The sequence below is a fragment of the Heteronotia binoei genome, chromosome 4, assembly GCF_032191835.1.
Source record: "Heteronotia binoei isolate CCM8104 ecotype False Entrance Well chromosome 4, APGP_CSIRO_Hbin_v1, whole genome shotgun sequence".
NCBI classification, from domain to species: domain Eukaryota; kingdom Metazoa; phylum Chordata; class Lepidosauria; order Squamata; family Gekkonidae; genus Heteronotia; species Heteronotia binoei.
The window spans coordinates 182,170,270-182,240,202 of NC_083226.1; the positions used below are offsets into that span (position 1 = coordinate 182,170,270).

Below are 69,933 nucleotides of genomic sequence, written 5' to 3' on the forward strand. Positions count from 1 at the left end.
TACACTAGTGCAAAGAAGATTTCTGTGCACTGCTGCGGCACGGCCTCCCGGTCCTGTGAGAACGAAGCGCACTCTCTCCCCCCACACTGGAAAAAGAGAGGTCCCACAGTCACAGGATTTCCCGGGTCGCCTCTTGCGTGCCCAGAGTGTGGAAATGCGTAACGGCACAGTTTCTAAGACAGCCTGTCTCCACCTCTCCGGGGAACAGCCGGCAAGTCCCTTGCAGAGCACGATAAAGATAGAGGGTGTCTGTTTAGAGAAACGTGGGAGAAATGTTCAGGTGCTGCGACGGTCTGGTATTCTGGGGAGATCTATATCGCCGGCCTCTTTCGTTTGTGGGCCTCGCAGGGGTGAATGAGAGGATGCAAGTCGCGCCGGGCTTCCTGGGAGAACACACGGCCAAGGGGAGGCACGGAGCAAGGAGCGCTTCCCACTCCCAAAGGTAAGGTGGGGAAGACAAGACGCTCAGTGCCCCGTGTCGCTGAAGTAGGTACCGGCCTCCAGGAGAAGCCCCTTGACGTAGACGCGCACGGTGTAGAAGAGCGTAAGGAAATCCTGAGTGCTGAAAACAGAGTCGGCGAGGGCGAAGCCGAGCGTGGAAGGGATGAACCCCCGGCCGTACTCCACCATCCATGTGCCAGCGCTCCATTGAACGGCTGTGGCCTCTCCGGAGCGGTGGACGATGGTGTCTCCTGCACAGAAGAAGATGATATTGGATTTATATCCCGCTTTATACTCTGAATCTCAGAGTGGCCTACAATCTCCTTTCCCTTCCTCCCCCACAACAGACACCCCGTGAGGTAGGTGGGGCTGAGAGAGTTCTCCCAGAAGCTGCCTTTTCAAGGACAACTCCTACAAGAGCTATGGTTGACCCAAGGCCATTCCAGCAGCTGCAAGTGGAGGAGTGGGGAATCAAACCTGGTTCTCCCATGGGGATTCAAACCTGGTTCTCTCCATGCACTTAACCACTACACCAAACTGGCACTCTTACAAGAGCTAAGGCTGACCCATGACCATTCCAGCAGCTGCAAAAGGAGTGGGGAATCAAACCTGGTTCTCTCCAAGCACTTAACCACTACACCAAACTGGCACTCTTGTGATGGGGCTGAGAGAGCTCTCCCAGAAGCTGCCCTTTCAAGGACAGCTCTGCGAGAGCTATGGCTGACCCAAGGCCATTCCAGCAGCTGCAAGTGGAGGAGTGGGGAATCAAACCCGGCTCTCCCAGATAAGAGTCCGCACACTTAACCACGACACCAAACTGGCTCTCACAGCAGCTGCCCTTTCAAGGACAATGTGAGGGCTATGGCTGACCCAAGGCCATTCCAGCAGCTGCAAGGGGAGGAGTGGGGAATGAAACCTGGTTCTCCCAGATAAGAGTCTGCACACTTAACCACTACACCAAACTGGCTCTCCCAGAAGCTGCTCTTTCAAGGACAATGTGAGGGCTATGGCTGACCCAAGGCCATTCCAGCAGGTGCAAGTGGAGGAGTGGGGAATCAAACCCGGCTCTCTCAGATAAGAGTCTGCACGCTTAACCACGACACCAAACCAGCTCTCATGATAAGCAGATGGCCCTCAGGGTCTCAGACGGCCCATTCTCCTGCCAAGGCTTATACTGGAAGAACTGCGGTGCTTACCTGGGTAATAGATCTCGCTTTTCGTCATTCCTTCCTTCCACTGCCGGAAGGTGCCCGAGATGATGGTGTCGTGGATGTCGGCCCAATAGCGACCTGCAAAAGAGGCAATGAAGTACGGACGTCGGTAGGGCAAACTTACAGCGCAAAGTTAACTTTGCAGGGAGGAGCCGTTGCTAAATGGCAAAGAATCCGTGGGGAACGCGGAAGGCCGCGGGTTCAATCTCCGGCATCTCCAGTTCAAAGCATTGGCCGAGAGGTGACGAAAAAGACCTTGCTTTGAAAAACCTGGATTGCTGCCAGTCTGAGTAGACAATACTGGTTGTGAGTCACTGAATCAGTACAAAGCGCCTTTGTGTGCTCAAGAAGCAGACGGCTCCGTGCTGTTGGAAACTGACAGCAACTACTGCTGTCCTGGGTGGGGAGGGGGGACGACTCTAGCATTCCAGTCTTTGCCAGGGTCACGATCCTAGGCCTACAGGCTCCAGGGAAGCCCGTGTCAGAGTAGCTACAGGGACTACATTTCCCAGGATCCCTTCTGTCCCACTGATGGGGTGACAGAGAGTTAGGAGGGAAAGCTTGTTCAGTGAAGATCAGACGGGTGGGACCTGGGAAGAAAGGATAAATAGGCCTGGCTAGAGCCAGAGGGTGTTCTTTCTGGAGAGGCTGCAGTCAGGAGGGTTCTCTCTGGAATGGCTGCAGTCAGGAGGGTTCTCTCTGGAGAGGCTGCAGTCAGGAGGGTTCTCTCTGGAGAGGCTGCAGTCAGGAGGGTTCTCTCTGGAAAGGCTGCAGTCAGGAGGGTTCTCTCTGGAGAGGCTGCAGTCAGGAGGGTTCTCTCTGGAGAGGCTGCAGTCAGGAGGGTTCTCTCTGGAGAGGCTGCAGTCAGGAGGGTTCTCTCTGGAAAGGCGCAGCAGGAAGGTCCCCTCAATGCCAATGAGTCCATTGGCATTAAAAGCGAGGAACATATAGTCCATTGGCATTAGAAGAATGGAACATATAGCTAGTCACGTTAGGGCTTTGATTTTTGCTTTGTACCACCTTTACTGTTTTCATATTCACTGTTGCACTAAAAAGTTTTTACAACCCATTTCTTTATAAGCACTTATAATAAACCTGTGGTTGTCATGTTGTCTGGGTCCTCAAGTCTCTTTGGTCGCAGATAGATGTTTTGCTAAGAAGGAAGACGGGGTGCGTTGGTGGTCTGGGCCCTCCCAGACAGACCCTCACCAAAGAAGATGACGAAGATATTGGATTTATATCCCACCCTCCACTCCGAAGAGTCTCAGAGCGGCTCACAATCTCCTTTCCCTTCCTCCCCCACAACAGACACCCTGTGAGGTAGATGAAGATATTGGATTTATATCCCGCCCTCCACTCTGAAGAGTCTCAGAGCAGCTCACAATCTCCTTTCCCTTCCTCCCCCACAACAGACACCCTGTGAGGTAGATGAAGATATTGGATTTATGTCCCGCCCTCCACTCCCAAGAGTCTCAGAGCGGCTCACAATCTCCTTTCCCTTCCTCCCCCACAACAGACACCCTGTGAGGTAGATGAAGATATTGGATTTATGTCCCGCCCTCCACTCCCAAGAGTCTCAGAGCGGCTCACAATCTCCTTTCCCTTCCTCCCCCACAACAGACACCCTTTGAGGTAGATGAAGATATTGGATTTATATCCCGCCCTCCACTCCGAAGAGCCTCAGAGCGGCTCACAATCTCCTTTACATCCCCCCACCTGCAACAGACACCCTGTGAGGTGGGTGGGACTGAGAGGGCTCTCCCAGCAGCTGCCCTTTCAAGGACAACCTCTTCCAGGGCTATGGCTGACCCAAGGCCATTGTAGCAGGTGCAAGTGGAGGCGTGGGGAATCAAACCCGGTTCTCCCAGATAGGAGTCCGCATACTTAACCACTACACCAAACTGGCTCACCAGAGTGGGGGAGCCAGTAGAAGTGAGTGTTGTGTACTCAGACTGGCAGCGGCTCTCCAGGGTCTCAGGCAGAGGTCATTGGTATCATCTCCTGCCTTTAACTGGAGATGCTGGGGATTGAACCTGGGGCCTTCTGCAAGCTAAACAGAAGCTCTGCCAGTGAGCCACAGCCCCTCCTGGGTCCCCTCCTTGTAACAGTCAGGCTCCAAGGTTGTGTCCTTCAATGTTGGTCGATATGATCAGCAAGGGGAGTGGGCTGTATAAACTTAACAACAGAACTGAAAACTCTTGTAAGAGATAATTATGAAAAAATACTAATAGAGATTAAAACAGATTTAGAACGGTGGTGTGAGTTGCAGATCTCCTTATTGGGGAGAATTGCATCAGTTAAAATGAACGTGCTCCCGAGAATACTATTTTTGTTCCAAATGATACCGATTATCCTACCTAAAACTTTTTTTTAAAACAACTGAACAAAATAGTGACAAGATTTATCTGGCAAAATAAAAAACCAAGGATCAAGTTGAAAGTTTTACAAGATAGTAAAGAAAGGGGGGGGGCTTGCCTTACCTACCACAAAGCATGTGTTTTGATCTGGGTTAAGGATTGGTTGCTATTAAGAAATAAAAGACTTTTAACATTGGAAGGAGCCGATTTGGTAAAAGGGTGGCACTCATATATATGGTATGAGGATCCAGCGAAAGGAAGTATTTTTCTTAGACATGAAATAAGGAAATCGTTGTTTAGGACATGGTCTGAGGTGAAAAAACAAGTGTATAGATATGCTCCCAAATGGCTCTCCCCTGTTGAAGCATCAGTCCGGCCAAATCTTTTTAGCTGGGGAGTTAACTATACCTATGAATGTTTGCTAGATGCTAAGCATGACCTGGGTATTGATGAAAATTATAACATGGACAGGTGGCTTAAAATGCAAGTTAAGTCAAGGTATAAGATGGATAAGGGGGTAGGCTTCTCCAAAAAATTGAACGAATTTGACCGTATTATATTGGAATCAGATCGAAAACTTATTTCTAGAATTTACAATTGGTTGTTAGATTTGAAAATGCAAGATGAAAGGGTTAAAGAAAATTGGGTTAAATGGTAGCATGATTTTGGCTATGCTATTGAATTAAATGAATGGGAGAAAATATGGAAGGAAAATCTGAAATTGACGAAGTCCTCCCTTTTTAAAGAAAATTTATACAAAATGGCACACCGATGGTATTTTACCCCGGAAAAGCTTTCTAGAGCCTTCCCGAATATGTCCGATAAGTGTTGGAAATGTGGAAAAGTGAAAGGCTCGCTATTCCATATGTGGTGGAAATGCGAGTTAGCCAAAAAATATTGGGTGCAAATATCTCTCTGGTGCCAAAAGATTTTAAAAATGAGAATCCCCCTTGTACCAGAATTATACTTATTAAATATATGTAAAATCTCCTTACCTAAAACAACAAAAAAACTATTGCTCCATATTGTTACTGTAGCAAGGATTTTATATGCTAAATATTGGAAAATGTCTCAAATACCGAATAAAAAAGAATTTATGTTTAAATTGCTTGATGCAGCAGAAATGGATATGCTAACCTATAGGTTGAATGAAGGAAATGTAGAAGAGTGTAAGAAAACTTGGAATCCTATGTACATATGGGCTAAGCAACTGGGTTTTGAATTGATAGAATAATATTATTTGTACTAGTTTTGGTTCATTCGCTCCATTAGATGATGATGATGATGATGTATATAGGTACAATAGTGTATATATGTTTGTTATTTTCTTTTCCTTGTTGTCAATAAAAATTTTAAACTTAAAAAAAAAAAGAACATAAGAGAAGCCCTGTTGGATCAGGCCAGTGGCCCATCCAGTCCAACACTCTGTGTCACATAAGAGAAGCCCTGCTGGATCAGGCCAGTGGCCCCTCCAGTCCAACACTCTGTGTCACATAAGAACATAAGAGAAGCCCTGTTGGATCAGGCCAATGGCCCATCCAGTCCAACTCTCTGTGTCACCTAAGAACATAAGAGAAGCCCTGTTGGATCAGGCCAGTGGCCCCTCTAGTCCAACACTCTGTGCCACATAAGAACATAAGAGAAGCCATGTTGGGTCAGGCCTATGGCCCATCCAGTCCAACACTCTGTGTCACATAAGAACATAAGAGAAGCCCTGTTGGATCAGGCCAATGGCCCCTCCAGTCCAACACTCTGTGCCACATAAGAACATAAGAGAAGCCATGTTGGATCATGCCAGTGGCCCATCCAGCCCAACACTGTGTCACACAGTGGCCGGCCGGCCGGCCGGCCGGCCTGCCTGCCTGCCTGCCTGCCTGCCTGCCTGCCTGCCTGCCTGCCTGCCTGTCTGTCTGTCTGTCTGTCTGTCTGTCTGTCTATCTATCTATCTATCTATCTATCTATCTATCTATCTATCTATCTATCTATCTGCCTACCTACCCTACCCTACCCAACCTACCTATCTGCGGTGGCTAATAGCCACTGATGGACCTCTGCTCCATATTTTTATCCAATCCCCCCTTGAAGCTAGCTATGCTTGTAGCCGCCACCACCTCCTGTTGCAGAGAATTCCATGTGTTAATCACCCTTTGGGTGAAGAAGGACTTCCTTTTATCCGTTTTAACCTGACTGCTCAGCAATTTCATTCAATGCCCACGAGTTCCTGCACTGTGAGAAAGGGAGAAAAGGACTTCTTTCTCTCCTTTCTCCATCCCATGCGTAATCTCACAAAGTAGAATTTTTGCTCACAAGGCTCTGAAGCTTAGAGGGAACATTGGTGGCTAAATATAGTTCCAAGAGGGGACTGGATAAGTATCTGGAGCAGAAATCCATCAGTGCCTTCGAGCCACAAGGTACAGATGGGACACTCTGTCTGGGGCAGGGATGCTCTGTATTCTTGGTGCCTGGGGGGAGGGCTTCTGGAGTTCTGGCCCTGCTGATGGATCTCCTAATGGCACCTGGGTTTTGGCCACTGTGTGACGCAAACCGTTGGATTGGACAGGCCACTGGCCTGATCCAACAGGGCTTCTCTTATGTCTAAGGCAAGCAGGAAAAGCCCGAGGGAGGCTGCTCTAAGGAGAGGAGTGCAGTTTTTCCCATGGGGAAGAGCCTGCATGCAGAAAAACTCACTGTTTCTCTTGCCTTTTGCTCACATTATGTGAGCACAACCTTGAAAGGGCAGGGGAATCTAAGTGTGACCAAAGAAAAGACACCCTTCGATAGCTGAGTGATGCATGCAGCACAGAGGTGAAACGCTGGCACCGTGCACAGTCCTTGGTCCCAAAGAGCCAATTTCTTTTGGCTGCCTCTAGTAGAGTCTGCATTGCAGTCACACGCATCCATGATTTGTTATCATCCCTAAATGCTGAGTTTTTGCTGCATATTATTAGCTAAGAGTACAGAGAGAGCCTGGCCTTCTAGACGATCTGGATTTGTGCAACACCACAAGCACCTATCCAACTGGAAAAACACTCTGATACACCGAGGTGCAAAACAGACTAGAGACTGCTTCGATGTCTACAACTACTAGTGTCTGGGAACAGATGCTCTATTTGGGTGAGCTTCCTCCTCAGTAGAAGAAAAGCCAAAGCTGTAAGTCTGATGGAGCTTTTTTGCCGGCTATAGAATTCTGGAAACCTTTGGGTACCTTGGAAATGAAACAGAACTGAGTCCGGATTAATTTCTGAGTTTAATCCCAAACCTGAAGAAATGGATGAATAAAACAGGAATTACAAGTTAACATCCCTGTCGCGATCTACTTTTATGGGATTTCAAGATATACCAGTGTTACTGTGAAACTGATCTATGTATTTGTGCGGAACATTTTGAAGAGACACTTGTTTGATTAAATGTTTCCAATACATAGAATGGATATCACAGTCTAAGTAATTTTGATTACCTATACCTTTAGAGGTTTTTAGTTGCTCATCGTTCATGTGATTTCTCTTTTTGTATTTTGCAAATCACAGGATCCTCATTCCTGTCAGATGGCCATATAGCCTCTGTTTAAAAACTTTGAAGGAAGCCGGTTCCAATGAGGAACCGCTCTGTCAGAAAGTTCTCCCTAATGTTTAGCTGGAAGCTCTTCTGATTTATTAGGGTTTGTAGAATCTTTCGGGCTCAAGTGCCGTGTTCTACTGGAGAAAGTTTTCCTTCCAGACATTTCGTTCTCAGCTGCGGAGAACATCCTCAGTGGCGTTGCAGCCGGAGCAGGCGCTCTGACCTTCTTGACTGCTGTGCATTGCGTGGGGCCAGGGCTCCTGGAGAGCTGCTATTTCTAGGCTGGAGGGGGTGTGGTGAAAGGGCAATAGGTTTGTGGATGTGTTAATTGCTGGGAGGATTGGAATGGGCAACGGTACCCAAGGGTCCGCCAATGCGGTCTAAAGATCTATACCGCATCACAACTGTATTACTGGATTGGTTTTAAGTTAATATTTTAATGTTTTATTGCTCTATATTGTAATTTTAAGGTTTTACTTGTTATTGTATGATTGTAGAATGTTGTTAGCCGCCCTGAGCCTGCCGTGGTGGGGGAGGGCGGGATATAAATGAAATAAATAAATAAATGAAATTTCACCACACCCCCTCCAGCCTAGAAATAGCAGCTCTCCTGCAGCCCTGGCCCCACTCAATGCACAGCAGCCAAGGTCAGAGCGCCTGCTCCGGCTGCAACGCCACTGAGGATGTTCTCCGCAGCTGAGAACGAAACGTCTGGAAGGAAAACTTTCTCCAGTAGAACACGGCACTTGAGCCCAAAAGATTCTACAAACCCTAATGATGTTACCAGCTGTGAAAACCTGAAATCTTCCGATTTAATTTCAACCCACTGGTTTTGGTCCAACCTTCTGGGGCGACAGAAGATGATTCCGCACCCTCCTCTATGTGTTTGAAGATGGCCATTGTATCGCCTCTCAGTCATCTCCTCTCAAGGCTAATAAAAAAAAAAAAGATAAGACAGAAAGAGGGGAAGGATGAGAAATGCTGGACGAAGCGAGGGGGATTTTCCTTTCCAGGTGACGTTTCTTCAGCTCATTGTTCTTCATGTGAACTCATGCTGAGAGCCAGGCCTGCATGTGAGCAAGTGTCCTTTGAACCCAGATCCAAACGCCCCTCGCTATCACTGCAACAGGACCCAGACTACTCTGAACTCAGAGAGCAGAGGCCAACGTCAGCCTCCCCGATGCACCAAAGAAAAAATGTTTTCCTCCCAGTGCCAATTCTATCTTGGCTCCCTGCCCGTTTCTCTCCAGCTTACCCGAATGGCCCCCGGTATCCACGGCTGTGCCGAAGAGCAGCACATACTCCGAGAGGGAGGCGTGCAGCAGGCACATGGAGCCCATCCAGCCGCCGGCGTTGACGAACACCCACTGCAGGTCCTCATCCGGCAATATGTGCCCCGGGTGCTTCTTGCGCAACTCCACGATGATCTTGGAGAAGGCCAGCTCATGGTCCAAACCTGAGGGAGGAAACACAGCCACAGCTCAACCGGTTTCCCAGTCTCCAAGAGGCTGGAATGATTTGATGGCGGGCAAAATAGAGACCGGGGTGGGGGGAGAACGTGTAGAAGAGAAGGTAAAATGCCTCAGACGCTAGGGAGACATGTACATGGCCTTCTCAACACCACTCCTCCACTTGAACCTGCTGGAACGCCTTGGGTCAGCCATAGCTCTGGCAGAGGTTGTCCTTGAAAGGGCAGCTGCTGGGAGAGCCCTCTCAGCCCCACCCACCTCACAGGGTGTCTGTTGTGGGGGAGGAAGGGAAAGGAGATTGTAGGCCACTCTGAGACCCTGTCCTTGAAAGGGCAGCTGCTGTGAGAGCCCTCTCAGCCCCACCCACCTCACAGGGTGTCTGTTGTGGGGGGAGAAGATACAGGAGATGGTAAGCCACTCTGAGTCTCTGTCCTTGAAAGGGCAGCTGCTGTGAGAGCCCTCTCTGCCCCACCCACCTCACAGGGTGTCTGTTGTGGGGGAGGAAGGTAAAGGAGATTGTGAGTGGCTCTGAGTCTCTGTCCATGAAAGGGCAGCTGCTGTGAGAGCCTTCTCTGCCCCACCCACCTCACAGGGTGTCTGTTGTGGGAAGAGAAGATATAGGAGATTGTGAGCCGCTCTGAGTCTCTGATTCAGAGAGAAGGGCGGGGTATAAATCTGCAATTCTTCTTCTTCTTCACTCCGGTAGTATGTTATATGGACGTTACTCAGCCTTAGTGTGCAATGAATAACTCAAACTAACAGCCAGAATACGATGATGGTGCCTATACCAAACAACTAGCTAAACAGCAGCCAGCCCAGGAGCGGCTGAACTTGCTTCATGTAAGAGCCACATAGAATAACAATGACATGAACGTCAGATGTTGGGAGGAAGGAAGGTAGGTATGTAGGTGAGGGTGAGGGAAGGAGAGGTGGAAAGAGAGCAACTTTAACTGCATTCTCCATGCTGCAGGCTGGCTGTCTTGGAGAAGTGATTTAAAGAGAGAAATACCTTCTCCAAACCAGCAGATGGGGCGTTGAGAGTTTTCAAGAGCCTCACAATATGTGTGAAAGAGCCACATGTGGCTCCCGAGGCACAGTTTGGCCATCCGTGAGCTAGCCGAAGGTCTGTAAGAGCAGCCAGTTTAATCAGCTGCAGCAAAAACAAGCAACACGCACCTTAAAAGAAAGAAAAAAACTGTAAAGAGCAGGTCAAAGAGCCATCTACGTCGCCACTTTCTGAAGCTCTCGTCTGAAATTTGTCTTTTTCATAACCTCATATATATCCAAGACTATCCAAGTAGGAGAGCCAGTTTGGTGTAGTGGTTAAGTGTGCGGACTCTTATCTGGGAGAACCAGGTTTGATTCCCCACTCCTCCACTTGCACCTGCTGGAATGGCCTTTGGTCAGCCATAGCCCTGGCAGAGGTTGTCCTTGAAAGGGCAGCTGCTGTGAGAGCCAGTTTGGTGTAGTGGTTAAGTGTGTGGACTCTTATCTGGGAGAACCGGGTTTGATTCCCCACTCCTCCACTTGCATCTGCTGGAATGGCCTTTGGTCAGCCATAGCCCTGGCAGAGGTTGTCCTTGAAAGGGCAGCTGCTGTGAGAGCCCTCTCCAGCCCCACCCACCTCACAGGGTGTCTGTTGTGGGGGAGGAAGGTAAAGGAGATTGTGAGCCGCTCTGAGACTCTGTCTTTGAAAGGGCAGCTGCTGTGAGAGCCCTCTCAGCCCCACCCACCTCACAGGGTGTCTGTTGTGGGGGAGGAAGGGAAAGGAGATTGTGAGCCGCTCTGAGACTCTTCGGAGTGGAGGGCGGGATATAAATCCAATATCTTCTTCATCATCTTCTTATCCAATACAAGCATCTAAAGAAGTCAACTTCCGTGACAGTAAGACTGCAATTCCCGAAAAAGCCACAAGACTCCTGTACATCAGAGGTGGCCAATGGTCGCTCTCCAGATGTTTTTTGCCTACAACTCCCATCAGCCCCAGCCAGCGTGGCCAACGGCTGGGACTGTTGGGAGTTGTAGGCAAAAAAAAAAACATCTGGAGAGCGACCGCTGGCCACCCCTGCTGTACATCATTGCTAAAAGGCAGTGGAAGAACCACGGCTTACTCTAACTGAATTGCGTGCTGGGGCAAAGGGTTCCCCAGCCATTCCTCAGAAAATGAAAAAAGAAGAAAGAAGAACTGCATAAAACTGGAAGAGGTAAGTTAGGAAGCCTAGATGCTGTGTGACACGTTTCCATTTTTTTTTTTAAATGAAACCTAGTCTGTTAAGTAGCCTAATTCAGAGGTCCCCAACCACCGGTCCGTGGACCAGTACCCGTCTGTGGCCTGCTAGCAACTGAGCCGCGGAATGAGGCAGAACAGCCCCAGACTAAAGAAGCAGAACGGCCTCACTCCGAGACTTCCTCCCCTTGCAGGGTCCCGGACCAGTAGAAGTAGCCTTCCCCTCACTCTTTAAATGGGAAGGGGAGGCAGAAACAGCTCCAGTCTCCCCACCCCCCATTTAAAGACCCCCCCCGTGGAGGGCAGTGGTGTGGCATGGGCGTGGGGGAGGAGCCGGGGTGTCAAAACCCCCAGTGCTGACCCTCCCCCCCTTGGAAAAATTGTCTTCCACAAAACCGGTCCCTGGTGCCAAAAAGGTTGGGGGGCCACTGGCCTAATTGAAGAAGAAGAAGAAATGCAGATTTATACCCCGCCCTTCTCCCTGAATCAGAGACTCAGAGCGGCTTACAATCTCCTATGTCTTCTCCCCCCACAACAGACACCCTGTGAGGTGGATGGGGCTGAGAGGGCTCTCACAGCAGCTGCCTTTTCAAGGACAACTCTTGCGAGAGCTATGGCGAACCCAAGGCCATTCCAGCAGGTGCAAGTGGAGGAGTGGGGAATCAAACACGGTTCTCCCAGATAAGAGTCCGCACACTTAACCACTACACCAAACTGGCTCATATGGTAAGATCATATGGTAAGAAAAAAACATATATCTGAAATGCCTTCTATCCATACAAATGTGTTAACCGCAAGCTGATACAGCAAGGGGACACAGAGAACTTTCCTGGGAGGAAGCGCCATCGAATAGACTGTAGCAGAATTCAGAGTAGACCAGCTTTGGCTAGCTAAGAGCCAAACCTGGAGTCAAAAAAGGAGTTTGGCCTTGCGCAAGCCACATTCTCTCTTCAGCAAGAAGTCAATAACAAGCCTTCCCCCCCCAAATATTGAAATAAAAGCTTCTGAAGCCTTCGTGACAATCAGGTCCGAGTATAAATAATTTATGTTATTTCTAGTCCACCTTCCTCACTTGGATTTAAAGTGGATTACACAGTTAATCCAATCCACAAGATGGGACATTCGATAAATAATGCAACAGGATTAGTGTTGTAGAACCAACCAGAAGCCTCAAGCAGAACTGAAGCAAAGCAGAAACATTAGCACGACACAGTAAAGGATGCAAAAGTCACAAAGCAGTAGTTTATATCCCGCCCTGAGCCGCCTCGGTGGGGAGAGCGGGATATAAATCAAATCAAATGAAATGAAATAGTTAAGATCTCCCAGTATTCTTTTATTGCTATTTCCATGAAACGAACTTCAGTCCAGCATAAGGCTAATAAGAACATAAGAGAAGCCCTGTTGGATCAGGCCAATGGCCCCTCCAGTCCAACACTGTGTGTCACATAAGAACAGAAGAGAAGCCCTGTTGGATCAGGCCAGTGGCCCCTCCAGTCCAACACTCTGTGTCACATAAGAACATAAGAGAAGCCCTGTTGGATCAGGCCAATGGCCCATCCAGTCCAACACTGTGAGTCACATAAGAGAAGCCCTGTTGGATCAGGCCAATGGCCCATCCAGTCCAACACTGTGAGTCACATAAGAGAAGCCCTGTTGGATCAGGCCAATGGCCCCTCCAGTCCAACACTCTGAGTCACATAAGAACATAAGAGAAGCCATGTTGGATCAGGCCAGTGGCCCCTCCAGTCCAACACTCTGTGTCACATAAGAACATAAGAGAAGCCCTGTTGGATCAGGCCAGTGGCCCCTCCAGTCCAACACTCTGAGTCACATAAGAACATAAGAGAAGCCATGTTGGATCAGGCCAATGGCCCCTCCAGTCCAACACTCTGTGTCACATAAGAACATAAGAGAAGCCCTGTTGGATCAGGCCAATGGCCCCTCCAGTCCAACACTCTGTGTCACATAAGAACATAAGAGAAGCCCTGTTGGATCAGGCCAATGGCCCCTCCAGTCCAACACTCTGTGTCACATAAGAACATAAGAGAAGCCCTGTTGGATCAGGCCAGTGGCCCATCCAGTCCAACACTCTGTGTCACAGAAGAACATAAGAGAAGCCCTGTTGGATCAGGCCAATGGCCCCTCCAGTCCAACACTCTGTGTCACATAAGAACATAAGAGAAGCCATGTTGGATCAGGCCAATGGCCCCTCCAGTCCAACACTCTGTGTCACAGAAGAACATAAGAGAAGCCCTGTTGGATCAGGCCAGTGGCCCCTCCAGTCCAACACTCTGAGTCACATAAGAACATAAGAGAAGCCCTGTTGGATCAGGCCAATGGCCCCTCCAGTCCAACACTCTGTGTCACATAAGAACATAAGAGAAGCCCTGTTGGATCAGGCCAGTGGCCCATCCAGTCCAACACTCTGTGTCACAGAAGAACATAAGAGAAGCCCTGTTGGATCAGGCCAATGGCCCCTCCAGTCCAACACTCTGTGTCACATAAGAACATAAGAGAAGCCATGTTGGATCAGGCCAATGGCCCCTCCAGTCCAACACTCTGTGTCACAGAAGAACATAAGAGAAGCCCTGTTGGATCAGGCCAGTGGCCCCTCCAGTCCAACACTCTGAGTCACATAAGAACATAAGAGAAGCCCTGTTGGATCAGGCCAATGGCCCCTCCAGTCCAACACTCTGTGTCACATAAGAACATAAGAGAAGCCCTGTTGGATCAGGCCAGTGGCCCATCCAGTCCAACACTCTGTGTCACACAGTGGCCATCAGGAAGTCCACCAGTGGGACCAGAACTCCAGAAATTCTCCCACTGTGGCCCCTAGGCACCAAGAATACAAAGCATCACTGCTCCAGACATAAGAACATAAAAGAAACCAAGATGGATCAAACCAGTGGCCCATCCAGTCCAACACTCTGGGTCATCCAGTGGTCAAAACCCAGGTGTCATCAGGAGGTCCACCAGCAGGGCCAGGACACTAGAAGCTCCCCGCCCCCCCCCCCCAAGGCGCCAAGAATACAGGGCATCACTGCCCCAGACAGAGAGTTCCATCTTGTGGCTAATACTGATAGTGTTCTGCTCCATGCACCCTCCTCCAGTATCTGGCATTCCACACACCAGTACCATTTAGCTAATTGGCTAAAGACTATTTATTTCTGTTATTTAGTATATTATAGTACTTTAGATAAGATGAGGTAAAATAGTCCCCCCCCTCCTCAAGCACCGACCCAGAACAAAAGCTTGACATGACGTGTTCGTCTTGGGCACAGTATGCCCACTCAGTATCCCCAAAGAGTTAGGGAAGTGTTTGTGAATTTCCTGCATTGTGCAGAGGGTTGGACTAGATGACGCTGGAGATCCCTTCCAACTAAGATTGCCAAGTCCAATTCAAGAAATATCTGGGGACTTTGGTAGTGGAGCCAGGAGAAAGGGTGTGACAAGCAGAATTCAACTCTGAAGGGAGTTCTGGCCATCACATTTAAGGGGACCGCATACCTTTTAAATGCCTTCCCTCCACTGGGCACCTTCTTTGGGGGCTCATAGAATTGGACCCCCTGGTCCAATCCTTTTGATAATTGGAAGGTGTTTTTAGGAGCATCATCGGATGCTATGCTGCAAATTGGGTGCCTCAAGAAATATCTGGGGACTTTGGGGGTGGGGCCAGGAGCAGGGCTGTGACGAGCATAATTGAACTCCAAAGGGAGTTCCGGCTTTATTTAAAGGGACCGCACACCTTTTAAATGCCTTCCCTCCACTGGAAATAACGAAGGATAGGGGCACCTTCTTTGGGGGATCATAGAATTGGACCCCCTGGTCCAATCCTTTTGATAACTGGAGAGTGTTTTTAGGAGCATCATCGGATGCTGTGCTGCAAATTGGGTGCCTCAAAAAATATCTGGGGACTTTAGGGGTGGGGCCAGGAGCAGGGCTGTGACGAGCATAACTGAACTCCAAAGGGAGTTCTGGCTTTATTTAAAGGGACCGCACACCTTTTAAATGCCTTCCTTCCACAGGAAATAATGAAGGATAGGGGCGCCATCTTTGGGGGCTCATAGGATCGGTCCCCCTGTCCCGATCCTTTTGAAACTTGGAAGGCATTTCGGGGAGAGGCACTGGATGCCATGCTGAAAATTTGGTGACTCTACCTCAACAAACAGCCCCCCCGCCCAGATGAATCCTCCATTATGCCCTATGGGAATCACCAAATGAATTCTCCATTATGCCCTATGGGAACCAGCCTCCATAGGGAACAATGCAATGCCCAGCAGACGTTTCCCTCCCGCCCTCTGCTTCCTGATGACGCTGGAGCGGGGGAGGGCGTCCAACCCGGGGGATCCCCCGCCCCCACCTGGGGATTGGCAACCCGAGGCTCCCAGGTGGGGTCACGACAGCCCCGCGAGGTTGGCCGGCGGAGGGGAACGAACCGGCGTGGTGCTTCGCGAGGCGCGCGATCTCCTCGGGCTCGAACTCGTAGCGGCGGTGGGAGGAGGAGGCCCAGCTGCGCAGCGCCTGGATCACCAGCGCCGCGGCGGCCACCGCCAGCCCCACGCGCAGGCCCCTCCCGGCCCACGCGGGCCCCGCCAGCCACCCCATCGCCTCGGCCTCCGCCGCCGACTGAGAGAGGCGAGCCGCCTCCGAGAGCGCAGGGTCGCCTTCCCTCAGGCCGGCCAATGGGAGGCGCGCTCCGAGGCCCGCGCGCTACGAAAACAGCCAATGGGGGGCCGGCCCCGCCTCCGAGCGGCCGCCGATTCGCCCGCCTCGGCCAATCCCGGCTCTCGCCTCAACGGCTCCCCGGCGTCAAACCAATTAGCGGCATCGCCTCCTCCGCGAATCGCAGAGAAGCGACCTCGATTTCCCCCCCCCCCGGGGGCCAATGAGCGGCGGCGCGTGACTCACGACGCCCGCTCCCGCGCGCGTCGCCTCACAGGCTCAGCCAATCGGTGCCCGCGACCGGGAAAGGGGCGGGACGCAGCGCCGTGCCCTATTGGTAGGAGGGAGGTCACGTGAGAGGCTGAGGCGGGCCAGACATGCAGTCGGGGAGCCGAAGGAAGGTCATGGAGGGAGCGGCCGCCGGGGAGAAGTTCAACCCCAACGGTAGGGTTGCCAATCCCCAGGTGGGGCCAGGGGATCCCCCGGCTTCGGGGTCATCAGAAAAGGAGGGGGGGGGAATGTCTGCTGGGAACTCCATTATTCCCTATGGAGAACAATTCCCATAAGGAATAATGGAGAATTGATCTGTGGGTATTTGAGGCTCTGGAGGGCTGTTTTTTGAGGTTGAGGCACCAGATTTGCAGCATAGCATATGGTACCTCTCCTCAAAACACCCACCAAGTTTCAAAAAGATTGGACCAGGAGACCCAATTCTATGAGCCCCCAAAGAAGGTGCCCCTATCCTCCATCATTTCCAATGGAGGGAAGACATTTCAAAGGAGTGTGGTTCCCCCGTGTTTCCCCGGTTTGGAGGCCCTCCCCCTGCTTCAGGGTCATCAGAAAGTTGGAGGGGGGAGGGAAATGTCTGCCGGGCACTCCATTATTCCCTATGGAGACGGATTCCCTAGGGGATAATGGAGAATGGATCTGTGGGTATCTGGGGCTCCAGGGGGGCAGTTATTTGAAGTAGAGGCGCCAAATTTGCAGCATAGCATCCGCTGCCTCTCCTCAAAACGCCCTCCAAGTGTAAAAAAGATTGGACCAGGGGGGTCAAATTCTGTGAGCCCCCAAAGAAGGTGCCGCTATCCTTCATTAATTTCCAGTGGAGGGAAGGCATTTAAAAGATGTGTGGTCCCTTTAAATATGATGACCAGAACACTCTTTGGAGTTCAGTTATGCTCCTCACAGCCTTGCTGCTGGCTCCACCCCCAAAGTCCCCAGATATTTCTTGAGGCACCAAATTTGCAGCATAGCTTCTGATGATGCTCCTCAAAAGTCCCTCCAAGTTTCAAAAGGATTGGGCCAGGGGGTCCAATTCTATGAGCTCCTGAAGAATGTGCCGCTATCCTTCATTATTTCAATGGAGAGAAGGCATTTAAAAGGTGTGCTGTCCCTTTAAATGGGATGGCCAGAACTCTCTTTGGAGTTCATTTGTTCTTGTCACAACCTTGCTCTTGACTCCACCCCAAAGTCTCCTGGCTCCACCCCCAAAGTCCCCAGATATTTCTTGAGTTGGACTTAGCAACCCTACTGAGTGGTAACCGAGAGGGCAAATGGCCAGGGCCTGGACTCTGAACACACTGCCTGTCCTTTGTTGCTTGGACGGGGCTTGTTGCTAAGGAGTGAGGGAGCCAGTCTGGTGGAAGAACCAGTTTGCTGGAAGAGCCAGTTTGGTGTAGTGGCGAAGTTCACGGACTCTTATCTGGGAGAACCGGGTCTGATTCCCCACTCCTCCACTTGCAGCTGCTGAAATGGCCTTGGGTCAGCCTCAGATCTTGCAGGAGTTGTCCTTGAAAGGGCAGCTTCTAGGGGAGCTCTTTCAGCCCCACCCACCTCACAGAGTGTCTGCTGTGAGGGAGGAGGATAAAGGAGATTGTGAACCGCTCTAAGATTTGGAGTGGAGGGCGGGATAGAAATCCAATATCGTCATCTTCTAGCAAAGGGGGTGGGGTTTAATGATACTTATAGGGCGTCACTTGCCGAGCTTCGTAGTCACTGTCGATGCTGTGGCCCTCCAAGCAAAGGGGCGGGCTGGGTGCTGAGGGGGCATGGTCTCTCAGGTAAAGGGCGGGGATTGCCATGGCTGGGGGGGGGGCTGATTTTCCTCCCTTCCCTTCTCCCCCTCCCTGTTTTTATACAGAGCACCAGCATGTCCGCTACAACCCTTTGCGGGAGGACTGGGTTCTGGTCTCAGCCCATCGTATGCGGCGCCCCTGGCAGGGGCAGGTGGAGAAGCCCCCCCAAGAGGACATCCCACGCTGTGACTTGAACAACCCGCTCTGCCCGGGGGCCACCAGGGCCAATGGAGAGGTGCCTCTTGCGTTCCCCGGGGGTCAGGGTTGGGGGAAGGCGCGCTGGTGTCTCCTGACACCTTTCCTGGTGCCCGCCAGGTGTTTTTATAAAGAAGGCGGGGGTTTCCTCAGCGAGGCTTTTGACTGGCTGTCGGAGATGTCATTGCTTGGTTTTTAAACTTTTTATTGGGCGGCAGCTGCCCCCGCAGCACAAGCTAGGCCCTGAAGGTGAACTGTGGCAGCCTCTTTGTGGCAACGCAACCAACTGCGCAAGTCCAACATTGCTCTCAGTCTCAAATAAAGTGTATTTTTTTTTTTGAGACTGCGAGCACCTCTATTCCCTCTAAGCCGTGGAATCTTGAGAGCAAAAATTCTGCTTTGTGAGCTAGTGGCATTAGAGTTGTGAGCTATTCCATAAATTAGTTTGCCCTGGGGACATTTTTTCCCTGAGCTAAGACAAACATTGGTGAGCCGGAGGCTAAAAAACTGTGAGCTAACTCAGCTTAAAGGGAACACTGTTGGGGACCCCTGATTTATTGTATGCCTTACAGTGGAGCAATCTAATTCCTCTCCCAGTATTTTAATTGTATTATTTTATTTCCTTTATTTATCCCCTTCTTTACTTCCTGTCTTATGTCTGATGTTTTCTGCGTTTTAACATCACAACATCCCTGTGATATAGATTAGAAGAAGAAGATGATATTGGATTTATATCCCGCCCTCCACTCCGAAGAGTCTTAGAGCGGCTCACAATCTCCTTTCCCTTCCTCCCCCACAACAGACACCCTGTGAGGTAGATGAAGTCATTGGATTTATATCCCGCCCTCCACTCTGAAGAGTCTCAGAGCGGCTCACAATCACCTTTCCCTTCCTCCCCCACAACAGACACCCTGTGAGGTAGATGAAGATATTGGATTTATATCCCGCCCTCCACTCCGAAGAGTCTTAGAGCGGCTCACAATCTCCTTTCCCTTCCTCCCCCACAACAGACACCCTGTGAGGTGGGTGGGGCTGGAGAGGGCTCTCACAGCAGCTGCCCTTTCAAGGACAGAGTCTCAGAGCGGCTCACAATCTCCTTTACCTTCCTTGCCCACAACAGACACCCTGTGGGGTGGGTGGGGCTGGAGAGGGCTCTCACAGCAGCTGCCCTTTCAAGGACAGAGTCTCAGAGCGGCTCACAATCTCCTTTACCTTCCTTCCCCACAACAGACACCCTGTGGGTGGGGCCGGAGAGGGCTCTCACAGCAGCTGCCCTTTCAAGGACAGAGTCTCTAATCGGCTCACAATCTCCTATATCTTCTCCCCCCACAACAGACATCCTGTGAGGTGGGTGGGGCTGAGATGGCTCTCCCAGCAGCTGCCCTTTCAAGGACAGAGACTCAGAGAGGCTTACAATCTCCTATATCTTCTCCCCCCACAACAGACATCCTGTGAGGTGGGTGGGGCTGAGAGGGCTCCCCCAGCAGCTGCCCTTTCAAGGACAGAGACTCAGAGCGGCTCACAATCTCCTATATCTTCTCCCCACACAACAGACACCCTGCGAGGTGGGTGGAGCTGGAGAGGGCTCTCACAGCAACTGCCCTTTCAAGGACAACCTCTGCCAGAGCTATGGCTGACCCAAGGCCATTCCAGCAGCTGCAAGTGGAGGAGTGGAGAATCAAACCCAGTTCTCCCAGATAAGAGACCTCACACTTAACCACTATACCAAACTGGCTGAGAGAGTGCAGCTGGCTCAAAGTCACCCAGCAAGCGTCCGTGGCAGAGCTGGGGATTTGAACTGAGGTTTCCCAGATCCTAGACTGACACTAGGTTTGGTCTTATGGGGTGGATGCCCTGCTCATTTAGTTCCCTGTGTAAGAACTGCAGACCGTGTCAGCTCTCTTCTCTTGAAACCAGTTCCTCCCATTCGTGGATTTCCTTCCTCAGAAATGCATGTCATTTGAAGCTCACCTGTCTCTGCTGTGTGACCTTAAGATCCTGTTCCTGACTTGAAAGCAAAAGGGAACATCACTGAGGCTGACAGCCTTCAGCCACGACCCCCCCCCCCCAAAGCTCTGCGATGCAGTGTGTTTATGTCAGTCAAGAACCTACAATAAGGAAGAGCTAAAATGTTTTGGCAGATGATTCAGCAAGAGATTTCTTAAGATCTCGGGATACGAATTTAAACAAAGTTGCAGAGACTTTTCTGTTGGGATTACAAATGGAAAAATTTCCAAGAGAAGATAGAACTTTAATCTGGTGCTTGCTCTCAGCTGCTAGGACATTGTATGCGCAGTTGTGGAAGCAAGAAAAAACACCAGAGTAATGGGATTGGATTGTAAAAGTTATGACATGGAGTGAAATGGACAAGTTAACGAGAACTTTAAGAGGCTATGATTTAGAAGTATTTAAGATGGCGTGGAAAAAGTTCCAGTATCTTCATCTACCTCACAAGGTGTCTGTTGTGGGGGTGGAAGGTAAAGGAGATTGTGAGTGGCTCTGAGACTCTGTCCTTGAAAGGGCAGCCGCTGTGAGAGCCCTCTCCAACCCCACCCACCTCACAGGGTGTCTGTTGTGGGGGAGGAAGGTAAAGGAGATTGTGAGCAGCTCTGAGACTCTGTCCTTGAAACGGCAGCTGCTGTGAGAGCCCTCTCCAGCCCCACCCACCTCACAGGGTGTCTGTTGTGGGGGAGGAAGGGAAAGGAGATTGTGAGCAGCTCTGAGACTCTGTCCTTGAAAGGGCAGCTGCTGTGAGAGCCCTCTCCAGCCCCACCCACCTCACAGAGTGTCTGTTGTGGGGGAGGAAGGGAAAGGAGATTGTGAGCCGCTCTAAGACTCTGTCCTTGAAAGGGCAGCTTCTGTGAGAGCCAATTTGGTGTAGTGGTTAAGTGTGCGGACTCTTATCTGGGAGAACCGGGTTTGATTCCCCACTCCTCCACTTGCACCTGCTGGCATGGCCTTGGGTTAGCCATAGCTCTGGCAGAGGTTGTCCTTGAAAGGGCAGCTGCTGTGAGAGCCCTCTCCAGCCCCACCCACCTCACAGGGTGTCTGTTTTGGGGGAGGAAGGGAAAGGAGATTGTGAGCAGCTCTGAGACTCTGTCCTTGAAAGGGCAGCTTCTGTGAGAGCCAGTTTGGTGTAGTGGTTAAGTGTGTGGACTCTTATCTGGGAGAACCGGGTTTGAGTCCCCACTCCTCCACTTGCACCTGCTGGCATGGCCTTGGGTCAGCCATAGCTCTGGCAGAGGTTGTCCTTGAAAGGGCAGCTGCTGTGAGAGCCCTCTCCAGCCCCACCCACCTCACAGAGTGTCTGTTGTGGGGGAGGAAGGGAAAGGAGATTGTGAGCCGCTCTGAGACTCTTCGCAGTGGAGGGCGGGATATAAATCCAATATCATCTTCTTCTTCTTGGTGATTGCTTCTTCCCAACCCCCCATCTGAATGCTGGATTCTTACTCATCTCTGGCTCTAATTTGAAGTAGTCAGGAGCCAAAGCCTGGTTTTACTTTGTAGGCGGTAGGCCTACAGCATTAGGCGGTCTTGCACCCTGGAGGTTCAGGTGATAGCTCTACTCTTGCTTCGTCCGACACAGGTCAATCCCGAATACGAGAGCACGTTCGTCTTTGACAACGATTTCCCTGCGCTGCAGCCGGATGCCCCCGAACCTGGTAAGAATCTGCTCAGTCCTGGCCAAAGTTTCGTGGAGCCATTTGGAGAATGGAGTTTGGCCCTCTCAGGGGGGATGCCTCGTGGCAGGCTGCATTTTTCGACAGGGGAAGAGGGGAGGTGGCAGGACTGAGAGAAGAAGTCAGTCACCCACCGCTTGAGCTCTCTCTCTGTTCCTGGAAGGGCTCACCTGGAGAACCAGTTTGGTGTCGTGGTGATGTGCGCGGACTCTTAACTGGGAGAACCGGATTTGATTCCCCACTCCTCCCCTTGCAGCTGCTGGAATGTCCTTGGGTCAGTCACAGCTCTGGCAGAGTTTGTCCTGGAAAGGGCAGCTGCTGGGAGAGCCCTCTCAGCCTCACCCACCTCACAGGGTGTCTGTTGTGGGGGAGGAAGGGAAAGGAGATTGTGAGCCGCTCTGAGACTCTTCGGAGTGGAGGGTGGGATATAAATCCAATATCTTCATCTACCTCACAGGGTGTCTGTTGTAGGGGAGGAAGGGAAAGGAGATTGAGAGCCGCTCTGAGACTCTTATTTTTAATATAAATAAGACGAAGGAAATTATAGTGGATTACAGGAAGAATAGTTTGGACATCCAGCCGTTGTTTATTGATGGTGTTATGGTAGAACAGGTGACAGAATGGAAGTTTCTGGGAATTACCATGAAACAGGATCTAACATGGGGGGCAAATATTTTAGCTCTAGAGAAAAAGGCCCAGCAACGACTATACTACTTAAGACTCTTAAGATCATTACAACTGTCAGGGAGTCTGCTGGTTGCCTTTTATCGTAGTTCCATTGAGAGCATTTTATCTTATTGCCTCCACTCCAAAGAGTCTCAGAGCGGCTCTCAATCTCCTTTCCCTTCCTCCCCTACAACAGACACCCTGTGAGGTAGATGAAGATATTGGATTTATATCCCGCCCTCCACTCCGAAGAGTCTCAGAGCAGCTCACAATCTCCTTTCCCTTCCTCCCCCACAACAGACACCCTGTGAGGTGGGTGGGGCTGAGAGAGCTCCAACAGGAGCTGCCCTTTCAAGGACAACCTCTGCCAGAGCTATGGCTGACCCAAGGCCATTCCAGCTGCTGCAAGTGGAGGAGTGGGGAAACAAACCCGGTTCTCCCAGATGAGAGTCCACACACTTAACCACTACACCAGACTGGCTCTCTAAGGAGAAAGGTGGGGGCACACGCAAAGAAGAATAATGAAATTACATCCCGATATGATGAGCTGCCAAAGTATCCTCAGAAGTTCCCGAATCCCTCCCTCAGATTCAACAGAAAGCAGGCCGCAGAATAGACGTCTTCTCAATCATGTATGCACAATTAGCACACTTTAGGATTTTTCCACATGGCAGTTTTGGAGCATTTTCCTCTCTCTTTGTGCCTGTTCTTCCCCTCCCCAGTTTACTGCCTAAACACATATAGGAAGCCTTTATAGTGGGGCTATGTCAGGCTTTATGTTTCTGATAGGGATTAATTTGAGCTTGCAGAAAAAAGGTAAAACCTATCTTGGTTGCCGTTTAGAGCTTAATAAACAAGCACTGTATTGAGCACCCCTGTGTGAATCCCCCTCCCCCATTCCTGCACTGATAGCAGACGCCTGTGCCAAGCATCTCTGTCATGCTTGTGTGGGTTCTTCTCACTGTTTTTCAATAAAATGGGGAGGGACGGTGGCTCAGTGGCAGAGCATCAGCTTGGTAAGCAGAAGGTTCCAGGTTCAATCCCCGGCATCTCCAACTAAAAAGGGTCCACGCAAGCAGGCATGAAAAACCTCAGCTTGAGACCCTGGAGAGCCATGAATGGGGCTGTGGCTCAGTGGTAGAGCATCTGCTTGGGAAGCAGAAGGTCCCAGGTTCAGTCCCCGGCATCTCCCACTAAAAAGGGTCCAGGCAAGTAGGCGTGAAAAACCTCAGCTTGAGACCCTGGAGAGCCATGAATGGGGCTGTGGCTCAGTGGCAGAGCATCTGCTTGGTAAGCAGAAGGTCCCAGGTTCAATCCCTGGCATCTCCAACTAAAAAGGGTCCAGGCAAGTAGGCGTGAAAAACCTCTGCTGGAGACCCTGGTGAGCCATGAATGGGGCTGTGGCTCAGTGGCAGAGCATCTGCTTGGAAAGCAGAAGGTCCCAGGTTCAATCCCTGGCATCTCCAAAAAAGGGTCCAGGCAAATAGGTGTGAAAAACCTCAGCTTGAGAACCTGGGGAGCCATGAATGGGGCTGTGGCTCAGTGGTAGAGCATCAGCTTGGGAAGCAGAAGGTCCCAGGTTCAATCCCGGGCATCTCCAACTAAAAAGGGTCCAGGCAAGTAGGCGTGAAAAACCTCAGCTTGAGACCCTGGAGAGCCATGAATGGGGCTGTGGCTCAGTGGTAGAGCATCTGCTTGGGAAGCAGAAGGTCCCAGGTTCAATCCCCGGCATCTCCCACTAAAAAGGGTCCAGGCAAGTAGGCGTGAAAAACCTCCACTGGAGACCCTGGAGAGCCATGAATGGGGCTGTGGCTCAGTGGTAGAGCATCTGCTTGGGAAGCAGAAGGTCCCAGGTTCAATCCCCGACATCTCCAACTAAAAAGGGTCCCGGCAAGTAGGCGTGAAAAACCTCCGCTGGAGAGCCATGAATGGGGCTGTGGCTCAGTGGTAGAGCATCTGCTTGGTAAGCAGAAGGTCCCAGGTTCAGTCCCAGGCATCTCCAACTAAAAAGGGTCCAGGCAAGTAGGCGTGAAAAACCTCAGCTTGAGACCCTGGAGAGCCATGAATGGGGCTGTGGCTCAGTGGTAGAGCATCTGCTTGGTGAGCAGAAGGTCCCAGGTTCAATCCCCGGCATCTCCAATTAAAAGGGTCCAGGCAAATAGGTGTGAAAAACCTCAGCTTGAGACTCTGAAGAGCTGCTGCCAGTCTGAGTAGACAAGACTGACTTTGATGGACCCAGGGTCTGATTCAGTAGGAGGCAGCTTGATATGTTCATTGTCCGCTGTCTCGTTTAGTTGTATAAACATATATCCCAAAAGAGAGTGGCTAAAATGTGGGATTTACTTCTAAAGGATGTTGCGATGGCAACAGGAATAAAAAGCTTGAAAAGGGGGTTAGATACACTCATGGAGGAGAAGTCTATCAATGCTATTAGTCAAGGTGACCAATGTCCCCTCTAAGCTGCAGAGTCTTGTGAGCAAAAATTTTACTTTGTGAGCCACTGGCGCGGAAGTTGTGAGCCACTGCACAAATTATCGTGCTCTGGGGTTGTCCTTCCTGAGCTAAGACAAAAATGTGTGAGCCGGAGGCTAAAATCTGTGAGCTATCTCAGACTAACTCGGCTTACAGGGAACACTGATGGTGACTGAGGGGGAACCTCCACATCCAGGGGCACTAATCCTCTGAAGCCCAGAGGCAGGAGGCAACATCAGGCGAAGGATGCGCTGTTGTTGGCTGTCCAGAAGAACTGGACAGATGCAGGATTAGATGGACCGCTGGTCTGATCCAGCAGGGATCTTCTGATGTTCTTACGAAAGCCTCAGCCTCTCTGCCCTGCTGTTGTCCCTCCAGAAGAACTGGTTGGCTGCTGTGTGAGACAGCAGGCTGGACTAGATGGACCCTCCCTGGTGTGACCCAGCAGGGCTCTCCTGATGTTCTTCTCAGGGGAAGGCCTCGGTCTCTCTGCCCTGTTGTTGGCCCTCCAGAGGAACTGTCTGGCCACTGTGTGAGACAGGAGGCTGGACTAGATGGACCCTCCCTGGTCTGTTCCAGCAGGGCTCTTCTGATGTTCTTCTCAGGGAAAGGCCTCGGCTTCTCTGCCCTGTTGTTGGCCCTCCAGAGGAACTGTCTGGCCACTGTGTGAGACAGGAGGGTGGACTAGATGGACCCTCACTGGCGTGATCCAGCAGGGCTCTTCTGATGTTCTTCTCAGGGAAAGGCCTCGGCTTCTCTGCCCTGTTGTTGGCCCTCCAGAGGAACTGTCTGGCCACTGTGTGAGACAGGAGGCTGGACTAGATGGACTCTCACTGGTCTGATCTAGCAGGACTCTTCTTATGCTCTTATCAGGGAAGGCCTCGGCCTCTCTGTTCTGTTGTTGGCCCTCCAGAGAAACTGGTTGGCCTCTGTGTGAGGCAGGAGGCTGGACTAGATGGACCCTCACTGGTCTGATCCAGCAGGGTTCTTCTCATGTTCGGCCTCTCTGCCCTGTTGTTGGCCCTCCAGAGGAACTGATTGGCCCCTGTGTGAGGCAGGAGGCTGGACTAGATGGACTCTCACTGGTCTGATCCAGCAGGGCTCTTCTGATGTTCTTCTCAGGGGAAGGCCTCAACCACTCTGCCCTGTTGTTGGCCCTCCAGAGGATCTGGCTGGCCACTGTGTGAGGCAGGAGGCTGGACTAGATGGACCCTCACTGGTCTGATCCAGCAGGACTCTTCTTATGCTCTTATCAGGGAAGGCCTCGGCCTCTCTATTCTGTTGTTGGCCCTCCAGAGAAACTGGTTGGCCTCTGTGTGAGGCAGGAGGCTGGACTAGATGGACCCTCACTGGTCTGATCCAGCAGGGTTCTTCTGATGTTCTTCTCAGGGGAAGGCCTCAACCACTCTGCCCTGTTGTTGGCCCTCCAGAGGATCTGGCTGGCCACTGTGTGAGGCAGGAGGCTGGACTAGATGGACCCTCCCTGGTCTGAACCAGCAGGGCTCTTCTGATGTTCTTCTCAGGGGAAGGCCTCGGCCTCTCTGCCCTGTTGTTGGCCCTGCAGAGGAACTGGTTGGTCACTGTGTGAGACAGGAGGCTGGACTAGATGGACTACTGGTCTGGTCCAGCAGGGCTCTTCAGATGTTCTTCTCAGGGCAAGGCCTCGGCCTCTCTGCCCTTTTGTTGGCCCTCCAGAGGAACTGGTTGGCCACTGTGTGAGACAGGAGGCTGGACTAGATGGACCCTCCCTGGTCTGATCCAGCTGGGCTCTTCTGATGTTCTTCTCAGGGGAAGGCCTCGGCCTCTCTGCCCTTTTGTTGGCCCTCCAGAGGAACTGGTTGGCCACTGTGTGAGGCAGGATGCTGGACTAGATGCACCCTCACTGGTCTGATCAAGCAGGGTCCTTCTCATGTTCTTATGAAGGCCTCGGCCTCTCTGCCCCGTTGCTGAGGGCCCCTCTCCTTCTACGGTTGGCAGGTCCAACTGGGGACTTTGGGGGAGGAGTCAGGAGACTTTGGGGGTGGAGCCAGGAGCAAGGGTGTGTCGAGCACAGTTGAACTCCAGAGGGAGTTCTGGCCATCACATTTAAAGGGACCGCACGCCTTTTAAATGCCTTCACTCCATTGGAAATAATGAAGGAGAGGGTGGGGGGGTCATGGAATTCTTTCTTTTCGGGGCTCATAGAATTGGACTCCCTGGTCCAGCCTTTTTGAAACCTGGAGGGTATTTTGGGGAGAGGCACTGGATGCTATGCTGAACTTTGGTACCTGTACCTCAAAAATCAGAGCCCTTAGAGCGCCAGATACCCCCAGATCAATTCTTCATTATATCCAATGGGAATGGGTCTCCATAGGGGAATAATGGAGTGCCCAGCAGCAGTTTTCCTCCTCCCCCCCTTTCTGATGACCCTGAAGCGGGGGGAGGGCCTCCAAACCGGGGGATCCCCTGCCCCCACCTGGGGATTGGCAGCCCTGCTTTCTACCCGCTCCTCACTCCGTTTCCTCTCCTTTCCCAGATGCCGATGACCACCCGTTGTTCCGTGCAGCGTCTGCTCGAGGCGTGTGGTAATTGTAGCCCTGCACCCGATAGACCAGCGCGACTGTTCCCAGGGCATGGGCAGCACCTCAGCGCCACTGCTGCTTGCGTTGGTCCATGGCGACGCCCTCATTCAGCTAGTGAAAGCTGGTGTGCTCCGAGTCTCTGAGGGTTCCCCTGCTCACATCCATGGGAGCAGCTTCCCCCAGCCAAGTCAGTGCTCCATCTAGTCCAGGAGTGGGGAACAGTGGCTCTCCAGATGGTTTTTTTGCCTACAACTCCCATGAGCTCCAGCCAGCATGGCCATGCTGGCTGGGGCTGATGGGAGTTGTAGGCAAAAAAAAACATCCGGAGAGCCACTGTTCCCCACCCCTGGTCTAGTCCATCTGGGGCAGATTAGGAGAGGGAAACAGCCCTGGGAGGCACTTCCTTTTGCCGTGGTGGTCTGGGTGCCTCCTTCAGTTCTGGAGGCCTCGCTTCAAGAAGGCTGTGGGCGGAACGGAGCGTGTGCAGAGGAGAGCGAGGAGGGGGATCAGGGGCCTGGAGACCCAACCCTGTGAGGGAAGGCTGAGGGACTTGGGAAGATTCAGCCTGTAGCGTTCTGAGCCCGGTTCAAAGTGCTGGTCATGACCTTTGAAGCCCTATGTGGCTTGGGACCTGTCTACCTCCGGGACCGCCTTTCCCCACACGAGCCCCGGAGAGCTCTACGATCACGTTCGTTAGATCTGTTAAAGACCCCCGGGCTAAAGGAGGCCCGTTTGACTACTACACGGGCAAGAGCCTTCTCCGTGGCTGCGCCTGCCCTCTGGAATGCCTTCCCGGAGGAGATTAGGGCCATGTGGGATGTATTACAGTTCCGCAGGGCCTGTAAGCCATATCTTTTCAGGCAGGCTTTTAAGAACTAACTGGAGGGATTCTTAACGTCTACGGGGGTGTGTACGATCTACCCCACCGTATCAACATAAATGATTTTAAACCAGACAGAACGCCATCTGAGTTGTATATGAATTGTTTTAATATTTGAACGTTTTAATGATGTTTATTTTTAATATAAGTGAATCTGCTATCAAACTGTGTTGTTAGCCGCCCTGAGCCTGTTTGGGGAGGACGGGATACAAGTGCAATAAATAGTAAATAATAGAAGAGGAGACTGAGGAAGGACAGAATTGCTCTCTGGAAGGATTTGAAGAGCTGCTGCCACTTTGAGGAGAACACAACAAAAAAATGCAAACTTGAGACCAATTTACTAAGAGGTATATAGAAATCAGTCCAAATGTCCAAAACATGTACATTCAAGTCCCAAAGCAGTGTGGTGACAAGCCAATCGATTAAGTACTTGTTTCTTTCCAGTCTTCACCAGACCTGGGACCGATATTGATTCAATTATATAGATTCTTTACACAGTTTTCAAAAAAAGAGGGACGCAGAACGTCTCCAGCAGCAATTTCACATCGGCTGCAGCTCAGTATGTGGCTTCTTGGCGCAATGTTGAATCAATATTGGTCCCGGGTCTGATGAAGACTGGAAAGAAACAAGTACTTAATCGATTGGCTTGTCACCACAGTACTTAGAGACTTGAATAGGCATGTTTTGGACATTTGGACTGGTTTCTATATACTTCTTAGCTGGCATTTTTTGTGGTGTTATCCGTTATCGTGACCTCTCTCGGATTGTGTCCTGTCGCTTAGAGGAGGGCAGCGAGCTGTCCCTCTTGGCAGCAGCGGAGAGGACTCCCAATAATGGGTTTAAATTAAGGGGAGGCAGGTACCGGCTGGGTATTAGGAAAGAAATTCTGTGGGATTGAGGAAACTGCCCTGTTGCCGCTTCTGAGGAGGGTTTGCACTCTCCGCCGTCACGCTGTCCCACTTTGGCATGCTCGTGGCCTTCGCTTTCCCGCTTTCTGGCTTGCAAATACTGCAGTTGTCAGGCCCCTCCTCAAGAGGCAGTGCTGGGAGGGGGCTCTCGGCCAGGCGAGGGGAATGGACAAGGAAAGCCAGGGTGCGCTGCCGTTTCAACTGCTTTTGTGCTACTTCCTGTAGAACGCAAGAGCGGGAGACGTTTGATGCAGTCGATGGGCAAAAGGTTCAGGATGGATTTTTAAAAGTCCTTTATTATTCAGGAAAGGGAAGGTCTCCTGTGCAAGCACCAGTCGTTTCCGACTCTGGGGTGACGCTGCTTTCACAACGTTTTCACGGCAGACTTTTTACGGGGTGGTTTGCCATTGCCTTCCCCAGTCATCTACACTTCCCCCTCAGCAAGCTGGGTTCTCATTTTACCCACCTCGGAAGGATGGAAGGCTGAGTCAACCTTGAGCCGGCTGCCTGAAAACCCAGCTTCCTCTGGGGATCGAACTCAGGTGGTAAGCAGAGCTTAGGACTGCAGTACTGCAGCTTTAACACTTTGCGCCAAGGGGCTCTTAAAGGTAAAGGTAGTTTCCGACTCTGGGGTGACGTTGTTTTCACAACGTTTTCACGGCAGGCTTTTGACAGGGTGGTTTGCCATTGCCTTCCCCAGTCATCTACACTTTCTCCCCAGCAAACTGGGGACTCATTTGACCGACCTCGGAAGGATGGAAGCCTGAGTCGACCTGGAGCCGGCTACCTGAAAACCCAGCTTCCGCCGGGTATCGAACTCAGGTCGTGAGCAGAGCTTAGGACTGCAGTACTGCAGCTTTAACACTCTGCACCACGGGGCTCTTAACTCAAACGAGTTATTAAATTGCGGCTGTGACGGAACCGGCCCGATTCTGCCTTCAGACCCAGTCCCGTCAGCTCCCTGTGGAGTCGCCAACTCCTGGAGGGAGCTATTTCTCCTCCTGCCCCTTGGGCTCGCTGCCACCACCTGCTCAGTCCCGGGGTTCAGATTGAGAGGAACAGGACTCGCAATCCCCCTTTCCAGCTATGAGGCTAAGCCTCCAGGTCCTCTGCCACCCTGCACTTGGGTTTCACAGAGACCTCAGCGCTTCTTTGGGGCACCCCTGGAGGATTGGCACCTTATCCAACTGCATGCCTTCCCCCCTTCACCTGGGGCCCCCTTCTTAACACAGCGTGGTCTAAAGCGGTCTGGGGATCTAGGTGGTACAGAGATTGACTGCCAGCATTTAAACAGTAAAAATATATTTATTTAAAAAGAGAAAAAGATAGGGAAAGAAAAACAAAACAAAAAAAGTTGAATTTAAAAAGTTAGCACAGCACAGCACACGCACAGCAAACAGCATAACAAAATAAAGGTGGTTTTTAAACGCATCGTATTGTCCCTGGTCTACACTTGCCCTGTCTATGAGAATGACTTACTTGGTCTGACTGCCTGGGGCCTCCCAGGCAGGAGCCTCCATTGCTCACCACATGCTCGCTCGAGCGCTGGCTTCCAACTGCCCTTCTCTTCCTGCTAACACACATGCCAAGAACAAAAGCACTTCCTGCCTCTCTAGGAGATTTTCCCCCTAGCGTTGTTGGTTTGGCTCTGGAAGGGAGGGGGGGAGTGAGGGGAAGGCTACAAAGCCTGCTGAGGGATTTACTGACCCCTGCCAAATGAAGCACCACCACTGACTAAAATGGCGTTTCTCCACAGCGGCATTTGCCGAAAGTCGATGTAGTGCTATTCAGGGCTCTTTTCGTAGCAGAAACTCTTTTGCATATTAGGCCACCCCCCCCCCCCCCGATGTAGCCAATCCTCCTGCAGCTTACAGCAGGCCCTGTATGGAGAGCCCTCGGAAGATTGGCTACATCAAGGGGGTGTGGCCTAATATGCAAAGGAGCACCTGCTACAAAAAGGGCCCTGCTGATATCCGTGAGGACCGATGCCCTTAAAAGGGGTTAGATGGATCCACACAGGAGCGGTCTGTCAGTGGCTGCCGCCTGTGATGGATGCAAAAGCATGAAGTCTCTTTGCTCAGAGTGGCAGCAGCTCTCCAGGGTCTTAACAGCTCCTTCGAGGCCAAAATAATTTCCAGCATGTCAGCTTTTGAGAAGGCTTTCCTTAGGCCAAATATTATGACGTGCGAGAGCATCAGAGCCTTTCCTTTTCTGCTGTCCTAGAATCCCATGACCTGCCTAATTCACAGGATCCTCATTGCCTCAGATGGCCATCTAGCCTCTGCTTAAAAACCTCCAAGGAAGGAGAGCCCACCACCTCTCGAGGAGGAAGCCTGTTAGAATCATAGAAGAGTTGAAAGGGACCTCCAGGGCCATCTAGTCCAGCCCCTGCACAATGCAGGGAACTCACAAACACCTCCCCCTAAATCCACAGGATCCTCATTGCTGTCAGGTGGCCATCTAGCTTCTGTTGAAAAACCTCCAAGGAAGAAGAGCCCACCACCTCCCAAGGAGGAAGCCTGTTAGAATCATAGAAGAGTTGGAAGGGACCTCCAGGGTCATCTAGTCCAACCCTCTGCACAATGCAGGAAACTTCACAAATACCTCCCCCCTTCCACATACCCAGTGACTCCAGAAGATGGCTAAAATCTTCCAGGATCCCTTGCCAATCTGACCTGGAGAAAACTTGCTGACTGACCTCAGAGTGGCAATCAGCATTTCCCTGGGTGTATAAGAAGGGGCCACGAGAACTAAGCACTGATGCAGCCTCTGTTTAAAAACCTCTGAGGATGGAGAGCCCACCACCTCCCAAGGAGGAAGCCTGTTCCCCTGAGGAACCGCTCTAATGGTCAGGAAGTTCTTCCTTATGTTAGAATCAGAATCGTAGAGTTGGGCCATCTTGTCTAGTGCCATCTAGTCCAACCCCCTGCACAATGTAGGAAACTCACACCTCCCACTAAATAACAGGAGCCTCATTGCTGTCAGAGGGTCATCCGTTGAAAAACCTCCAAGGAAGGAGAGCCCACCACCTCCTGAGGAGGAAGCCTGTTCCACTGAGGAACCACTCTGACGGTCAGGAAGTTCTTCCTTTTGTTTAGCTGAAAACTCTTCTGATTAAATTTCAACCCGTTGGTTCTGGTCCTGCCTTCTGGGGTCACAGAAAACAATTCCACACCATCCTCTAGATGACAGCCCTTCAAGTACTTGAGATGGTGATCCTATCACATCTCAGCCGCCTCCTCTCCAGGCTAAACATGCCCAGCTCCTTCAACCTTTCCTCATAGGATTCGGTCTCCAGACCCCTCACCATCTTCATCGCCCTCCTCTGGACCCGTTCCAGCTTGTCTATATCCTTCTTAAAATGCGGTGCCCAAAACTGAACACAAGCCTCCAGGTGAGGTCTTACCACAGCAGAGTAAAGCGATATCACCACATCACGTGATCTGGACACTATACTTCTGTTGATACAGCTCAAAATTGCATTGGCCTTTGTAGCCACTGCATCACACTGTTGGCTCATGTTCACTAGATAGCTAGTGATGCTAAATAGGCTGCATCCTGTAATTTAATCTGAGGGAGGGCTGCTCTGTGGGGGAGCTGATTTGGGTGGTGCGATCTCCAGGGCCCTCAGGCAATTGATTCTCCAGCCTCTCTTCTTTCCCCTCCAGCAAGGTCATGTGCTTCCATCCTTGGTCGGACCTTACACTGCCCCTCATGTCACTCACCGAGATCCGGGCTGTGATTGACAAGTGGACGAAGATCGCTGTGGAGTTGGGAGCCTCCTACCCCTGGGTCCAGGTTAGTGCCCGATGTCAGGTCTCCCGGGTGGGTGGGGGCTTAGGGGGCTCTCAGCCGACAGAGGGGAGAAGGTGGAACTGGCTTCCTCGGGAGGTGGTGGGCTCTCCTTCCTTGGAGGTTTTTAAACAGAGGCTAGATGGGCATCTGACAGCAATGAAGATCCTGTGAATTTAGGGGGAGGTGTTTGTGAGTTTCCTGCATTGTGCAGGGGGTTGGACTAGATGACCCTGGAGGTCCCTTCCAACTCTTCTATGATTCTGACAGGCTTCCTCCTCGGGAGGTGGTGGGCTCTTCTTCCTTGTGGGCTTTTCAACAGAGGCTGGATGGCCCATCTGACAGCAGTGAAGACCCTGTGAATTTAGGGGGAGGGGTTTGTGAGTTTCCTATATTGTGCAGGGGGTTGGACTAGATGACCCTGGAGGTCCCTTCCAACTCGATGATTCTAAGTTAGAGCGGTTCCTCAGTGAAACAGTCTTCCTCGGGAGGTGGTGGGCTCTCCTTCCTTGTAGGCTTTTCAACAAGAGGCTGGATGGCCCATCTGACAGCAATGAAGACCCTGTGAATTTAGGGGGAGGGGTTTGTGAGTTTCCTGCATTGTGCAGGAGGTTGGACTAGATGACCCTGGGGATCCCTTCCAACTCTTCTATGATTCTAACAGGCTTCCTCCTTGGGAGGTGGTGGGCTCTCCTTCCTTGGAGGTTTTTCAACAGAGGCTAGATGGCCATCTGACAGCAATGAGGATCCTGTGAATTTAGGGGGAGGTGTTTGTGAGTTTCCTGCATTGTGCAGGGGGTTGGACTAGATGACCCTGGAGGTCCCTTCCAACTCTTCTATGATTCTGACAGGCTTCCTCCTTGGGAGACGGTGGGCTGTCCTTCCTTAGAGGTTTTTAAACAGAGGCTAGATGGCCATCGGACAGTAATGAGGATCCTGTGAATTTAGGGGAAGGTATATGTGAGTTTCCTGCATTGTGCAAGGGGTTGGACTAGATGACCCTGGAGGTCCCTTTGAACTCTATGATTCTAAGGGTTCGCTTGCATTTGTTCTTACTTAGTTACATCATTACCTATCGTCTTAGGGGAGGGGTGGCCAAACTGTGGCTCTCTCACCTCACTGCCCCGTCGGCTGGCTTGGAGAAGAAAGTTCTCTCTTTAGATCACGTCAAACCAGCTGGCAGCTTCGAGGGTTCATTTAAAGTTGCTTTCTTTCCACCTCTCCCTCCTGCTGGAGTCCTCCGTCTTCCTTTCTTTCTTGCAGCTCTCAAACGTCTGACATTCATGTCTTGTGGCTCTCAAGCATCTGGCGTTTATTCTGTGTGGCTCTTCCATTAAGCAAGTTCGGCCACCCCTGTCTTAAGGCATGTTTTGTCCTTCCTTTCTTCCAAAGAGAGCCAATGTGGTGTCCCTGTTACAGTGCTGTGCTGTGATCTGGGAGACCCAAATTCACACACACACACACACCCCAAGCTGCTTCAGAGCTTGCTGGGGTGGCCTTTTTGAACTGGTTGCCCTCCCTCCACCTAGCCTGCTTCCCAGGGTGTTTTTTGTAGCAGGAGCTCGTTTACATATTAGGCTAAACCCCCCTGATGTAGCCTATCCTCCTGGAGCTTACAGTAGGCCCTGTGCCAAGAGCCCTCTCAGCTCTTGGAGGATTGGCTACATCAGAGGTGTGGCCTAATATGTAAAGGAGTTCCTGCTACAAAAAAAAGCCTTGGTTCTCATTAGGATAATAACAGCTCCTTGGAGGACGGGGGATATGTATTAAACAAGGAACCATGTATGAGGACTTTGGGGGTGGAGCCAGGAAACATTCCCATTTCCTAAAATAAATAAAAACACAGCAGTGCAATTCCTCTGAATATCCCTCATTTCCAGGCCAAGAGAGCCAGTTTGGTGTAGTGGATAAGTGCACAGACTCTTATCTGGGAGAGCCAGGTTTGATTCCCCACTCCTCCACTTGCAGCTGCTGTAATGGCCTTGGGTCAGCCATAGCCCTCACATTGTCCTTGAAAGGGCAGCTTCCGTGAGAACCAGTTTGGTGCAGTGGTTAAGTGTGTGGACTCTTATCTGGGAGAACTGGGTTTGATTCCCCACTCCTCCACTGGCAGCTGCTGGAATTGCCTTGGGTCAGCCAGAACTCTCTTATCTGGGAGAACCGGGTTTGATTCCCCACTCCTCCGCTTGGAGCTGCTGGAATGGCCATGGGTCAGCCATAGTGGTTAATTGTGCAGACTCTTATCTGGGAGAACCGGGTTTGATTCCCCACTCCTCCACTTGCAACTGCTGGAAGGGCCTTGTGTCAGCCATAGTGGTTAAGTGTGCAGACTCTTATCTGGGAGAACCGGGTGTGATTCCCCACTCCTCCCCTTGCAGCTGCTGGAATGGCCTTGAGTCAGCCATAGTGGTTAAGTGTGCAGACTCTTATATGGAAGAACCGGGTGTGATTCCCCATTCCTCCGCTTGCAGTTGCTGGAATTGTTTTGGGTCAGCCAGAGCTCTCTTATCTGGGAGAACCAGGTTTGATTCCCCACTCCTCCGCTTGGAGCAGCTGGAAGGGCCTTGTGTCAGCCATAGTGGTTAAGTGTGCAGACTTCTCCACTTGCACCTGCTAGCATGGCCTTGGGTCAGCCATAGCTCTGGCAGAGGTTGTCCTTGAAAGGGCAGCTGCTGTGAGAGCCCTCTCCAGCCCCACCCACCTCACAGGGTGTCTGTTGTGGGGGAGGAAGGTAAAGGAGATTGAGAGCCGCTCTGAGACTCTTCGGAGTGGAGGGCGGGATTTAAATCCAATATCTTCTTCATCTTCTTCTTCTTATCTGGGAGAACCGGGTTTGATTCCCCACTCCTCCGCTTGCAGCTGCTGGAATGGCCTTGGGTCAGCCATAGTAGTTAAGTGTGCAGACTTTTTATCTGGGAGAACTGGGTTTGATTCCCCACTCCTCCGTTTGCAGCTGCTGGAATGGCCTTGGGTCAGCCATAGTGGTTAAGTGTGCAGACTCTTATCTAGGAGAACCGGGTTTGTTTCCCCACTCCTCCGCTTGCAGCTGCTGGAATGGACAGAGTCTCAGAGCCGCCTACAATCTCCTTTATCTTCTCACCCACAACAGATACCCTGTGAGGTAGATGAAGATATTGGATTTATATCCCGCCCTCCACTCCAAAGAGTCTCAGAGCGGCTTACAATCTCCTTTCCCTTCCTCCCCCACAATAGACACCCTGTGAGGTGGGTGGGGCTGGAGAGGGCTCTCACAGCAGCTGCACTTTCAACGACAACCTCTGCCAGAGCTATGGCTGACCCAAGGCCATTCCAGCAGGTGCAAGTGGAGGAGTGGGGAATCAAACCTGGTTCTCCCAGATAAGAGTCCGCACACTTAACCACTACACCAAACTGGCTGTCATGTGGTAGAGCTGAGAGAGCTCTGATGGAAGCTGCCCTTTCAAGGACAACTCTTGCAATAGCTATGGCTTACCCAAGGCCATTCCAGCAGCTGCAAGTGGAGGAGTGGGGAATCAAACCCGGTTCTCCCAGATAAGAGTCTGCACACTTCACCACTACACCAAACTGGCTCTCCCGTTTGGCTCTTTCACACATCTTGTGTGGCTCTTGAATCCCCCACCGCTCCCATCAACCGACTTGGAGAAAATATTTTGCTCTTTAAATCACTTATCCAGGCCAAGCCAGTCAGCATTGCAGGGGTGTCAAACTCTTTTGTCATGAGGGCCGGATCTGACGTAAACGAGACCTTGTCGTGCGGGGCCTGTTTAGGATTAGGTAGCAGAGATATAAACTTTTTTAAAGGGCACAGACAAACATGACCAACGATTTTTTTTTTAAACTTTAAAACATGCTTTTAAAACGTTAGCACTTGTTGGTCTTAAAGGTGCTTTCTTAGTATTTCTCCCGTGGGATCCAGGGAACTGGGCAAAGGAAGCTCTGACTTTTTCCCTCCCTCCCCAGGGCACCAGGAGGGGGAGGAGCCTCAACCAATGGAGAAAGTAGAGGTTTCGCTCTGCAGCTCCTATGTGATTGAGCAAGCCTGGCCAAGCAATTTGATATGCAGAAGGAAGGAAGAGAGAGGGAGAAGGAAGCAGATGACAGCCAGTTGCTCGGGCCACATGTTTGACACTCCTTTCTTTCGGCCCCTCTCTCTCTCCCCCATCTCTTTACCCTAGCTCAAACATCTGACGGTCATGTGGGGGCTGCTTTTTCCCCAAGGACATGCAAATAGGCACTGGCGGACATTTAGATGCATTTCTGGATTGAAAGGCCACAATTATCAAATTAGCTAGCGTCCCTGGGCATCGTCTTATTACGAGCCGGCCTGATGTTATTGCCACGATTTTATCTGTTTGAAGTGCCACCTCCCCGTTGAAAATGTCTGAGGCGCCATTCAGTTCATCCGGGCGTAAAAGAATTGAAAACTCCAAAGTGAAAACCCAACAGCACCAATAAAGCAATAACACCACAAAGCGGCGGATAAAAGCCAGACAGGCAGGGGGTGCAGATTAATTAAAAGCCATTTGGACGGAAAAGTCTTTGCCTGCCGACAGAAAAAACAGCCAGCGAAGGTGCCCGGCTCCGAGAAGAGGGCACGGTGTGGTCGATGGCTTGGAATGGGTGTGTCGGAGTCCCCTCCCCGCTTGCCTTGTCTCCAGATTCAGATGTGACGCTTGCACTTATTTTTTTTGGTGTCCTTAGAGTGTCAAAGTAGTGTGCAGCTTCCCTTTAGATTTTCTCTCAGCCACAAACTGTCCACATTCACGGCCACAGTGAATTCACTGCCACAGGAGGTGGCGGCGGTTACAAGCAATAGCCAGCTTCAAGAGGGGGTTAGATAAAAATATGGAGCAGAGGTCCATCAGTGGCTATTAGCCACAGTGTGTATGTGTGTGTGTGTGTGTATGTATATATATATATATATATATATATATATATATATATATATAATTTTTTTGTCCACTGTGTGACACAGAGTGTTGGACTGGAGGGGCCATTGGCCTGATCCAACAGGGCTTCTCTTACGTTCTTATGTGACACAGAGTGTTGGACTGGAGGGGCTATTGGCCTGATCCCACATGGCTTCTCTTATGTGACACAGAGTGTTGGACTGGATGGGCCACTGGCCTGATCCAGCAGGGCTTCTCTTATGTTCCTATGTGACACAGAGTGTTGGACTGGAGGGGCCATTGGCCTGATCCAACAGGGCTTCTCTTATGTTCTTATGTGACACAGAGTGCTGGACTGGATGGGCCATAGGCCTGATCCAACATGGCTTCTCTTATGTGACTCAGAGTGTTGGACTGGAGTGGCTATTGGCCTGATACAACAGGGCTTCTCTTATGTGACACAGAGTGTTGGACTGAAGGGGCTATTGGCCTGATCCCACATGGCTTCTCTTATGTGACACAGAGTGTTGGACTGGATGGGCCACTGGCCTGATCCAGCAGGGCTTCTCTTATGTTCCTATGTGACACAGAGTGTTGGACTGGAGGGGCCACTGGCCTGATCCAACAGGGCTTCTCTTATGTTCTTATGTGACACAGAGTGTTGGACTGGATGGGCCACTGGCCTGATCCAACATGGCTTCTCTTATGTTCACATGCTTCTAAAGACTAAGAGAATAAGAACATAAGAGAAGCCATGTTGGATCAGGCCAATGGCCCATCAAGTCCAACACTCTGTGTCACACAGTGGCAAAAAATTTTATATACACACATACACTGTGGCTAATAGCCACTGATGGACCTGTGCTCCATATTTTTATCTAAACCCTTCTTGAAGGTGGCTATACTTGTGGCCGCCACCACCTCCTGTGGCAGTGAATTCCACATGTTAATCACCCTTTGGGTGAAGAAGTACTTCCTTTTATCCGTTTTAACCTGTCTGCTCAGCAATTTCATCGAATGCCCACGAGTTCTTGTATTGTGAGGACGGGAGAAAAGTACTTCTTTCTCTACTTTCTCCATCCCATGCATTATCTTGTAAACCTCTATCATGTCACCCCGCAGTCGACGTTTCTCCAAGCTGAAGAGTCCCAAGCGTTTCAACCTTTCTTCATAGGGAAAGTGCTCCAGCCCTTTAATCATTCTAGTTGCCCTTCTCTGGACTTTCTCCAATGCTATAATATCCCTTTTGAGGTGCGGCGACCAGAACTGCACACAGTACTCCAAATGAGACCACACCATCGATTTATACAGGGGCATTATGATACTGGCTGATTTGTTTTCAATTTCCTTCCTAATAATTCCCAGCATGGCGTTGGACTTTTTTATTGCAAATGCACACTGTCTTGACATCTGCCAGTTCACACCCCATCAACTTGTATTTGTAGCTGGGATTCTTGGCCCCAATGTGCATTACTTTGCACTTGGCCACATTGAACCACATCTGCCATGTTGACGCCCACTCACCCAGCCTCAACAGATCCCTTTGGAGTTCCTCACAATCCTCTCTGGTTCTCACCACCCTGAACAATTTAGTGTCATCCGCAAACTTGGCCACTTCACTGCTCACTCCCAACTCTAAATCATTTATGAACAAGTTAAAGAGCATGGGACCCAGTACCGAGTCCTGCGGCATCCCACTGCTTACCGTCCTCAATCAATTCTCCAGCTGGATTAGAATCCAGGAGCACTTTAGAGACCAACAGGAGTTTCAAAGGTTGAGCTCTGGCAAGTCAAAGCTGTATCGACAGACGTCTAGTGTCCAGATCACGTGAAGTGATGGAATTGCTTTGCTCTGCTCTGGTAAGACCTCACCTGGAGTATTGCGTTCAGTTCTGGGCACCACATTTTAAGAAGGATCTAGACAAGCTGGAACGGATCCAGAGGAGGGCGACGAAGATGGTGAGGGGTCTGGAGACCTACAAAGAAAGGTTGAAGGAGCTGGGCATGTTTAGCCTGGAGAGGAGGCGGCTGAGAGGCGATAGGATCACCATCTTCAAGTACTTGAAGTGCTGTTGTGTAGAAGATGGTGCAGAATTCTTTTCTGTGGCCCCAGAAGGTAGGACCAGAACCAGTGGGTTGAATGGGTTGAACCACTGATAGAGGTTTTAAAGATTATGCATGGGATGGAGAAGGTAGAGAAAGAAGTACTTTTCTCCCTTTCTCACAATACAAGAACTTGTGGGCATTCAATGAAATTGCTGAGCAGTCGGGTTAGAACGGATAAAAGGAGGTCCTTCTTCACCCAAAGGGTGATTAACATGTGGAATTCACTGCCACAGGAGGTGGTGGCGGCTGCAAGCACAGCCAGCTTCAAGAGGGGGTTAGATAAAAATATGGAGCAGAGGTCCATCAGTGGCTATTAGCCACAGTGTGTGTGTGTATAAATTTTTGGCCACTGTGTGATACATAGCGTTGGACTGGATGGGCTATTGGCCTGATCCAACATGGCTTCTCATGTTCTTAACCAGTGGACTTGGTCTCCAGACCTTCACCATCTTCGTCGCTCTCCTCTGGACATGTTCCAACTTGTCTGTATCCTTCTTAAAATGTGGTGCCCAAAACTGAACACAACACTCCATCACTTTATGTGATCTGGACACTATACTTCTGTTGATACAATCCAGAATGGCATTTGCCTTTTTAGCCACCGCAACACACTGTTGACTCATGTTCAACATGTGGTCCATTAAGTCCCTTTTTGCCCATACTTCTTCACCCAAAGGGTGATTAGCACATGGAATTCACTGCCACAGGAGGTGGTGGCAGCTACAAGCATTGCCAGCTTCAAGAGGGGATTGGATAAACATCTGGAGCAGAGGTTGATCAGTGGCTATTAGCCACAGTGTATTGTTGGAACTCTCTGTCTGGGGCAGTGATGCTCTGTACTCCTGGTGCGTGGGTGGGTGGGTGGGGACAGTGGGAGGGCTTCTAGTGTCCTGGCCCCACTGATGGACCTCCTGATGGCACCTGGGTTTTTTGGCCACTGTGTGACACAGAGTGTTGGACTGGATGGGCCATTGGCCTGATCCAATGTTCTTAAAGAGACAAACACAGAGTTATAAAGCTGGCTGGCTGGCAGAGGACTCACAACCGAGTTTTTCCTTCCATCAAGTTTGACTTCTGGTTAGTTCCGAAGAACATCTTTGTTTTAGGCTGTTCACATCCTGCCTCTCCAGATACCTCCTTGAGGTGGCTAACTAAAGGAAACCTAAGCTTTAAAAAATAGAAAGAAAAACCACTGCATTTTAAACAGGTCATCCATAATACATTAAACAGTTAAGCAAAAACCTCCCAGCAGTCTGTAAAACCAACAACAATCTATAAAACCAGCTTGCCTCGGACAGCTTTCCCTGGAGAAGAGGCATGGAAATATTCCAAGTAGATAAATGAAAACATAAAAGCTTAAATTAAAGCCTCGGTGGGAGACGGGAAGCCCAGAGCCAACAAGCCTGGCTGGAGATGAATGCTTTTACCTGACTCCTAACAAGGGTGGGGAAGGTTTAGGGGAAGAAGAAGAAGAATTGCATATTTATACCTCGCCCTTCTCTCTGAATCAGAGTCTCAGAGCAGCTCACAATCGCCTATATCTTCTCCCCCCACAACAGACACCCTGCGAGGTGGGTGGGGCTGAGAGGGCTCCCACAGCAGCTGCCCTTTCACGGACAGAGACTCAGAGTGGCTTACAATCTCCTATATCTTCTCCCTCCACAACAGGTGGGTGGGGCTGAGACGGCTCTCACAGCAGCTACCCTTTCAGGGACAGAGTCTCAGAGTGGCCTACAATCTCCTTTCTCTTCCTCCCCCACAACAGACACCCTGTGAGGTGGGTGGGGCTGAGAGGGCTCTCACAGCAGCTGCCCTTTCACGGACAGAGACTCAGAGTGGCCTACAATCTCCTATATCTTCTCCCCCCACAACAGACACCCTGTGAGGTAGGTGCGGCTGAGAGAGTTCTGACAGAAGCTGCCCTTTCAAGGACAGAGACTCAGAGCAGCCTACAATCTCCTTTCCCTTCCTCCCCCACAACAGACACCATGTGAGGTGGGTGGGGCTGAGAGGGCTCTCACAGCAGCTGCCCTTTTAAGGACAGAGACTCAGAGTGGCTTACAATCTCCTATATCTTCTCCCCCACAACAGACACTCTGTGAGGTAGGTGGGGCTGAGAGGGCTCTCACAGCAGCTGCCCTTTCACAGACAGACAGTGGCTTACAATCTCCTATATCTTCTCCCTCCACAACAGGCTTGGAGGGCTCTCACAGCGGCTGCCCTTTCAAGGACAGAGTCTCAGAGCGGCCTACAATCTCCTTTATTTTCTTTCCTCACAATTAACATCCTGTGATGTGGGTGGGGCTGAGAGAGCTCTGACAAACTGCCCTTTCAAGGGCAACTCTGCGAGAGCTGTGGCTGCATACCTAACCCCTACACCAAACTGACACCAAAATGGCGGAGCTTTTGGGAGGGTGGGGGCACAGGCAGGTTGCCATCACTGTGGCTTTCCCCCGCCTGCCTGGCTTCAGCTGATCAGGGTACAGTGGGCAAAGTTCGGGATGGAAGGTGAGAACTGGCAAATGGGATGGTGCAGGAGGAGTTGTGCTGTGGATCTTCTGAACGAGCTCTTTTTCTTTTATCTCGACAGATCTTTGAGAACAAAGGAGCCATGATGGGCTGTTCCAACCCACATCCGCATTGCCAGGTAAGGAGATGCCTTTTGGGTCAGGATGGGCCTGACATGCCAGTTCTATAACGTGTTGTACCGTATGTATTCTGTAACCTGAGGTTCTGTAGACATCTTGAATCATGCTGTTTGCTCGTTATGCTTTGTAACTCGGAGTTCTTTCATTTTAAGATAATATATACTGGATTTATAACCCGCCCTCCACTCCGAATCTCAGAGTGGCTCACAATCTCCTTTACCTTCCTCTGCCACAACAGACACCCTGTGAGGTAGGTGGGGCTGAGAGGGCTCTTGCTGCAGCTGCCCTTTCAAGGACAGAGCCTCAGAGCGGCTCACAATCTCCTTTCCCTTCCTCCCCCACAACAGACACCCTGTGAGGTAGATGAAGATATTGGATTTATATCTCGCCCTCCACTCCGAAGAGTCTCAGAGCGGCTCAAAATCTCCTTTCCCTTCCTCCTCCACAACAGACACCCTGTGAGGTAGATGAAGATATTGGATTTATATCCCGCCCTCCACTCCAAAGAGTCTCAGAGCGGCTCACAATCTCCTTTCCCTTCCTCCCCCACAACAGACACCCTGTGAGGTAGATGAAGATATTGGATTTATATCTCGCCCTCCACTCCGAAGAGTCTCAGAGTGGCTCACAATCTCCTTTCCCTTCCTCCCCCACAACAGACACCCTGTGAGGTAGATGAAGATATTGGATTTATATCTCGCCCTCCACTCCGAAGAGTCTCAGAGCGGCTCACAATCTCCTTTCCCTTCCTCCCCCACAACAGACACCCTGTGAGGTAGATGAAGATATTGGATTTATATCCCGCCCTCCACTCCGAAGAGTCTCAGAGCGGCTCACAATCTCCTTTCCCTTCCTCCCCCACAACAGACACCCTGTGAGGTAGATGAAGATACTGGATTTATATCCCGCCCTCCACTCCGAAGAGTCTCAGAGCGGCTCACAATCTCCTTTCCCTTCTTCCCCCACAACAGACACCCTGTGAGGTAGATGAAGATATTGGATTTATATCCCGCCCTCCACTCTGAAGAGTCTCAGAGCGGCTCACAATCTCCTTTCCCTTCTTCCCCCACAACAGACACCCTGTGAGGTGGGTGGACCTGAGAGGGTTCTCGCAGCAGCTGCCCTTTCAAGGACAACACCTTCAAGAGCTATGGCAGACCCAAGGCCTTTCCAGCAGCTGCAAGTGAAGGAGTGGGGGATCGGTCTGCACATTTAAGCACTACACCAAACTGCCAGTCACTTTGACGTAGCTATGTCACGGTTATGAGACTGAACTGGAGTTTATCACATTGCTTGACAACCCATAAGGAGTAGCTCCTCCGAGTAGCTCTGTGCACTGCCCTGCGTGGGAATTAGCCCTAGGTTGGTGGAAGACTTTTTGCCGGCATGTTTTGCCCGTGCTTTGCTCTTGCTTCCGTTTTTCCAGGTTTTTGCTGTTCGCTGCACAAGGCCTCGTGTTCCGTATCTGCACCACCTATCCTCATATACGTCCCGGAGGGGGTTGTGGTCTGCTGTGCAGCAGCTCCTGACCACCCCTGGCCCGAAGGACATCCATTTCCCCTCAGTCAGGCTTAGGACTTTTTCAGCCGTGGCCCCTGCCTGCTGGAACCAGCTCCCTATGGAGATTTGGGCCCTACCTGAGCTGTTGCCATTTCATAGGGCCTGTAAGACAGAGCTGTTCGGCCGGGCTTTTCGTTGAGGCAGTGGATGTCCTAGAGAGCCAGTTTGGTGTAGTGGTTAAGTGTGTGGACTCTTATCTGGGAGATCCGGGTTTGATTCCCCACTCCTCCGCTTGCAGCTGCTGGAATGGCCTTGGGTCAGCCGTAGCTCTGGCAGAGGTTCTCCTTGAAAGGGCAGCTTCTGTGAGAGCCAGTTTGGTGTGGCGGTTAAGTGTGCAGACTCTCATCTGGGAGAACCGGCTTTGATTCCCCACTCCTCCACTTGCAGATGCTGGAATGGCCTTGGGTCAGCCGGAGCTCTCTTATCTGGGAGAACCGGGTTGGATTCCCCACTCCTCCACTTGCACCTGGTGGAATGGCCTTGGGTCAGCCAGAGCTCTAATAGAGAGCCAGTTTGATGTAGTGGTTAAGTGTATAGACTCTTTATCTGGGAGAACCTGGTTTGATTCCCCACTCCTCCACTTGCACCTGCTGGAATGGCCTTGGGTCAGCCATAGCTCTGGCAGAGGTTGTCCTTGAAAGGGCAGCTGCTGTGAGAGCCCTCTCCAGCCCCACCCACCTCACAGGGTGTTTGTTGTGGGGGAGGGAAAGGAGATTGTGAGCCGCTCTGAGACGCTTCGGAGTTGAGGGCGGAGTGGAGAGCGGGATATAAATCCAATATCTTCATATACCTTACAGGGTGTCTGTTGTGAGGGAGGAAGGGAAAGGAGATTGTGAGCCGCTCTGTCGTCGTCTTCTTCTTCTGTTCCACCAACTGTTCTATCAGTCGGCCTCCCTTGTTATGACATCATGCTTTGTAGCCTGTTGAGGTGCTGAATCTGATTTTAATGCCATCACTTCTTCTTGGGTCTTTTGTGGAATGTGCCCTTTCTGCCGGTGATGCATCTTATTTAGTTTTATTGTTCTGCTGTTTTGGCTTTATTGTATTGTTTTAAATTTGACTTGTTGGTTTTATTGTCTAATCTTACCATGGAGGCCCAGTTGCTTGATCTGCCTTTCACCAGGATTTACCTCCAGTGATCCATGCAACAGTCACTTCCAGGTTGGATTACTGTAACTCTACGCAGGTTTACCTTTGCGGCTGATCCGGAAATGGCCCATGGCCAATGGGTCAATGGCCCCTCCAGTTCAACACTCTGTGTCACATAAGAGAAGCCCTGTTGGATCAGGCCAATGGCCCATCCAGTCCAACACTCTGTGTCACATAAGAACATAAGAGAAGCCCTGTTGGATCAAGCCAATGGCCCCTCCAGTCCAACACTCTGTGTCACATAAGAACATAAGAGAAGCCATGTTGGATCAGGCCAATGGCCCATCCAGTCCAACACTCTGAGTCACATAAGAACATAAGAGAAGCCATGTTGGATCAGGCCAATGGCCCCTCCAGTCCAACACTCTGAGTCACATAAGAACATAAGAGAAGCCCTGTTGGATCAGGCCAATGGCCCATCCAGTCCAACACTCTGAGTCACATAAGAACATAAGAGAAGCCCTGTTGGATCAAGCCAATGGCCCCTCCAGTCCAACACTCTGAGTCACATAAGAACATAAGAGAAGCCATGTTGGATCAGGCCAATGGCCCATCCAGTCCAACACTCTGTGTCACATAAGGACATAAGAGAAGCCCTGTTGGATCAGGCCAGTGGCCCATCCAGTCCAACACTCTGAGTCACATAAGAGAAGCCCTGTTAAATCAGGCCAATGGCCCATTCAGTCCAACACTCTGTGTCACATAAGAACAGAAGAGAAGCCCTGTTGGATCAGGCCAACGGCCCCTCCAGTCCAACACTCTGTGTCACACAGTGGCAATATATGTGTGTGTATATATATGCACACACACACACACACATACATGTGTATATATATATATATATACTGTGGCTAATAGCCACTGATGGACCTCTGCTCCATTATTTATCCAATCCCCTCTTGAAGCAGGCTATGCTTGCAGCTTCCACCACCTCCTGTGGCAGTGACTTCCACATTTTAATCACCCTTTGGGTGAAGAGGGGCTTCCTTTTATCCGTTTTAACCTGACTTCTGCGGTGGGCTGTGTGCCCTGCTGGCCACCAGGTGGCAATACAAGCCTACAAATTCTGTCCCTGCCAGTAGCACGTTTTCCAGTCCAGGTCTGGTTAGATTGATTTCGGCAGCTGAGTTTCTTGAACTCAGCAGGTTGCATCTGTACCCGTTGCCTTTCCTTCTCCTTCCCCAGATCTGGGCCAGTAACTTCCTCCCCAACGAAGCCGCCCTGGAAGACCGGACCCAGCAGAAGCACCACCGGGAACGGGGCATCCCCCTGCTCCTTGAATACGCCCAGCTGGAGGCGGAGAGGAAGGTAGTGAGCGGTCCCTTGCGAGGGGGGTGTGTGTTTCTCCTCCGTGTCTGATCTCTGTCGTGGCCCCCCCCCCTTGCAGGAGCGGATCGTGGTGGAGAATGCGGAATGGCTGGTGGTCGTCCCCTATTGGGCAGTTTGGCCTTTCCAGACCCTGCTGCTTCCTCGGCGTCACGTGTCCCGTCTCCAGGACCTCCGCGACAGCGAGAGAGACAGTAAGTGCCCAGAGATTGCCCCTTGGCAGCTGGCTGGGGAAGCTGCGATACCAGCCCGGATGCATTGGTAGGGGGAATCGGGAACCCAGATAGAGTGGCAGCAGGGGGAATTCCCAGTCGACCAGATTAATCGGGGTGGGGGATTTCAGAAATCGCAAACGGCTGCCTGAGACGAAAGGCCGTGCAGGTAATAAGCTAACAGGGTGGGACGCTGAAAGAACCATAGAATTGGAAGGGGCCACGTAGGCCGACCCCAACCCCTTGTTCAATGTAGGGTCAGCCTACAGCAGGGGTGGCCGAACTCACTTACCGTAAGAGCCACGTAGAATAAACGTGGGATGTTTGAGAATCGCAAGACACGAACGTCAGATGTTTTGAGAGCTGCAATTCTGGTCACCGCACCTCAAAAAGGATATTAGAGCATTGGGAAAAGTGCAGAAAAGGGCAACAAGAATCATTAAAGGTTTGGAACACTTTCCCTATGAAGAAAGGTTAAAATGCTTGGGGCTCTTTAGCTTGGAGAATCGTCGACTGCAGGGTGACATGATAGAGGTTGACTCAGAGTGTTGGACTGGATGGGCCACTGGCCTGATCCAACAGGGCTTCTCTTATGTTCTTATGTGACACAGAGTGTTGGACTGGATGGACCACTGGCCTGATCCAACAGGGCTTCTCTTCTGTTCTTATGTGACACAGAGTGCTGGACTGGATGGGCCACTGGCCTGATCCAACAGGGCTTCTCTTATGTTCTTATGTGACACAGAGTGTTGGACTGGATGGGCCATTGGCCTGATCCAACAGGGCTTCTCTTATGTGACACAGAGTGTTGGACTGGATGGGCCACTGGCCTGATCCAACAGGGCTTCTCTTATGTTCTTATGTGACACAGAGTGCTGAACTGGATGGGCCACTGGCCTGATCCAACAGGGCTTCTCTTAGGTTCTTATGTTTAAGGAAGGAAGGAACATTGATGGGTGAAGGGAGGGGGAGGAAGAGGTGGAAAGAAAGCAGCTCTCAATGCATTCTCCAAGCGGTCGGCTGGCTTATCTTGGAGGAGTGATTTAAAGAGAGAAATGCCTTCTCCAAGCTGGCTAGTGGGGGGGGGGGTTTCAAGAGCAACGAGGGGGTGTGGCCTATTATGCAAAGGAGCTCCTGCTGCAAAAATAGCCCTGGGTCTTGGGCTCGTGGATATCCATCGCAGCGTCTGTGATTTTGATGAATTGCGGTGAGGGCCTTTTGGGGGGTGGGGAGGACTTGCACATGCAGGGAGAGGCTGACTCCTCCTCTCTTGCAGGCCTGGCGTCCATCATGCAGAGGCTGCTCACCAAGTACGACAACCTCTTCCAGGTCTCCTTTCCCTACTCCATGGGCTGGCACGGTAAGCACCTGGGAGAGGCACCATGGGGACCCTCTGATCCGGGATTCCACCCCCCTCCCGCCCACTCCGGAGTCCCATTTGTGTGCGTAAAGATTTTTGATAGCTTTTCCCATCATTGCTGCTCGGGATTTTGAGGCTCAACATCCAGGGTTTCTCCAGCCTCGATCTAGAGGCTGATTTCAGAACTCATCAGCGACCGAAGACCTCACTTGAAGTATTGTGTTCAGTTTTGGGCACCACATTTTAAGAAGGATATAGACAAGGATATAGCTCTGGCAGAGGTTGTCCTTGAAAGGGCAGCTTCTGGGAGAGCTCTCTCAGCTCCACCCACTTCACAGGGTGTCTCCCCTCACAGGGGGTAGAAGATATAGGAGATTGTGAGCCACTCTGAGTCTCTGTCCTTGAAAGGGCAGCTGCTGTGAGAGCCTTCTCAGCCCCACCCACCTCACAGGGTGTCTGTTGTGGGGGGAGGAAGGGAAAGGAGATTGTAAGCCGCTCTGAGTCTCTGATTCCGAGAGAAGGGCGGGGTATACATCTACGGTCTTCTTCTTAGGTTCAGAGACTCTTATCTGGGAGAACCGGGTTTGACTCCCCACTCCTCCACTCGCAGCTGCTGGAATGGCCTTGGATCAGCCATAGCTCTGGCAGAGGTTGTCTTTGAAAGGGCAGCTTCTGGGAGAGAGCTCTCTCAGCCCCACCCCCCTCACAGGGTGTCTGTTGTGGGGGAAGGAGATTGGAAGCCGCTCTGAGACTCTGCTTCCGAGAGAAGGGCGGGGTATAAATCTGCGGTTCTCTTCTATTGCTACTCCTATGTCCTTTCATGAGCTTCAGCTGGTGCGCTTCGTAGGCGTGTGGAACTTTAGTGCTGTTTTTTCCTCTTCCCTCCCCCAATTCTTGTATGCTGCCTCCTTTACTTTCCCGACCCTCCGGTCCCAACCCGCTTTTTTGCTCCTGCCTGGCTGCCCAGTGGTGGCCCCTTTCTCATCACTGCCCGTTTCCGGCAGGGGCCCCGACAGGACCGTACTTGAACGCCGACTGCAGCCACTGGCAGCTGCACGCCCACTACTACCCGCCGTTGCTGCGTTCCGCCTCCGTCCGGAAGTTCATGGTCGGTTACGAAATGTTGGCTCAGGCTCAGAGGGACCTGACGCCAGAGCAGGTGAGTGGGGATTGGGGGGAGGGTCTCTGCAACGAGAACTGTGCAGATGTTCAAATTTCAAAGTTCCAGGGCCTCGTCGCTCAGATAACATTAACTTTCGAGGGGGCAAGTGAGGAAGAAAACGGCTGAAGGCGCTTGCTGAAATGCTCAGGAGGCCGATGCAAACGCTACCGGCGGGAGGGTCTCTGGGCGATGGCTCGCAAACAGTGCGATTCCCGGAAATGGGAGCAGGGTCTCTTCTTGAGAGAAGGAGCAACCTGTCAAAAATCTCAGGGCTAAAGAAGAAGATACTGGAGTTATATCTTGCCCTCCACGCCGAATCTCAGAGTCTCAGAGCGGCTCACAATCTCCTTTCCCTTCCTCCCCCACAACAGACACCCTGTGAGGTGGGTGGGGCTGAGAGGGCTCTCACGGCAGCTGCCCTTTCAAGGACAGAGTCTCAGAGTGGCCTACAATCTCCTATATCTTCTCGCCCCACAACAGACACCCTGTGGGGTGGGTGGGGCTGAGAGAGCTCTGATAGAATCTGCCCTTTCAAGGACACGTCCAGCCAGAGCGATGGCTGACCCAAGGCCATTCCGTCAGCCGCAAGTGGAGGAGTGGGGAATCAAACCCGGTTCTCCCAGATAAGAATCTGTGCACTTCACCACTCCACCAAACTGTAAAGTCAGCTGACAGGAAGGGGAGGAGCCGCATGCCCAGAGGGGTTGGGTGTCAGAGGCAGTGAGAGTTGCAGGGCCAACAAGAGCCAGGTTGGTGTACTGGAGAACTGGGTTTGATTCCCCCCCTCCTTTACTCGCAGCTTCTGGAATGGCCTTGGGTAAGCCATACCTATGGCAGAGTCGTCCTTGAAAGGGCAGCTTCTGTCAGAGCTCTCTCAGCCCCGCCCACCTCACAGAGTGTCTATTATGAGGGAGGAAGGTAAGAGAGAGCTTGTGAGCAGCTCTTTTGTTCCTTTTTAAATAATTTTATTGATAACATGTGGTAACAATTTCCATTAATAACTCCTTTTCATCTATCCCATATGCTTCTTTCTAATCACCCCTCCCCCCGTTACTTGACCCCTGCCGGTGTTATTTACTCAAAGTACTAACATTAAAAGGTACCCTTAATTCCTAAGGACTAAAATTAATATTCTTCTTTCTTCTAAAGTTTAATCATTATCAAAAATTGTCCACTGTCCTTTTCCTTTCCACTCATCTTCTACATAACGGCTAAATTTCCCCCACTGCCTTTTAAAATCTTCTAAATCATAGTCTCTTAAAGTTCTTGTCAATTTGTCCATCTCACTCCATGTCACAACTTTTACAATCCAATCCCATTTTTCTGGTATTTTTTTCTTGCTCCGAGACCCTGAGATTCAGAGTGGAGGACGGGATACAGGCCCAGGGTCGTCGTCTTCTTCAACAACGACGGCCACAGCAGAGAGAAGCAGGCTGAGTTGCGCCTCTGCTGTGGGCAGGTTGGGCAGCCTTCAGCTTTGGTCTTGGCCGCTCCCTTTAAGCTGCAGAGTCTTGTGAGCAAGAAATTCTACTTTGTGAGCTGCTGGCATCGAAATTGGGAGCCGCTGCCTCAGTGAGTGTGCTCTGCGGCCATCCCTCCCGAGCGAAGACAAAGATGGGGGAGCTGGAGGCTAGAAATCTGTGAGCCGGCTCCCGCTAACTCAGCTCGGAGGGAACGCTGGTCTTCTGCTCTTCTCCGCCCTGCAGGGGTCTCAGAGCCCTGTCTGCCTCTTTGGAGTGGGGGGTGTTTGTGTGTGGTTGAAGATTGCTGTGGAAACCGGTAAAAATGTGCAGAGATGCGGAAGAAGGGTCACCATCTTCAAGCCCTTGAAGGGCTGTCCTCTAGAGGATGGGGTGGAATTTTTTTGTGTGGCCCCGGAAGGCAGGACCGGAACCGACGGGTTGAAATTAAATCAGAAGAGTTTCCGACTCAACCTGAGGAAGAACTTCCTGACAGTTGGAGTGGTTCCTCAGTGGAACAGGCTTCCTCCTCGGGAGGTGGTGGGCTCTCCTTCCTTGGAAGTTTTCAAACAGAGGCTAGATGGCCCTCTGACAGCAATGAGGATCCTGTGAATTTTGGGGGAGGTCTTTGTGAGTTTCCTTCATTGTGCAGGGGGTTGGGCTAGATGACCCTGGAGGTCCCTTCCAACTCTATGATTCTATGAGTTAGGGCGGTTCCTCAGTGGAACAGGCTTCCTCCTCGGGAGGTGGTGGGCTCTCCTTGCTTGGAGGTTTTTAAACAGAGGCTAGATGGCCATCTGACAGCAGTGAAGATCCTGTGAATTTAGGGGGAGGTCTTTGTGAGTTTCCTGCATTGTGCAGGGGTTTGGACTAGATGGCCCTGGAGATCCCTTCCAACTCTATGATTCTATGAAAAGAGTCTCCTGCTCAACATTAGGAAGAACTTCCTGACCATTAGAGTGATTCCTCAGTGGAACAGGCTTCCTCCGGAGGTGGTGGGCTCTCCTTCCTTGGAGGTTTTTCAACAGAGGCTAGATGGCCATCTGACAGCAATGAAGATCCTGTGAATTTAGTGGGAGGTGTTTGTGAGTTTCCTGCATTGTGCAAAGGGTTGGACAGATGACCCTAGAGGTCCCTTCCAACTCTATGATTCCTGACCATTAGAGCAGTTCCTCAGTGGAACAGGCTTCCTCCTCGGGAGGTGGTGGGCTCTCCTTCCTTGGAGGTTTTGAAACAGAGACTGGATAGCCCTCTGACAGCAATGAGGATCCTGTGAATTTAGGGGGAGGTCTTTTTGAGTTTCCTGCATTGTGCAGGGGAATGGACTAGATGACCCTGGAGGTCCCTTCCAACTCTATGATTCTAAAAAGGGAAGGGAAGGATGAGAAAGAAGGAAAGCCAAACCCCCTCCGTGGCGGAAGAACTGCTCTGTTTTTGGGCCCTGCTGCCTCCTACTTCCTCTGCTCTCTCTCCCTACAGGCTGCTGAGCGCCTGAGAAACCTGCCCGAGGAGCACTACCGGCTGCATCAGAGAGAAGCCGCATAGGAAAGAGCCCAGCTGGGGACCTTGTGGGGTCGGGGCAGTTGGAGTCCACAGTAATCCTTGCAGGTCCACCTCCCTGCTCTGAATCGTCCCACGGAGGGGCTTTTTTTTGTCATTTGCCGGGGCAGGGTTATCGAGGGATGCTTAAGCGGTAATTGAGATTGAGCTGGAAAGCCCCCTGCAGTGCTGAAACCAGGCCTCGTGACACTTAGGGCCTCTCTAGAACTTGCTGGAGCCTCTCTAGAATTTCATCAGCGGCTCCCTCAAGCTGCCGCAGTTCAGCCAATGGGTCGGGAATGAATGCCTTTCCCACTTCGGAGTTTTGGGGAGCCCTGCCTAGAAGCCGTAGCCGCACGAGGTAACCGCCAAAGTCCTTTCCTCCGTCTTGCTGGAACGGCAGCGACTCGAGGGCTCTCCCTTGCCGCCTGGAACGAGAACCACGAAAGTTTGCAAGTCTCCGAGTTCCCGGGGCCTCGTTGCTCGGATAAAACTCGCTTTAGAGAGGCCTTAACGCACGGGCCTGATGGGCACTTGCCCGTGGGCGTCACGAGCATAGGGGCCCCGTACTTACCTGTGTACGAGGCAGTACTTATCGACCACTTACATTTTTATTCTTGGGAGTAGTTGTCGTAGGGGCTCTGTACGCTGCTTTGCCCGGGGCCCATAATGCTGTTAAGACGGCCCTGCGTCAGAGCAGATTTTGAGTCCGGTGGTGCCTTTAGGAACAGAAAAGCTCACAGATGTGCACCTCCTAGAGAAACTCTCACCCAGCTGCACGCTGGGCTCAGAAATTGTTCTGCTGCTTCAGATACCATAGACCTTTATTGGCATTGATATAAGGGTACAGTATACTTTAAAAACCAACAATAACACTGTGGGATATAATAAAACCTTAAAAAGAAAAAACCAGCAAAAGTTAAATGACATAAAATAGCTGTGGGCTGCGCGTGAGTAAAAGCCTCTCTGATTTGGATCGCAACCTGTAAAAAGAAGAAGATGAAGAAGATATTGGATTTATATCCCGCCCTCCGCTCCGAAGAGTCTCAGAGCGGCTCACAATCTCCTTTCCCTTCCTCCCCCACAACAGACACCCTGTGAGGTAGATGAAGATATTGGATTTATATCCCACCCTCCACTCTGAAGAGTCTCAGAGCGGCTCACAATCTCCTTTCCCTTCCTCCCCCACAACAGACACCCTGTGAGGTAGATGAAGATATTGGATTTATATCCCACCCTCCACTCTGAAGAGTCTCAGAGCGGCTCACAATCTCCTTTCCCTTCCTCCCCCACAACAGTCACCCTGTGAGGTAGATGAAGATATTGGATTTATATCCCGCCCTCCGCTCCGAAGAGTCTCAGAGCGGCTCACAATCTCCTTTCCCTTCCTCCCCCACAACAGACACCCTGTGAGGTAGATGAAGATATTGGATTTATATCCCGCCCTCCACTCCGAAGAGTCTCAGAGCGGCTCACAATCTCCTTTCCCTTCCTTCCCCACAACAGTCACCCTGTGAGGTAGATGAAGATATTGGATTTATACCCCCGCCCTCCACTCCGAAGAGTCTCAGAGCAGCTCACAATCTCCTTTCCCTTCCTCCCGCACAACAGACACCCTGTGAGGTGGGTGGGGCTGGAGAGGGCTCTCACAGCAGCTGCCCTTTCAAGGACAACCTCTGCCAGAGCTATGGCTGACCCAAGGCCATGCCAGCAGGTGCAAGTGGAGGAGTGGGGAATCAAACCCGGTTCTCCCAGGTAAGAGTCCGCACACTTAACCACTACACCAAACTGGCTCTCCAAAAGCAAGCAACGTGAGTAATCACAAAGTTGTGTTTCCCGTGGAGTAAAAAGCGAACCAGTGGGAAATCTGGCAACAAACTCTTCGCTGCCTTTTTAGATCTCAAGGCGGCGTTTGACTCGGTTCCCAGAGAGTTGCTTTGGGTTAAGTTGGCCAGGATGAACGTGGATCCCAGACGGCTTACCTTGATTAAAAAACTGTATACACGCACCACCTGTCGAGTTAAGTACAACCTCCAGGGAAATCTCACTTCGGGAATTCCAATTTGCAAGGGTGTGAAACAGGGCCGTACCCTTGCCCCAGCACTTTTTAATCTTTTTTTAAATGATCTTGCCCCTGTTTTATTTATTTATTTATTTATTTATTTATTTATTTATTTATATTAAGATTTATACCCCGCCCTTCTCACCTAAGTGTCTCAGGGCGGCTTACAGCATAATAATTAAAACAACTTCAGTTTAAAAGATTTAAAATACAGTTAAACCATAAATTAATAAAAACAAGATAGAATAAAACCGGCGGCCTATAGATACATTTTGTTCCAAGATATTTTACATTGTCACATTTTATATGGAATGCCCCTAAAATTGGGCATGCCCCTAAAATTGCTCACCGTCACGTTCCCATCCTTTTATATGCGGATGATGCCGTCTTACTGTCACGCTCCCAAATTGGATTGAGGCGTCTATTATACCAAGTCATGACCTATCTCAATAACAACGAGTTATCCCTGAATTATGGGAAAACAAAGATTTGAGTTTTCTCTGCTGCTTCAGGCGAACACGGCCGCCCACCTGGCTTTCGAAAGGGGCACGTGAGGAAGAAAAATGGCTGAAGGCTCTTGTTCTTGAAGTGCTTGGGTGACAGATGCAAACGCAGCTTGGCGGGAGTGGAAACGGTTCTGGAGGATTCTCCTCTCCTCACATACACATCCAGCGCATTCTTGACCTGTGCGCTGACAGATTCCCTGCTCGGGGGGAGATCTTGTGCCGGCATCAGGGGACCAGAGCTCAACCCTGTTTGCCGAACTGTTTCGTTCTCTTGACTGTGGCTATTTGCAACTCCTCACCAAGAAGAGTGTGGTCGGCCACAAGGAGTCTCCCCCCTCCCCCGGGTGATGCTGGATCTGCTCAGTTCATGAAGGCAGGTGTGATGAAGGCAAACTGCAAAGTGTGTGGAGGGGGGAGGGTGTTTTCGGTTAGGGCAGAAGGCACTCAGCATCGTGGTGGGGCAAAGAATATCGGCATGGAGGCTGGGTACTTTGTCACTAGTTGCCATTGTCTTCCATTTTTCCCCTCTAATCCAAATTGTAATTAAATTTTTAAAAAACGGAAAGCTTTTACTGGGCTTGTTTGGCCTGTTGATGTTCATTGGTGCAGATATGGAAGAAACAAAGCGGCTGAGCCATAGAATCAGAAGAGTTGGAAGGGACCTCCAGGGTCATCTAGTCTAACCCCCCACACAATGCAGGAAACTCACCCCAAATTCATAGGATCTTCATCACTGTCAGATGGCCATCTAGCCTTTGTTTAAAAACCTCCAAGGAAGGAGAGCCCACCACCTCCCGAGGAAGCCTGTTCCACTGAGGAACTGCTCTAACAGTCAGGAAGTTCATCTTAATGTTGAGCCGGAAACTCTTTGGATTTAATTTCAACCCATTGGTTCTGGTCCTAGCTTCCGGGGCCACAGAAAACAATTCCACCCCATCCTCTAGATGACAGCCCTTCAATTCTTTGAAGATGGTGATCCTATCACCTCTCAGCCGCCTCCTCTCCAGGCTAAACATGCCCAGCTCCTTCAGCCTTTCCTCATAAGACTCGGTCTCCAGACCCCTCATCCTCTATAGGACAGCCCTTTAGGTACTTGAAGATGGTGATCCTATCACCTCTCAGCCGCCTCCTCTCCAGGCTAAACATGCCCAGCTCCTTCAGCCTTTCCTCATAAGACTCGGTCTCCAGACCCCTCATCCTCTATAGGACAGCCCTTTAGGTACTTGAAGATGGTGATCCTATCACCTCTCAGCCGCCTCCTCTCCAGGCTAAACATCCCCAGCTTCTTCAACCTTTCCTCATAGGACTCGGTCTCCAGACCCCTCACCATCTTCGTCACCCTCCTCTGGACCCCTTCCAGCTTGTCTAGATCCTTCTTAAAATGTGCCCACACTGAATCAAATCTGTCTCACCTGCTGTGGATCGTCTTGGTCCAAGGTGCTAGTCCTCTTGGTGGTGAGATTTCTCCCTTCCACCTTCCTGCTCCACTTTCTCTTCACAAGGATAAATGCAATGTAATGCACATGATCCACAGTGCAATAAAGCAGAAGTACCAAATTAGACGTTGGCGCATAAAAATAGTATACTACAAACCGTAAAGCAGCATAACACGAACAACAGCGGGTTGCAAATTTGGAGCAACGGCGCAACAGTATAATGTGTCCAATGGACAAAGCAATGAAAATGCCCAAATTTTACAGGCATTAACTATGATCCTGTTACCTTTACAGAAAGGCTGTACGCATTCTGTGGACTAATAAAAAAGTGTGGGGGTCTTCTCAGAAGGGGGAGCAATAAGAGACGTTTTCAGAGGGGAGCCATGTCGGTTGTAGTAAAACGGTGAGCCTTGAGTCCAACAACGCCTTAGAGATTGACGGGTTCTTCAGGGTTCTCAGTCTGGTGTAGTGATTAAGTGCGTGGACTGTTATCTCAGAGAACCGGGTTTGATTCCCCACTCCTCCACTTGCACCTGCTGGAATGGCCTTGGGTCAGCCAGAGCTCTCACATTGTCCTTGAAAGGGCAGCTTCTGTGAGAGCCAGTTTGGTGTAGTGGTTAAGTGTGCGGACTCTTATCTGGGAGAACCGGGTTTGATTCCCCACTCCTCCACCTGCAGCTGCTGGAATGGCCTTGGGTCAGCCATAGCCCTCACATTGTCCTTGAAAGGGCAGCTTCTGTGAGAGCCAGTTTGGTGCAGTGGTTAAGTGTGCGGACTCTTATCTGGGAGAACCGGGTTTGATTTCCCACTTCTCCCCTTGCACCTGATGGAATGGCCTTGGATCAGCCATAGCTCTGGCAGAGGTTGTCCTTGAAAGGGCAGCTGCTGTGAGAGCCCTCTCCAGCCGCACCCACCTCACAGGGTGTCTGTTGTGGGGGAGGAAGGTAAAGGAGATTGTGAGCCACTCTGCGACTCTTCAGAGTGGAGGGCGGGATATAAAAACAATATCTTCACCTACCTCACAGGGTGCCTGTTGTGGGGGAGGAAGGGAAAGGAGATGGTGAGCTGCACTGAGACTCTTCAGAGTGGAGGGCGGGCTATAAATCCAATATCCATCTACCTCACAGGGTGCCTGTTGTGGGGGAGGAAGGGAAGGGAGATTGTGAGCCGCTCTGAGACTCCTTGGAGTGGAGGGTGGGATATAAATCCAGTATCTTCATCTACCTCACAAGGGTGTCTGTTGTGGGGGAGGAAGGGAAAGGAGATTGTGAGCCACTCAGACTCCTTGGAGTGGAGGGTGGGATATAAATCCAATATCTTCATCTACCTCACAGGGTGTCTGTTGTGGGGGAGGAAGGTAAAGGAGATTGTGAGCCGCTCTGAGACTCTTCGGAGTGGAGGGCGGGATATAAATCCAGTATCTTCATCTACCTCACATGGTGTCTGTTGTGGGGGAGGAAGGGAAAGGAGATTGTGAGCCACTCTGAGACTCCTTGGAGTGGAGGGTGGGATATAAATCCAATATCTTCATCTACCTCACAGGGTGTCTGTTGTGGGGGAGGAAGGTAAAGGAGATTGTGAGCCGCTCTGAGACTCTTCGGAGTGGAGGGCGGGATATAAATCCAGTATCTTCATCTACCTCACAGGGTGTCTGTTGTGGGGGAGGAAGGGAAAGGAGATTGTGAGCCACTCTGAGACTCCTTGGAGTGGAGGGTGGGATATAAATCCAATATCTTCATCTACCTCACAGGGTGTCTGTTGTGGGGGAGGAAGGTAAAGGAGATTGTGAGCCGCTCTGAGACTCTTCGGAGTGGAGGGCGGGATATAAATCCAGTATCTTCATCTACCTCACATGGTGTCTGTTGTGGGGGAGGAAGGGAAAGGAGATTGTGAGCCACTCTGAGACTCCTTGGAGTGGAGGGTGGGATATAAATCCAATATCTTCATCTACCTCACAGGGTGTCTGTTGTGGGGGGGGAAGGTAAAGGAGATTGTGAGCCGCTCTGAGACTCTTCGGAGTGGAGGGCGGGATATAAATCCAATATCTTCATCTACCTCACAGGGTGTCTGTTGTGGGGGGGGAAGGTAAAGGAGATTGTGAGCCGCTCTGAGACTCCTTGGAGTGGAGGGTGGGATATAAATCCAATATCTTCATCTACCTCACAGGGTGTCTGTTGTGGGGGAGGAAGGTAAAGGAGATTGTGAGCCGCTCTGAGACTCTTCGGAGTGGAGGGCGGGATATAAATCCAGTATCTTCATCTACCTCACAGGGTGTCTGTTGTGGGGGAGGAAGGGAAAGGAGATTGTGAGCCGCTCTGAGACTCTTCGGAGTGGAGGGCGGGATATAAATCCAGTATCTTCATCTACCTCACAGGGTGTCTGTTGTGGGGGAGGAAGGGAAAGGAGATTGTGAGCCGCTCTGAGACTCTTCGGAGTGGAGGGCGGGATATAAATCCAGTATCTTCATCTACCTCACAGGGTGTCTGTTGTGGGGGAGGAAGGGAAAGGAGATTGTGAGCCACTCTGAGACTCCTTGGAGTGGAGGGTGGGATATAAATCCAATATCTTCATCTACCTCACAGGGTGTCTGTTGTGGGGGGGGAAGGTAAAGGAGATTGTGAGCCGCTCTGAGACTCTTCGGAGTGGAGGGCGGGATATAAATCCAATATCTTCATCTACCTCACAGGGTGTCTGTTGTGGGGGGGGAAGGTAAAGGAGATTGTGAGCCGCTCTGAGACTCCTTGGAGTGGAGGGTGGGATATAAATCCAATATCTTCATCTACCTCACAGGGTGTCTGTTGTGGGGGAGGAAGGGAAAGGAGATTGTGAGCCACTCTGAGACTCCTTGGAGTGGAGGGTGGGATATAAATCCAGTATCTTCATCTACCTCACAGGATGTCTGTTGTGGGGGAGGAAGGGAAAGGAGATTGTGAGCCGCTCTGAGACTCTTCAGAGTGGAGGGCGGGATATAAATCCAATATCTTCATCTACCTCACAGGGTGTCTGTTGTGGGGGAGGAAGGGAAAGGAGATTGGGAGCCGCTCTGAGACTCTTCGGAGTGGAGGGCGGGATATAAATCCAATATCTTCATCTACCTCACAGGGTGTCTGTTGTGGGGGGGGAAGGTAAAGGAGATTGTGAGCCGCTCTGAGACTCCTTGGAGTGGAGGGTGGGATATAAATCCAATATCTTCATCTACCTCACAGGGTGTCTGTTGTGGGGGAGGAAGGGAAAGGAGATTGTGAGCCACTCTGAGACTCCTTGGAGTGGAGGGTGGGATATAAATCCAGTATCTTCATCTACCTCACAGGATGTCTGTTGTGGGGGAGGAAGGGAAAGGAGATTGTGAGCCGCTCTGAGACTCTTCAGAGTGGAGGGCGGGATATAAATCCAATATCTTCATCTACCTCACAGGGTGTCTGTTGTGGGGGAGGAAGGGAAAGGAGATTGGGAGCCGCTCTGAGACTCTTCGGAGTGGAGGGCGGGATATAAATCCAATATCTTCTGAGAGTCCAGCCTCCCTTTGACAAAAGGAGAAGCAACTGTTGATCTTACCCTTTTGCAGCGGGGCAGATTTGCAGCTGATACAGCACCAGTGGGGGGGCAGACGGTGGCCATTGTCCTAGAAGCCTGCAGATCGCTTCCCTGTTCTCCTGGAGCACCTTCCATGTTTTCTCAAAGGTCAAAGACAGCTCTGCGAAGGGCCTATGGGCTGACCCAAGGCTATTCCAGCAGCCGCAAGTGGAGGAGTGGGGAATCAAACCCGGTTCTCCCAGATAAGAGTCCGCACACTTCACCAGTACACCAAACTGTCACATGACCCTTGCTCCATGCCCAGACAATAGGAAAACACCTCCAGGACCTCTGACCAAACTGACCTGGAGAAAATTGTGCCCATCAGCATTTCCCTGGGCATGTAAGAAAAGGCCATGAGAACTAACCACTGATGCAACACTTCCTGCCCTCCTTCCCATGACCTGCCTAATTCACAGGATCCTCATTGCTGTCAGGTGGCCATCTGTTGAAAAACCTCCAAGGAAGGAGAGCTTACCACCTCCCGAGGAGGAAGCCTGTTAGAATCATAGAAGAGTTGGAAGGGACCTCCAGGGTCATCTAGTCCAACCCGCTGCACAGTGCAGGAAACTCACAAACACCTCTCCCTAAATTCACAGGATCTTCATTGCTGTCAGGTGGCCATCTAGCCTCTGTTGAAAAACCTCCAAGGAAGGAGAGCCCACCACCTCCCGAGGAGGAAGCCTGTTAGAATCATAGAAGAGTTGGAAGGAACCTTTGGGGTCATCTAGTCCAACCCCCTGCACAATGCAGGAAACTCACAAACACCTCCCCCCTAAATTCACAAGATCTTCATTGCTGTCAGATGGCCATCTAGAAACCTCCAAGGAAGGAGAGCCCACCACCTCCCGAGGAGGAAGCCTGTTAGAATCATAGAAGAGTTGGAAGGTACCTCCAGGACCATCTAGTCCAACCCCCTACAAAATGCAGGAAACTCACAAACGCCTCCCCCTAAATTCACAGGATCTTCATTGCTGTCAGGTGGCCATCTAGCCTCTGTTGAAAAACCTCCAAGGAAGGAGAGCCCACCACCTCCCGAGGAGGAAGCCTGTTAGAATCATAGAAGAGTTGGAAGGAACCTTTGGGGTCATCTAGTCCAACCCCCTGCACCATGCAGGAAACTCACAAATACCTCCCCCTAAATTCACAGGATGCTCGTTGCTGTCAGATGGCCATCTAGCCTCTGTTTAAAAACCTCCAAGAAAGGAGAGCCCACCACCTCCCGAGGAAGCCTCTTCCACTGAGGAATCATTCTAACGGTCAGGAAGTTCACAGCATCATAAAGCTGGAAGGGACCTCCAGGGCCATCTAGTCCAACCCCCCGCACAATGCAGGAAACTCACAAACACCTCCCCCCAAATCCACAGGATCCTCATTGCTGTCAGGTGCCCATCTAGCCTCTGTTGAAAAACCTCCAAGGCAGGAGAGCCCGCGAAACCGTGCCGTTATCACCCCAACATGGTCTTTGTGCAGCTCATGGCACGGAACCAACTGTGGAGAGGCAGCAGTCGTGGAAACGAGCACAGATTCTCTGGTCTGGGGCCGAGCATCCTTGCTCCTTAAATCCCTTCGAAGTGATGGTTTCTGATGAAAACAAGATAGGAGCGTTTGCCAAGGGACTGGAATCCAAGGAGTACTTGTCACTCTGTCAAGCTCCTTGACGTCCGTCACCTCCCTGGTAGGGACTGGACAGTAGGCCCCGTGCTAGCTCAGGTCAAGTTGAGAAATCACAGAGCGTCCTGCCAAGGTCAGCTTTGGGAATTGCGCCTGGTCAGAGCTGGCCACTGGACTCGAACTTCGTCCTCTTAAGAGAATCTGCATGAGAAGGCCCCTCTGTGACCCTCTAGTGCTGCTGTAAGGGCATTGCCCTCCGGGGTGTGTCAAGCACCGTTTCATCCTCACCTCTTAGCCAAGCGCCTATCAGGACGCTGTGTGCATGCCCACGAAAGCTCGCACTTTGAACGATGATGATGAACATGATACTGGATTTATATTCCACCCTCCACTCAGAGCGGCGCACAATCTCCTTTCCTCCCCCACAACAGACACCCTGTGAGGTGGGTGGGGCTGGAGAGGGCTCTCACAGCAGCTGCCCTTTCAAGGACAACCTCTGCCAGAGCTATGGCTGACTCAAGGCCATGCCAGCAGGTGCAAGTGGAGGAGTGGGGAATCAAACCCGGTTCTCCCAGGTAAGAGTCCGCACACTTCACCACTACACCAAACTGGCTCTCACAGAAGCTGCCCTTTCAAGGACAATATGAGGGCTATGGCTGACCCAAGGCCATTCCAGCAGGTGCCGGTGAAAGAGTGGGGAATCAAACCCGGTTCTCCCAGATAAGAGTCTGCACACTTAACCACTACGCCAAACTGGCTCTCACAGAAGCTACCCTTTCAAGGACAATGTGAGGGCTATGGCTGACCCAAGGCCATTCCAGCAGGTGCAAGTGGAGGAGGGGGGAAATAATCCTGGTTCTCCCCGATAAGAGTCTGCACACTTAACCACTACACCAAACTGGCTCTCCCAGAAGCTGCCCTTTCAAGGACAATATGAGGGCTATGGCTGACCCAAGGCCATTCCAGCAGGTGCCGATGAAGGAGTGGGGAATCAAACCCGGTTCTCCCAGATAAGAGTCTGCACACTTAACCACTACACCAAACTGGCTCTCACAGAAGCTGCCCTTTCAAGGACAATGTGAGGGCTATGGCTGACCCAAGGCCATTCCAGCAGGTGCAAGTGGAGGAGGGGGGAAATAAACCCGGTTCTCCCAGATAAGAGTCTGCACACTTAACCACTACACCAAACTGGCTCTCAAGGACAATGTGAGGGCTATGGCTGACCCAAGGCCATTCCAGCAGGCGCACATGGAGGAGTTGGGAATCAAACCCCGTTTTCCCAGGTAAGAGTCTGCACACTTCACCACTACACCAAACTTGCTCTCCCAGAAGCTGCCCTTTCAAGGACAGTGTGAGGGCTATGGCTGACCCAAGGCCATTCCAGCAGCTGCAGGTGGAGGAGTGGGGAATCAAACCCAGTTCTCCCAGATAAGAGTCTGCACACTTAACCACTACGCCAAACTGGCTCTCACAGAAGCTACCCTTTCAAGGACAATGTTAGGGCTATGGCTGACCCAAGGCCATTCCAGCAGGTGCAAGTGGAGGAGGGGGGAAATAAACCTAGTTCTCCCAGATAAGAGTCTGCACACTTAACCACTACACCAAACTGGCTCTCACAAAAGCTGCCCTTTCAAGGACAATATGAGGGTTATGGCTGACCCAAGGCCATTCCAGCAGGTGCAAGTGGAGGAGTGGGGAATCAAACCTGGTTTTCCAGATAAGAGTCCGCACACTCCACCACTCCACCAAACTGGCTCTCCACTGGTCTTCGAGATGCCTCTGGACTCCCACTTTGTCCTGTCGCTTCAGGCCCACTCAGCTGCCTGCCTGGGTCTGCTTTTCCTTGTAAGAGGGCTTCTTGAGGCTAGAAGGAGCCTTTCCCCCTCTTTGCAGAACCCCACCTCCCCAAGCTTTTCCACCAATCTGGTCCTACTCCAGCTACACGGCTTTGGCCTTTGTCCGGGGTAAAGGGGGCAGATTGGAAGAAGCGGCCCGGGCAATTTGGGAGAACAGATGTCCAACGAACGCACTCCAGTTTCTATGGCAAAGAACCGTCTGGCTTATTTCTCAAGGTAAGCATCGGGAAGCCAAGGAGAGGCACAGAGGCCAGCCAGCCGCACTCCCGGCCAAAAGTAATTGTGGCTAATTAATTGCTACAGCCTCTCCCGCCACACCCTGGAGCGCTTCTGAGCGCCTTCTCGCTGACATGCCCAAGGCATCGTTTCCGAAGGCCGTTAGCGCAGCGTATTTAGAAGTCATCTCGCTCCTTAATGGGAGTCACAGTTTTATTTCCCTCGCTCTCTCTCCCCCCTGCATCTAAATTGTCAAATTTATTTTAAAAGGCCCGATTTGTAATTAATCTTTTACACCGCCTGGAGGAATTGAGATTCCGCGCCCGCCTTCCGCCTGGAACAGATGCCTGGTGCGAAAACACCCCCAGGGTGCGAAAAGACATATTTTGGCGGTTGGAAACACCAGGGAGGGGGCGGAGGACATCTTCGTTCTCTGCTCAGACGCCGGCTCCCGACTTGACCTTGGAGAAGTCCTTGTGGTGTCTCGGCCGGGGAAGAAATCCGCCAGCGCCGACAGCCTAGGTTTACTTGGGGGGCAACAGGGTGGCGTTCTAGGGATGGTTTAATGCCACCTGAAATATCCTCTCTGGAATTTGGGCCTGCTGGTTTCGAAAAGATGGTTGTTGACGTAGAAATGAGAACCCAGGGGACTGCTCATACCCCCTCTTGATTCCATATTCAAGAAATTCTGAGATTCCCCCCTCCCCTTGTCTAAAGATTGATGCTGTTTCCCTCTTGCCTTTCTCTTTCAGCAAAAATTCATAACATGCATTAATAAAAAATTAAAGTCACGGTAGCACAACCGGCAGTGGCAAACTGCTAGCAAGTTTGATCGGGAAGTCGTTTCCGCTGCGGTGGGAATCCCAGGGCCAAGAGGCAAAATCAGGGGAAGGCTTTGGTCTTTAGCCCCTTTTGGCTCTCCAGAGGAGCTGGTTGGCCACTGGGTGAGACAGGAGGCTGGACTGGATGGACCCTCCCTGGTCTGACCCAGCAGGGCTCTTTTGATGTTCTTCTCAGGGGAAGGCCTCAGCCTCTCTGCCCTGTTGTTGGCCCTACAGAGAAACTAATTGGCCACTGGGTGAGACAGGAGGCTGGACTGGATGGACCCTCCCTGGTCTGACCCAGCAGGGCTCTTTTGATGTTCTTCTCAGGGGAAGGCCTCGGCCTCTCTGCCCTGTTGTTGGCCCTCCAGAGGAACTGGTTGGTTCCTGGGTGAGGCAGGATGCTGGACTAGATGGACCCTCACTGGTCTGATCCAGCAGGGCTCTTCTGATGTTCTTTTCAGGGGAAGGCCTCAGCCTCTCTGCCCTGCTGTTGGCCCTCCAGAGGAACTGGTTGGCCACTATGTGAGACAGGAAGCTGGACTAGATAGACCCTCCCTGTTCTGACCCAGCAGGGCTCTTCTGAGGTTCTTCTCAGGGGAAGGCCTCGGCCTCTCTGCCCTGTTGTTGGCCCTCCAGAGGAACTAATTGGCCACTGTGTGAGACAGGAGGCTGGACTAGATGGACCCTCCCAGCTGTATCCTGAAATGTGGCTTCTGGGAGATGGGGGATCCGAATTGGGGGTCTGCAATAGGAGGGGGGAAATGGGCAAAAGTTACTGTCCTCTTTCATTCATGGAAATCAACTGCTTGATCCTACCACTGTCTTAAAATTCCTCTTCAGAAGCAACAAAACCATCACAAAAATTGAAGGGTTTGGGGAAAGTGCAGATAACCAGTTGTCACTCAGTTAATCTCTGTAGGGAGGGAATTCGAAAGTAAGGGCATCTTTCCAGTCCAGTCGCAAGCCTCTTACCCCCAGCCAGGACATAAGAACCTAAGAGAAGGCCTGTTGGATCAGACCAGTGGCCCATCCATCCCAACACTCTGTGTCACACAGTAGCAAAAAATTATATGTATACACACACACTGTGGCTAATAGCCACTGATGGACCTCTGCTCCATATTTTTATCTAAACCCCTCTTGAAGGTGGCTATACTTGTGGTCACCACCACCTCCTGTGGCAGTGAATTCCACATGTTAATCATCCTTTGGGTGAAGAAGGACTTCGTTTTATCCGTTTTAACCTGTCTGCTCAGCAATTTCATCGAATGCCCACGAGTTCATGTATTGTGAGAAAGGGAGAAAAGTACTTCTTTCTCTACTTTCTCCATCCCATGCATTATCTTGTAAACCTCTATCATGTCACCCCTCAGTCGACGTTTCTCCAAGCTAAAGAGTCCCAAGCGTTTCAACCTTTCTTCATAGGGAAAGTGCTCCAGCCCTTTAATCATTCTAGTTGCCCTTTTCTGGACTTTCTCCAATGCTATAATTTCCTTTTTGAGGTGCGGCGACCAGAACTGCACACAGTACTCCAAATGAGACCGCACCATCAATTTATACAGGGACATTATGATACTGGCTGATTTGTTTTCAATGCCCTTCCTAATAATTCCCAGCATGGCGTTGGCCTTTTTTATTGCAAACGCACACTGTCTTGACATTTTCAGTGAGTTATCTACCATGACCCCAAGATCTCTCTCTTGGTCAGTCTCTGCCAGTTCACACCCCATCAACTTGTATTTGTAGCTGGGATTCTTGGCCCCAATGTGCATTACTTTGCACTTGGCCACATTGAACCGCATCTGCCATGTTGATGCCCACTCACCCAGCCTCAACAGATCCCTTTGGAGTTCCTCACAATCCTCTCTGGTTCTCACCACCCTGAACAATTTAGTGTCATCCGCAAACTTGGCCAGTTCACTGCTCACTCCCAACTCTAAATCATTTATGAACAAGTTAAAGAGCATGGGACCCAGTAACGAGCCCTGCGGCACCCCACTGCTTACCGTCCTCCACTGCGAAGACTGCCCATTTATACTCACTCTCTGCTTTCTATTACTCAGCCAGTTTTTGATCCACAAGAGGACCTGTCCTTTTACTCCATAACTCTCAAGCTTTCTAAGGAGCCTTTGATGAGGAACTTTATCAAAAGCTTTCTGGAAGTCAAGGTAAACAACATCTATTCGGTCTCCTTTGTCCACATATTTGTTCACCCCCTCAAAGAAATGTAACAGGTTAGTGAGGCAAGATCTTCCCTTACAGAACCCATGCTGAGTCTTCCTCAATAACCCGTGTTCATCAATGTGCCTACTCATTCTGTCCTTGATAATGCTTTCTACCAACTTTCCCGGTATTGAAGTCAGACTGACTGGCCTGTAATTTCCCGGATCTCCTCTGAAACCCTTTTTAAAGATGGGGGTGACATTTGCTACCTTCCAGTCCTCAGGAACGGAGGCAGATTTCAATTAAAGATTACAGATTTTTGTTAGAAGATCCACAAGTTCAACTTTGAGTTCTTTCAGAACTCTCAGATGTATGCCATCCGGACCCGGTGACTTATTAGTTTTTAATTTGTCTATCAGTTGTAGGACCTCCTCTTTTGTCACCTCAGTCTGACTCAGGACACCCAGAGAGTTTAATCCAGGGTGGCTGAACTGCAGCTCGGAATCCACATGTGACTCTTTGACACACATTGTGTGGCTCTGGAAGCCCTCACCACCCTATCGGCCAGCTTGGAGAAGGCATTTGGCGCTTCAAATCAGTTCTGCCAAGCCAGCCAGCAGCTTGAAGAATGCCTTTAAAGTTAAAGTTGCTTTCTCTCTACTCCCCATATATTTTCCTGTAAGGTTTTGGAGTGGTTGGCACATCACTTGGGGTAACAACATTCCTTCCTTCCTTCCTTCCTTCCTTCCTTCCTTCCTTCCTTCCTTCCTTCCTCCCTCCCTCCCTCCCTCTCTTTTTTTCTTTTTTCTTTTTTTCTTTCTCTCTCTCTCTCCCCCTCCCTTTCTTTCTTTCTTTCTTTCTTTCTTTCTTTCTTTCTTTCTTTCTTTCTTTCTTTCTTTCTTTCTTTCTTTCTTTCTTTCTTTCTTTCTTTCTTTCTTTCTTTCTCCCTCCCTCCCTCCCTCCCTCCCTCCCTCCCTCCCTCCCTCCCTCCCTACATCTGACGTTCATATCTCATGACTCTGAAGCATCCAGTGTTGATTCTACGTGGCTCTTAACATTACGCAAGTTTGGCCAGCCCCGGTTTAATCCATAGTAGCTTGACAAGGGAGATTACCTGATCACACACTGTTTGGAACTTTGAAGCGGCAGCATTAATTCAGACTGGTTTCCCAAGCCAGGCAGTAACTACTAGATATCATTCTACGGTATGCCAGTTAACCTAGCTGCCATATCCTAGTCCAGATGCGGCTCTGGATTCTTTTCAAGGACAGTTTCAAGCATAACACAGTTGCCGGATCCAGGCTGGAAAACTCCTGAAGATTTTGGGATGTAGCCTGGGCAGGGACCTCGGGGAAGGGGTACAAGACCATTTTCTTCAAGGGGACTGATCTCTGGTCTCGAGATGAGCTTTAATTCTGGGTGATCCCCAAGTCCCCTCGAAGGCCGGCAGCCCTAGCAGACGGTGAGTGAGAGCCCCCTATTCTTACTTCTATACGGACATCATGATCACTGGTTTGGTTGCCAGGGTGCCCGGAGTTTCAGCTCACACACATCTGCTCTAAGACGTGGGTTTTACCTGCCATTTTCTGACAGACTTATGTGGATGCTAAAGGCCTCGACTTTACAGCAGCACTCTCTGTCTTTGAAGGGGTGCAAGCTAGAAGTAAAAGTATCTCCCGGCCTCTCCGTACGTGCCTAATCTCGACCGTGGTAGCGGAAGAAGCCGCGCCGCCATGGGCCGTTCAGTCGTGCGGTTTTCAGCCCTTTCAGATGGGAGCCACTTCCAAGGCTAACGTCACCAGTGACATTCTTCCTGCACTCCCAGGCTCCATGGAGGAAAAATGGGAGTCGCGCGTATCCAGCGATTGCTTCAGACATCTGCAGAAGGTCATCGTCCTTATCTTAGGCATGGATCCCGCCAGACTGCCCAAGCTTTTGTCAAACGGGACAGTAGACAAAGGACACTGCCAGCCAGAGGAGAGGAAGCCCAGTCTTAATCCAGAGCCAGCTCTGTTGTGTAAATCGGGTGTCACCTTAGATATCAATTCGGCTCTCTGTTGTCATGAACATATGAATATATAAAGCTGCCTTATACTGAATCAGACCCTCGGTCCATCAAAGTCAGTATTGTCTTCTCAGACTGGCAGCGGCTCTCCAGGGTCTCAAGCTGAGGTTTTTCACACCTATTTGCCTGGACCCCTTTTTTGGAGATGCCGGGGATCGAACCTGGGACCTTCTGCTTCCCAAGCAGATGCTCTACCACTGAGCTACAGACCCATTCATGGCTCTCCAGGGTCTCAAGCTGAGGTTTTTCTACACCCTGTTTGTCTGGACCGTTTTTTGGAGATGCCGGGGATTAAACCTGGGACCTTCTGCTTCCAAAGCAGATGCTCTGCCACTGAGCCACCGTCCCTCCCCTATCTGTCATTTCAGATAAGTCTGCATAGCCTGTTTTAATCCCCTCAACGCAGGCCTCACCCTCAGCTGTCATACCGGAGCCTCCCCCTGCCCACCCCTTTTGGTTACATAGGAGTCACGTGTTATGACTAGGGTTGCCAATCCCCAGGTGGGGGCAGGGGATCCCCCAGTTTGGAGGCTCTCCCCCCCCTTCAGGGTCGTCAGGAAGTGGGGGAGGGGAGGGAAATGTCTTCTGGGAACTCTGTTATTCCCTATGGAGACATTCCCATAGAAAATCATGGAAAATTGATCCGCGGGTATCTGGGGCTATGGGGGGGGGGCTGTTTTTTGGGGTAGAGGCACCGAATTTTCAGTATAACATCTAGTGCCTCTCCCCCAAATACCCCCCAAGTTTCAAAAAGATTGGACCAGGGGGCCCAATTCTATGAGCCCCCAAATAAGGTGCCCCTATCCTTCATTATTTCCTATGAAAGGAAGGCATTGAAAAGGTGTGCGGTCCCTTTAAATGTGATGGCCAGAACTCCCTTTGGAGTTCAATGATGCTTGTCACACCCTTGCTCCTGGCTCCACCCCCAGAGTCTCCTGGCTCCGCCCCCAGAGTCCCCAGATATCTCTTGATTTGGACTTGGCAAGCCTAGTTCTGACACTGAAGTCAGCTGATCTCTTTGTCACACCTCATTAGCTGAGGACACAACTCAGG

General features: G+C 51.0%; 2 protein-coding genes and 1 non-coding gene across 3 annotated transcripts; 2 read left to right on the plus strand and 1 right to left on the minus strand.

Moving 5' to 3' along the window:
* Window positions 1–423: 423 nt before the first annotated feature.
* On the minus strand, window positions 424–15,882 carry SIGMAR1 (sigma non-opioid intracellular receptor 1). Its single transcript, XM_060236256.1, has 4 exons — window positions 15,700–15,882; window positions 8,823–9,023; window positions 1,638–1,730; window positions 424–692 (listed from the first exon to the last, which is right to left on the minus strand). Exons 1-4 carry the CDS (start codon window positions 15,866–15,868, stop codon window positions 466–468), a joined length of 690 nt encoding a protein of 229 aa, XP_060092239.1. The 5' UTR covers window positions 15,869–15,882; the 3' UTR covers window positions 424–465.
* Window positions 15,883–16,258: 376 nt separating this feature from the next.
* GALT (galactose-1-phosphate uridylyltransferase) lies at window positions 16,259–53,474 on the plus strand. Its single transcript, XM_060236255.1, has 11 exons — window positions 16,259–16,369; window positions 18,066–18,235; window positions 21,782–21,857; window positions 27,529–27,577; window positions 33,031–33,160; window positions 42,740–42,796; window positions 46,692–46,814; window positions 46,894–47,026; window positions 48,321–48,404; window positions 49,409–49,563; window positions 52,506–53,474. The coding sequence occupies exons 1-11, from the start codon at window positions 16,303–16,305 to the stop codon at window positions 52,569–52,571; spliced, it is 1,110 nt and encodes a 369-aa protein (XP_060092238.1). The 5' UTR covers window positions 16,259–16,302; the 3' UTR covers window positions 52,572–53,474.
* Window positions 23,936–24,007, plus strand: TRNAS-GGA (transfer RNA serine (anticodon GGA)). The gene has a single exon. It is a non-coding gene; the product is annotated as a tRNA-Ser (tRNA).
* Window positions 53,475–69,933: the final 16,459 nt, after the last annotated feature.

Bases quoted from the DNA above. Each gene is read 5' to 3' on its own strand.
- GALT (XM_060236255.1), top strand. From the start codon at position 16,303: ATGCAGTCGGGGAGCCGAAGGAAGGTCATGGAGGGAGCGGCCGCCGGG. The intron at 18,236-21,781 runs GTGCCTCTTGCG...CGTCCGACACAG, and splicing joins CCACCAGGGCCAATGGAGAG to GTCAATCCCGAATACGAGAG. The intron at 21,858-27,528 runs GTAAGAATCTGC...CTCCTTTCCCAG, and splicing joins GCCGGATGCCCCCGAACCTG to ATGCCGATGACCACCCGTTG.
- SIGMAR1 (XM_060236256.1), bottom strand. From the start codon at position 15,868: ATGGGGTGGCTGGCGGGGCCCGCGTGGGCCGGGAGGGGCCTGCGCGTG. The intron at 9,024-15,699 runs GTTCGTTCCCCT...TTCCTCCCTCAG, and splicing joins CCTCGCGAAGCACCACGCCG to GTTTGGACCATGAGCTGGCC. The intron at 1,731-8,822 runs GTAAGCTGGAGA...CCTCTTTTGCAG, and splicing joins GGATACCGGGGGCCATTCGG to GTCGCTATTGGGCCGACATC.